Source organism: Vigna unguiculata, chromosome 5 (assembly GCF_004118075.2).
Source record: "Vigna unguiculata cultivar IT97K-499-35 chromosome 5, ASM411807v1, whole genome shotgun sequence".
Lineage (NCBI taxonomy): Eukaryota > Viridiplantae > Streptophyta > Magnoliopsida > Fabales > Fabaceae > Vigna > Vigna unguiculata.
In genome coordinates, this window is record NC_040283.1 from 11,935,945 (window position 1) to 12,008,033 (window position 72,089).

Genomic DNA, 72,089 nt, shown 5'->3' on the forward strand with positions numbered 1-72,089 from the left:
TGTATCATAATATCTATACCGCGGGTATCTGTTACACATGAAAAATTGAAATTAATATTTAATTTATATTTTATTAAGTTAAATTTAATTAAAATTTAATATTTATTTTATTAGATTAAATTTAATTAAACTAAAACTTAATTTATATATTATTTTATATATTTTTAAATTATATTTATATTTTATTTTAAAAATTTATAAAATATCTTTTTTTAAATATTTATGGGTATCTATGGGTACATGTGGATTTAAAAAATTCGTGGGTATTTTTTAAACGGGTACTTAGCAGGTAATAGGTGAATTTTTCTATTGCAATTCAGGTTGTGGATAAGAACTATTTGTACCCGACCCGACCCATTGTCATCCCCACCCCTCAATAACATCATCCATCATCCTAAAAAAAATTCATTTGTCTTGCATATGTTAGAAGTGTCAATAGACTTCCAAAAGATAGTCCCCTTTGGACTATTAACTAGAAAATTAAGTATAGTCCGGATCCTCCTATCAATCCATCCATCTATCTATTATTATGCAGTCATTTTTCTTCCAAAATAGTTTATATTCTTCCAACATTAGATTGGTCTTTTCAACATGTTGCTTTAAATATTTCATCCTAATCTCATGGTATGGTGTTGGTTTAAATCCAACACCATGTTTTGCAACAAACTTAAGCATCCTTGTGAACTCTTCATTCTTTGCTACATTAATAACGTTGTTGTAAATACGGGATGACTTCTCACTCTCTTCTTGACTTGATATTTTTCTAGCATTTTTTTGAATCATGCACAGTATTATCCCGCTCAAATTCTCTAGATATTGATTTTTTAATCAAATTTTATTGCAACATAGAAACCACATCCAACATTGATTTGTTAACCTATTCAAGAACGGTTATACATGCTGCAACATCCTTTGAAGTTCCTACTAGATGATGCTTCAATCGATAAATTCCAACCATTAATACTTTTTCATAATATTTACATTTCACATTTCTTGTTTTCCTATCAATAGAAACACAATGACTCCATGTAGGATCAATCCTTACTCCAATTCCACTTCCTTTTCCACTTGACGTCATTATTTTTCTTAAAATTGTAAATAGAGAGAGGCGACAGGAGGAGAGAAAAAGAAGTAGAACAAACACACTGAGAAAATGAGTAGAAGAACAAAGTTACAAGGAAGGGTGGCGATGAGGGTGATAAAGGCGGCGACAACAACGACTAGGACAATTAGAGTTGACAATAATGAGGGTACTGATTGCAAGGATTTGTGAAGTTTTGTGTGTATTGTAAGTCTTCTTTGCTTGTGAGATGTGAAAGCTAGCCCTAACAAAAAGAGTGGGAAAAGTGTTAAGCTTTTAGGTTGGGTCGAGTTACTTTCTTAGTAAAACATGGGTTAGATCAATTTTTTATAAAACATCGGAACCGTCAAACCCTAAACCCATCACAAAACCAATTAAACCGTAACATCACAACATCAGGGAAGATCGAGGCGTCTAATGACGAGCAAACTTGAAAAAAAAATGCTCTGATTTGGCCAACTTCCAATTCAGCCTCCATATCAACTTGATTTGAGGGTGAAAACTTGTAAGATTGTGTGAGTTTGCAATCTTCCTTGCAATTTTAAATGTATAAATGTAGTTGCTAATTTAAATAATTCATATTAATATATATATATATATATATATATATATAAATGTATGAATTTATTGTTTTGTTTTTTAGAATTTAATTCTTTTAAAGTAAAGTAAGTGTGTAGTTGTTCAAGTGTAACGATTGAATAATAAGTTGTTAAATTCAATAATAACTTTTAGATAATTGATGTGCTTTGCAATAATCTATTATTCATGAATATTGTGTTCTTAGAAATTAATCAAACTCTACGAATATAACTTAACTTGACTCTCTTATCTTGTCATTTGAAATAATCTCTCCTCAATAATATTTGCTTCACTGAAAATTAAACTTACCTCCTTAATTTTCATACAAATTATTAAATTGAGTGCTTATTAGTCAACAAAAATTTATCATGGCTATTTGCATTTTAATCAATAAATCTAAAAGTTATAATTTCAAGCCTTATTTATTACGTAGCAACATATTCCCTACAAAATCTTCCACGTAATGTCAACTATTTGACCCTTCTAAACCATTTCACTCTATCTTGCAGCTTTCATCCTTTTCAAACCCTATATTTCTTGTTATTATATGTGAACATTCTTCTTTTACCTTAACTTCTTTAAAGTTTTCACCTTTTTTCAATCACAACTCCTTCTACTTCCACTAGGCATACCAAACAAATAACTTGAAACAAGAGCATCTCCTTCTCTTTACAACCTCGTTATCCTTCCCCACTATTCAAGACAAATGTTCTATACTTTAATGACACAAACTTTACTTCATTTAAAACTAAGAAGAAAACAAAAGTAGATATAACGTGTATTGATTCTTCACTCCTTTAACAATGAATACACTTTTGTTTGCCATAAAGTTTACTGTCCTTTGTATTCTTTCAAAAGAGTCTTTTACTAAAGAAAGGAATCAAACCATTACAGGAAAGCAAATACTAACATCTCCAGCAACCAAATCTAACATTAACTCCATTTTTTTATTAAGAAAAAGGTTTACCATCGTGGACGTTCGATCATGGCTATATATATTTTTGTTAATATAGGCACCCACATTTATTGTCCATGTCTTAAGAAGATTCCCTTTATATTATATATATATATATATATATATATATATATATATATATATATATATATATATATATATATATATATATATATCATACCTCGGCAAATTATGACATTTTATGGTTGTCTTCATATCATACCTCGGCAAAATTTGGTAACAAAGGGAACCGTGTACATACATAAATTTTTAATTATTCTATTGAAATAAATATGCCATTAGTCCGTACAAAATTCCATTATTTATTTCACTTTTATATATAAAATGAGAGAGTATTTTTTTCGTTCTTAGAAGTTAGGAGAAATAGTCATTACTAAAAAATATATATTTTGTTAATTTTTTTAATTTTTTTTATAAAATACTTACAAATTTTGTTATGAATAATTGCTTGCAAAATTTGTTACCAATATTTTCGTAAATTATTTTGCACAAAACATTTATTGCAGAAAATTTGTAGAAAATACATACGTATTTTATAATTTTGCAAGTAATAGTTACCTATAAAGAAATTAAATGTCAATTAAAATTTGTAGGAAAAGTAGTAAAAAAAATATTTTCTTGCAAAATTTTATAATAAATTTGTAAAAAAAATTCCATGAAATATGAAAAAATCTAATAGTGAGTCAAGAAAAAATCGAGAGACTAATATATTAATGAAAAAACTAAAAGGAAAAAGTTATTGTAAATCATTTTCATGAGTGACATAATATATATAACTTTTATATATATTTTCAGCTTAGTCAATGATGTCCACATCATTTCCCCTTCTTCAAAAGGTTTAATTCTCAAATCCGATAAATCATCACCAATACAAAAGAAAAGAAAGATCAATCACACTAAAAGTATTACTTGTAATTAGGGATGACAAATAAACTCATTATGTGGATATTATTCGAATTCGTCCATGTTTTGACGGAGAATCCCCACATTAACTAAGTATGAATATGGAAAATTTCTGACTTTTTCAATTGGATATGGGGATGTACATATTTGTCTCGTCCTCGTCCCCATTCCCATACCCACTATAATTTCCGTCCTCGCCATATCTCTATTCCCGTTTAAATTATTAAAATATTCATAGTTAATTAATTAATCTTATATATATATATATATATATATATATATATATATATATATATATATTACTACACACTTTTTTTTATTTCTTCTAATTGTTTGGTTTGTCATAAAATTCATTTGCATACTCAATATATATATATATATATATATATATATATATATATATATATATATATATATATATATATATATATATATATATATATATATTCATCTTATCATAACCTCTATTTAATTATGTTCAAATGATGTATGTCAATTAAATATTTTTTATGTCTCACATTTGAATAATTCTCATATTTTTAATATTTTTACTTATTGTATATTTGCCTTTTACATGAAAATGTTTAACACTCTCAACTGAAGCGTTCAATAGAATAAACTTTTCATTTACTAGGTAATATAAAAATTTATATTCTTTACTCTATTATTATTATTTTTTATTTGAATAACTCTTTTATTTCGCTAAAATAATTTTCGTTATTTCTCAACCATTGACTATGTTTATATTTGAAAAGTTTTCTTAGATCTTTAAGTTATTTTTCATCTTATCATATTCTTAATTATACATTTGTTTTCCTTTGAGCGATTTTATTCAATAGTCTCTTAAATTGTTTCTAAGACACACATTTGATACATTTTTAATATTTGTATTTATTGTTTATTTTTATCATGTAAAATAATATTTTGATATATTTTATCTAATTATTTTTTTTATTTTCTAACTCATTATTATTCTGTAATTTTGTCACTATAATTATACAAATAAATTTTATTTATTGTAATAAAAAAATTTAATGTACTTGCCATGAATTTCCTTTTTATCACCATCAAACATCTATCGAAGTTCAAAAGATACAAGATTTTTGTTAAAATTTTATTATTATTAGTTTAATCTCTGTTCTTTGCATGATTTTGTTCAAGTGATGTATTATAGCTTTTATTTGTGTATAAAAAATAGAGTCATTAGAATTTTAAAAATTAAAGTAAATAAACAATTTTAAAATATATTTTAATTTGAATATTTATTTTCCTTTCATATTTTTATAAAATATTTTTAAATTTTATCAACTAGGTTTCATTAGTGTTTGCAAATTTAATAAATATTTTGGTTTTCATGAAATTTCATTTGGTATTCTAATTTGAAATGTATACGATTATAATTTCTTTCTAAATATTTAATATCAAAAGAAACAACTTTCCTCTTAATATTGAATATTTGATAATAGGTATAAATACACATTTGGTACCCAAACTTTTTTGGAAAGTTCAATGTGATACCCAAACTTTAGGAATGTTCAATTTGGTACCCCAATTTTCTAAAGAAGTTCAATTTGGTCCTCTCCGTTAAGTTGGAGTTAACACCGTGTCCGTACAGGACACGTGTCAAGCCATAAAATTTTTATTTTTTTTTAATTTTTTTTCAAAAAATTAATTTTTTTTTTCAAAAAATTTAAAAAACTGCCACGTGTCAATTTATCATCGTGCCACGTGGCAGCTTACAAGCATGACACATGGCAGTGTAATAGTTGTTTTCAATTTAGTACCCCAATTTAAATTTTTGGTTCAATTTAGTACCCCAATTTTTTAAAATCATTCAATTTCGTCATCTTCCATTTGAGACCAAATTAGTAAATAAGCTTAATTACAACCTATATATACATGTTACAATAACTTTTTATAATATATATACATCAAATCATTTCACCTAAATACTTAAATTATTTTTTTTTCCATTTTAACCTTTGTAATTTTTTATACATGAAATTTTTTACACTTGTAAAAAATAAAATAATTTGAATATTTAGGTGTAGTGATTTGATGTATAAATTCAAAACAATTATTTTAACATGTTTATATAAATTATAATTAAGCTTATTTACTAATTTGGTCTCAAATAGAAAAGGACGAAATTGGATCATTTTAAAAAATTTGGGTACTAAATTGAACCAAAAATTTAAATTGGGGTACTAAATTGAAAACAACTATTACACTGCCACGTGTCATGCTTGTAAGCTGCCACGTGGCACGATGATAAACTGACACGTGGCAGTTTTTAAAATTTTTTGAAAAAAAATAATAATTTTTTGAAAAAAAAATTAAAAATAAAAATAAAAATTTCATGGCTTGACACGTGTCCTGTACGGACACGGTGTTAACTCCAACTTAACGGAGAGGACCAAATTGAACCTCTTTAGAAAATTGGGGTACCAAATTGAACATTCCTAAAGTTCGGGTACCACATTGAACTTTCCGAAAAAGTTTGGGTACCAAATGTGTATTTATACCTTGATAATATTATCTTTTATTTATCGTAATTTTTTATTATTTTATAAACATTAATTAATTAATATTGAAATAGTAAGAAAGCGGGTATATGTATGGGTACGAGTATATACCCGTTACCCGGTGGGGATGGGGATGAGACAAAAGTTTGATACTCGTTAAGTTTAGGTATGAGGATGTGGATGAATTTTTTTTATGGGGATAGGTATGGGATAACGAAATTCGTCCTCGTCCCGCTCGATTGTCATCCCTGCTTACACCACACTCACCCGACAAATCTAGTTTGTATACATTAATTATCAATTATCAATTATCTTATACAATACTTGAAAAGGTCCATCCCTTCCTAGCATAAGCTTAGACTTTCTTTGTGATCATGGCTACCGCTCTTTTTTTAAATGCACTTGTACCTAGTCATTTGATTCAAATATGACATTTTTTTTCCACTTTGTTGGCATATATTTTGCACACCCTCCCATTTTCTTCTCAATTTGGCATTACCTTTCTCATCTAACTTCTTGACATGTTCTACTTTATCCTGCCTAGATTGATACTTGTATTAAGAAATGGTAGGTAATGGTAACAAATATAAAGGAGTCAAAGGATTAAAACTATAAATAATTTGAAAAAATGACAATTGAGTAGTACTATGTACAACCCTGTTGCAAGCAAATTCAACATGTGATAAACACTCTTCTTAAATTCTATGATTTTTCTTGGTTGTGTAGATCTAAAGAGAATAGAAGGAATCTATTCACCACCTTAGTTTCCATCTAGGGGTGACAATTGTTAGAAAAGAACAATTTAGTTATAATATTATCCTATAAAGTCCTACAGAAAGTGACTAAAAAATTTGGAATCTTGGTCACTTACAATAATTTTGGGCAAGCCATGCAATCTTACCACTTCTTTATAAAATAAGCTAACAACATGACATACATCATCTACTTTGTTGCAAGGTATAAAATGATCCATCTTGAAAACCTAACAACTACCACAAAAGTTGAATCTTTTCCTCCCTTGGACTAAGGCAAACCTAAAACAAATTTCATAGAAATATTAATCCAATGATGTTTTAGAACAGATAATGGAGTATAAAACCATGTAGCATGACTTTATATTTAGATTTATTGCAAACAATACACTTATCACAAAATGTATGCACATCATGTTTCATATGAGGCCAATAAAATTGCTCATGCAAGATGTTTATGTCTTTGGCACCCCAAAAAAATCCATTAATTCCCCATCATGTGCCTCTTTAACAAAAATTCTCCTAATTGAACCCTTAGGAATGCAAAGTCTTTTATCCTTAATCAAATACCCATCATGTTTAAAATATACCTCAGATGTAGTATGAGAACATGTATGATAGATGTGAGAGAAATCAACATCATGTTCATACAATTCCTTAATACATATAGCCAAGAAATTTAGTTTCAAGAGTAGATAGTAAAACATACTTGTACAATAAAGCATCAACAACCACATTAGACTTACCTCTCTTATGCTTGATGACATAGGAGCAGGTTGTAGCCTAACTAAACAAAGATCGGAAGATTGACATTCGTATTAAAGGACAATAAATGGTTAAAAGAGGAGTTCAAAAAGCTCCCACAATTCACAAACAAGTTGTTTATTTCGTATATACAGTAAAGCATGTGACGATAAAAAAAAAATTCTATTTATTTATTTATTACAGTATACTTATAAGAATTTAGAGGCAATAATTTATACACTAATATATCATTATATTTAAAATATTCACATTTATATATATATATATTTACAATGCTATATACTTCCTATATCCACATTGTTTAGTACATTTTATATTTCCTACACTAGAAGAGGAAGAAGGATTATTTATTTACAGTTTCTCCCTCATATACGGTTTATCAAACAGGTGGAGGGAAAAGGTTATGGATAGGATTCACTTGGACTGTTGGGGGTAAATAAAAGGTAACTCCGATTTGTCCTTCGATGACAATCGGTGCATTCGGAGCAGAGAGAAAAGTAATGGTAGAGTTTCCCGTTCCCTGAAATGTTACAGAATTATTCACTACATTGGTTTGCCATGCATTTCCCGGAAAAACAGCTACAATGTCGGCGAAGAAGGGATCAGGCGTGTTCGGAGCAGCCATCTATGATAATGTTATAAAATTTTGTTTTTCGCACACAATCAAAAGAAATAGGGAAGTGAGACAAATATCACAAAAAAAAAATAACATATCATAATAAAATAAAATGAAATGAAAATTCTTCCAATTCCATAAAACGGGATCTTTATTATACTTTTATAAAGATATTGATTAATTTTGTAGTGACTAGTCAGGATAAATGAGTTCATGGCCAACAAAGTAACTCAAGAACATCTCATCTTGAGTGATACTAACTCGTTTAAATCCACAAGGTCATACCTCCAACTACAATAATCAAATCTTTATTTATCATAATTTTTATTTCAATATTAAACCATATAATTATATAAATAAATAAATAGATAGGATCAATGAATAATTAAAATAGATATAAATGAATAAAAATGGTTAATACGTAACTAGAGATAAATATAAATAAGTAAATGAGAATAAATATAAATTAAATAAATAGGACTAGTGCATAACTGGAAATAAATAAATAAGATTGGGAACTAAATATAATTTAGAATGAGGTTAGGGACACCTCACTTAGGGTTGATATCGAGATAAAAATTACTAATAGATAAAAACAAATAATCGAAGTAAAAAGATAAAGTGATGGATGTCTCCTTCCCTTACCTTAATTACTATGGAAAACACACCAAGGTTGTACGGAGACTGTGATAAAAATTCTTTCTTCGTTGTAGTAACCTCTCTCTCTTTCACACAAAACTTTTCTCTGATTTCTTTTGTCCAGCTTCTCTTTTGCTTTCTATTTCTCTTACCCCACCCCTATTTATACTATGTTAAGTAATCATTACTTCTAGTTTGATTTTAATTACTTGGTTCCTATACTATTCTAGTTCCATTAGTTCTTAACATTCCATCCGAGATATTTTTTTTTTTCACAATGAACGGATAAAGGATAGAAACATATCTGTTAACATTAAATGCTTCTGATTACTTATATATATACTCTTTTCTTTTAATATGATATTAACGTTCTCATCCATTTGTTTATTCAGTATACTGTCACTTTGCTTTCCAAGGTTTCATATATATACTCTTTTCTTTTAATCTTTTATTAAATATGATATTAATGTTCTCATTCATTTGTTATTCAGTATACTGCCACTTTGCTTTCCACTTATTCAAACTTTTGCATATAATTCATATATATATATATATATATATATATATATATATATATATATATATATATATACACACACGTATATTCATAATTTATTTTATTATTAGTTTCAATAATATGTATATATATATATACATAATTTATAGAATATTGGACTATTGTATAATTTGTTGGTAATAAATTATTACCCATCAGTACAATTTATTTTGTAAATTTACAGCTAGCATATATTATAAGTACTATCGACATTTTTTTTTATATATATATCATATGTTCAAAATTTATTATACTAGTCACAATACCTAAAAAAATAATGTATCATAAAATTTTAGGTATTGATATACTGAAAACACCGGGGTACAAATTTTGAGATGTTACAAAGCAGACCATAAATTATAAGGTAGCTAGAGACGAATACTACCAAATTTAGTAAAAAGGGCAAAACTTAGCTAAAGATGATGTGAGAAAATTTAAAGGCCTAACCCGATACTGGAAGATGGTGGATGGTTTATTACAACCTTTCATACCAGCAAGTTGAGGACTCAAGGTTGGAGGGTTGTGTACCATCCAAGAAATGATTGACTTCAACATGATCATTTTGATTCTGACCTGATAAAGATTTGTCATAAAACGACGAGTTTCGTTAAAGATTTGTCATGGGTTGAGGTGACTTGCTAGGATTTAGGTCGAGCAAGGAATCGAGGCAACATTTGGGCCGAGTTGAAAGGGAGGGGTCAACCTCAACATAGTTACTTTGAAGTGTGACTCTATGAAGACTTATCATAAAGTAGCAAGGTTAATTAAAGATCTAACATGGGTCGAGGAGTCCTTCTAGGACTTGGGCCGAGCTATTGCAAAAAGTTGATGGACTAGAAAGCTAGATGAATTTCATAAGTAGATCATCTATGGGTTGAGCAATATTGTCAATCTGACGTCGAAAGTTCCCCCCACCAACTGTCTTGGCAAATGATCATGGGTTGTTAGTACTATCCAAGTGGGTTGGATCCGCAAGTTGTGCTTTGATCGTTTCCTGGTCACTCGTGAACACTAGTTAACAAGGTCCCTATCAGGAGTAGTGGGTCGAGTAACCAGAGGATGATCCTTAGTCAGGCCATGGGAGGAGCTCTGAATTAACTGCAAGGCACTTCCACAACCGAGCTACGGAGAGGTCGCGGACCGAACTATGAGAATGACTTAAGTGGCGTTGAAAGACGATATGGATACACTAGTGCAGAAAGGATATTTGGCAACGATTATTTTTGCTATTCTGCCTCGGTTCTAACCGTATGTCCTGTTAACTTTTTAAATAAAATTTTTGTTTTTGGTTATTCCCACAATTTTTAACCTGCATATTTTTTTCAGAAAACCAGACTAGATCAGAACAGAAACAAAACTATATATTTTATGAAACATAACATCATCCACAATCCAAATACATTTAAAAGTGTCTTGTGACAACAATTCAATATCCTAATCAATACTATTGTACAACTGAATTATAAATTTCGCACATATTATCCTGCCAAACTTTATGGACTTTGCGAGAATTGGTGCAGTACTCTTGAATGTTTGCAAAATAAGACACTAACTTAAGCAAATAATTAATCACATATACATACAATAAAACTAATACATAATAGACTACAAATTCATAGACTCATATTACAAAAATAAGAACCTAAGAGCGTGAAAAGCAAAGCGAATGGCAATGGGAGGATGCAACAGTACTCACGTTCCTGAAAGCTACACAGTCTCACCATAATGCAACAATACTTGATAAAGAACACAACCATAAAAACACAAGGAACAATCAAAAATAGGAGAAAAAAATAGAAACCAAGAAAATCCCAACAAAATGCAAAATAACAACCCAAATTGCAAAAATAATTATATAAAACCCGAAATAAAAAAGGGAATCACGTAATTTTTCGAATTTCAACTAACCACCACACGCAGGCAAAATGTGGCAGAGTGGGACAGTGGCTTGCCGAAACAGGAGCAACGGTGGAGCGAGAGACTAATAGACAATGGAGAAGCTTTGTTTGGGGAAAACAAAGCGTTGTTGAGGCGTAGAATGGTGGTGCAACGGAGGCTGGTGCGGTGGCTGCGTGGGACGAACCAACAACTGTTGTGGAACCCAAATGACCACAACAGCGTGGAAAGAGGCTCGACGATGGCTGATGTCACGAATGGAGGCTGAACGATGATGGTTGGGGACAAAGGAGGCACGATAGAAGAGAGAAAAGGCAAATGTTGCATTGTGGAAGACGAAGAATAGTGCATTCGCGTTTTGAATCACTAATTTGGTATACGGCCTCAGTTCAATTTTAACTGAGGCCAAATGTCCCTCTCCCAATTAATTTTTTGCTTCAAGTCAGGGAAATTGAAGCCTAAAAGGCTTTATGGTAGTGGGTCTGCTACAACCGAGGCAGAAAAGTATATTCTGCTTCGGGTATTGAGGGAACCGAGGCAGAAAAGCTGACAGAAATTACAAAAATGTCATCACACCATTATATGTTTCGGTTTCCTGATAATCAAGGCCTATAACGTGAGTTAAATAGTCAAAACTGTATTAGTGATAAGGTGTGAGGTGGGCCTGGCCCCACAACTGACCTTTAGAGGTAGGCTTGGCAAGGGAGGAAAGCTGAAACAAGATATGGGTCAAGTTTATCGACAGAAGGTCAAGTTAAGGTTATTGGATCTTTCGTAACGAGAGGATTCTCATTTCTTTTTTTGGGAGGGCGAGTGAGTGAAAATTTTGTATGACATTTATTTTTTTCTATAAATAAAACACTCACCCTTCTGATTAAGGAATGAAACTATTTTGTGTAATGTTATTTTTTCACTTTAGGTCAAAAAAAATTCTTTATATTTGTTTTCGGTAAGAAACACTCAGTTTTTTTTTCGAAACAACTTCTTTTTCTTTTTTTTTTAAGATAAAGTTTTTGTAAAGACACACATAACATTGGCACTGTTTTTGTAAAGACACACATAACATTGGCACTCCAGAGTGAAAACGCCTTGCAAATTAAACATATTGTATGAAAAATAAAAATTGGTTAACTAATTTAGTGAAAAAAAAGTGTAAGATGATGTTATTTTAGTTATCGTTCCAAAACTAGTTTAAATAATTTCTTTTTTAAAGTGGAATCAGCTTCTCATCTTATTCTTAAATATGAGTAGTTTCACTTTACTCTTGATATTAATATATTTTAGAATTAAAATTAGTGATTATTATTATACTTAAACATGATAGACATTTTCTTAGAAACTATGGCAACCATATTTTGTATGTATTTTACATTCTTACAAGCTAAAATGTTATTTTTTTCAACGTGAGTGCAGTTTTTCGACGAGTATAGTTGATACGAATGATATTGAGTTCTAGATATTAATAATACAACTATCAACAAAATAGTTAAAATAAATACCCAATCAAATTTTCTCATATATTGAAATGAGAACGAACACTCACAGACAACACACTAATCATGAGACAAACATGCATATCTATGAACAGCAACAGGAAAAATAAAAATTAAAGGGTTGGATATTTTAAGATTCATCTGTTTGATGAAATGAGCAACGAACAGTCAGAAACTTTGTGTGCATCGAGAACTTGGTGAGCTAATTCCGTGACATTGGTCTTCATCCTCTCTGACATGTCTGTTTCTCTCACCACACCTTTTCCTTCCAACATCTTAAGCACTTCACTTCACTCCAATGATACCACCAAACAGGGCCTTAGGTTGTCACTGACTACCTCCAGTATCTGCAAACCATAAGAACAACCACTCTGCCAAATCTTCAGTGGAGATTATAAAATCTTTCCATTTCGTTTTGTTCTTTTCTTTATTCTGTATTGGCCTCAGGAAAGTCCTTACCTTTTCCTTTCATCATAGAAAATGAGATTTGTACTCATTTGGGTATGTTGTTGCAATCCAAACAGTTGTAATGAAAATATCATACCTTTGACTGGCAACCATTTCCACTAATAATTTTGTGTTCCCTGTTTCAATCACATGTTACCATAAACCTTAGCTGGCCTATTTTTATCACTAACATTTTGAACTGGAAGAATTTTATCTTTGTAACATAACATGTTCATACGCACCAAATAATTGCAGTTCCGATTACTTTTCAGTTGTATTGCGTTGGGGGCTAATGTGGGCCAACATGTGGTCCTCAATCATACACTATATCACGTGATGCGGTTTGCGCTTTAAAACTCCAACACTCAGCATTGAAGTAACCCCATTTTTGGAATGCTTCAAGTGTATATATATATTTATATCTATATGTATATATATATATATAAGTTCTGATGAACTGATACTAGCTAACACACAGCTGGAAATTTCGATGAACTTTTAGTTAAACTAAGTATCGTTTGTTGTGCTGGAACTGCATCAATGATTGCTATAGTTCTCTCTTCATTAAAGATTATATCAAAGAAATGTTGACGGTAAAATTCCTGAAAAGGACTGGTCCCGAATTGCATATCATTCGTATTAAGATCTTCTGAAGAAGGTTCGAATGAAAAAGTGATTTGTGGACACCAAGCTAGTGTGCCACCATCTTCAAATCATGGCTACAACGAAAAAGAATGGTTCAACTACGACCCTAGCACACCTAGTCGTAGAAGCTTAGCTGGTTTTCTAGCGTTACATTACAATATATTATACCAGTGCTAGTAAAATAATAGAAATTTGGGATGACTCAACATGGAAAAATTATGCCAGAAGATAGGGAAAAGCGAAAATATGTTCAACTGGTCGCCAAAAAGATTGGCAGCAAGTAATTTACACAGTTTTATAATGACCAGTACCATCAAATATTCCAGATGCTGATTAAAAAGCAAGGAGAAAAACTGTATTACATTTTGAGTAAGATACCATGCCAAACAAGTAATGAATCCCACGGAAAAGCTCCGAAACCGCAGATTTATATAGTAATGGGAAGAAATCGCAGTGAATCAAAGCTGATATGGTAATAAATTCAAAATTCTGGAGCATAAACGAAATAGCAAAGATTCCTAGACCGTCCCTGTTTAACCCTGTTACATTATTATTATGGACAAATGCGAAAAAGAATACAGTATTGGCGATGAGATTAGTCCTAGAAAAACCCATCAACTTTACACAGAACTCACATGGGCAACAATTACAACACAGTCACCCCATCACCACCTTCCTCTTAAAAAAACCATTTTTTTTACAAGACTCGGATCTTACAAGTAAAAAAAAAAGGAACAACTCGTTCAAAATCAAGAAAACCATTAAACTAGTATCACTAATAGTTATGATGTATGATCAACAAATAACCTTGTTTTTTAAGTTCATAATCAGATAGAAGTTTGATCTTCGTCGAAAAATATCTGTTGACAGATGTTGTCAATATAACTTCGATAAATTAACACGGCAAAATGTACAATGGTCACCCAAATAACATTTGCGGGAAGATATCAATATCCGAAGAAATTTCAAGAAAACCAATAACTTTCTGGAATGACCCTGAAAAAAAGAAAAACTATACTTTCCAATAGGTGTTTTTGTCATACTTCTTTTTCTTTCTTTTTTTCTGTACCGGAAAATAAATAAAGCGCCGAAACGGAAAGATTTTCGACTCGTTGCGGACTCAGCGGATGGCGGCGAGTCGGGATCGGAGCAAGAAAACGCTGAGTTCCTGGCCGGGGCACTCGTCGGGGTTGATGAGGTGGAAGGACTCGGAGTCAGCGTTGCCGACGACGTGTTCGAAGTTGGCGCGCATGTACATGAGTTCCTCGGAGGTGTCGGAGGAGAAGCCGGAGGGAATGACGCCGGCGCCGACGGAGACGCACTGCATGGTGCGGAGGATAGAGCGGACGCGGTCTCCGGCGCGTCGGCGCGCGGCGAAGCCTGTCTTCTTGCCGTTGCAGAAGGCTGTCCAGAGGGGGACGGAGCGGAGGGGACACGTGGCGGCGTCGGAGCACTCCAGCGCGATGCGCACGAGGCCGTTGCGCATTTCGCGTACGAGGTGGTCAGTGGAGAGTGGCAGCTCGAGGAGGAGCGAGGGCTTGGCGGAAAGCCGGTCGTGCTGCACGCAGAACCACACGTGCCCGCGGCGGTTCCCGAAGATGGTGCCGATCACCATCGACTTTGAGGGACGGGGCGGGGCAGCCGAGGTGGCGGTAGAGGAGGACGTTGACGACGCCGGGGAGGAGGGGCGGTTCTTGGTCTGCATATGGTGGTCGGCGAAAGGGACGGTGGGTTGCTGCTTGGAAGAGAAGAAACACGGAAGAAAGAATCGACGGAGGGTATCGATAGCCATGGTGGTGGGCGGTGGTGAGAAGGAAGTGATAGTAAAGTGTGTGTTTCTTGAAGAACGGGTGTTGGGGTTGTGGAAGGTCGAACTGAAGGGTAGGATCATGTGAGTGCATGCTTGTACGGTCCGTGCATGTCTCCATTTATATTATGATAATAACTCTCACTATTATTCTTCTTCTCTAATTGCTGTCAGTTTAACCCTTCCTCTAATGTAAGGTCGCTTTACATGTTTAAATTACTTTTTTCTTTCTGTCCTTTAGTTTATTTATTAGTCTTATACTTCTCCATACTTAGAGGCCTTAGGGATGAATCAATACATCATGCGTTATGTTACGAACAGGTATATTATGGAAAAAACGGTGATACTCAGCTCCTACATCGATGTTTAATATGTTGAGAGTAAAAATAAATTTCTACAAACTTGTGAACAAAGTTAGCGATCTTTTCTAACTGATATAAACTGTAACCAATTGATACGAGTGTAGCATTATCAATTGTTAGCTGGCTTGAAGGGATAGGAAGAAGATGCATGAGACCAGTTGAACAACGCCCAATGAAAATGTGGAGGCAGATTGCTGAACAAATAGTGGAGGATCTCCATGAGCTTAGTTGAATACTGAGTTACAAGAAGACTAAAAATGTTCTTTTATAGGAAGGTATGCAAAAGCAAAATTAAATCATAAAATACAAACATCTCTCAGTATTGATGGGGTTTTTGAAATGAGACTGAGTTATACATAATTGAAGTTCAATCCATACATCTCCTTACATTTATCCGGAGGTAATTGCCAATTTGACAATTTCACAACAAGCTTTTAAGTTTTTTTGTCTTGATAATGTCTTAATCATCATATCAGCACTCTTGTCAACAACACTACGAACTTTATCCAATTTCAGCAATTTAGCATTCAAAGCATCGTTAGCAAAATTAGTTTGTGAAAGTCTAAATTGTTCTCAAACACTGCATTTAGAGCACTTCATTGTGCAGGTAACGACAAGAAAAGAACTAAACGTACAAGTTCAACCCTCCAAGAACAACAATAGTGTAATAATAATACTCAAGCTTATTCTTATTCAAGTCACTACTATGCAACCAAGGTGTTCTAAGAAGTTCGTCCCAACAGGAAAATGGTTAGAGAGAAGGCAAAGCACAAAGTGTGAATGATAAAACCAAGGAACCAACTAACATTAGTCTCAATGTACAGAGGCAATAATAGCAACCAAAAGGTCTACTGTGAACCTATACATAGCAAAGATATTGCCACAACTAGAGATGTTAATTTGACCCATGACTAAGGGGTCAATCCAAACCCATCCTTGAATAACCTTTTTAGAGGTTGTTATGGTAAAGGTTAAGATAGGCTTGGACGCACGATAAGACTTTAATTAACTTTTGAAAACATTACTTTCAGCCAGAGTTAAAGTTCGAATCGAGTTGTTACAGGTCGAAGGTCGAGAAGGAGTGACTTAGGTCAAGGTCAAGACAAACTGTCTCGAGTCAAAATTTGAGATGGATCGTTCCATACCAAAGGTTGAGAAGGATCTTCAGAAAGAAGGTTGAGACGGGTCGAGCCAAGCCAAAGGTTAAGACGTGTCAACTCAAGTCGAAATCAGATCGGACTGACTAGGGTTGTAGTCGTGACGGGTAGGCCTAGGCTGAAGGTTAAGACGGATGGGCTCGGTCCGAAAGTGGAGATGGGTTGGTCCTAGCCAAAATTCGATATAGCCTGCCCTGAGCCAAAGGTCGAGATAGCCTTCCTTGGGCTTGGTCCAAAAGTGGAGATGGACTGTTCATGGCCAAAAGTCAATATGGCCTGCCTTGGACCAAAGGTCAAGATGGCCTTCCTTGGGCCCGAAGGTTTAGACAAGTCAACTCCAGGTCAAAGGTTGAGATGGCTTGCCTTGTGTCGAAGTTTGAAATGGCATGTCTCGGACTGAAGCTCGAAATATGTCGCCTAGGGTTGAAAGTTGAGACATATTCGTGCAAGTTGAAGATCAAAATTTACTGGTCCAAGCTGAAGGTCGAGACAGACTAGGTCGAGTTGAATGTCGACATTGGTTGGTCTGACCCTAAAGTCATAACAAGTCGATCTGAGTTGAAGATCGAGACATGTCCCGAGAAAAAGGTGGAGGCGCTAATAAGATATTTTAAAAAGTTAATATTTTGTCATGTTTAAAAAAAATGCCCATGAGGTGACCCTGTGTCACGGGGCTTTTGTGGACATTTTAGTCTTGTGGACTTTTTTAGTTCCAACCCATGTAGGTTAGAGTCATGTCCTGTGAGATTGACCAAATTGACTGGTCTAGGCACGACATGGGTACAAAGACCTCAACACATATATGTAGTATTTCAAAAAACAAATCTATATATTAAATCATTATGAATTGTTTAATATAACATCAATATTTATATAGTCAAAATCGTCTATAAACAAAGTTAGTCAAATATAATAATCTAAATGTATTGTCACTTAATACAAAATTGAATCCAATTCATCTATCTAATATAAAAAAGTGAAAAGCAATGATAGCATAATATTTATTTCTTGTTCTATAATCATAATAGAAACTCATTTAATTACTTTATAAGTTTGTCTTTTTAGAAAATCATTTTGTTTATCCTTATTAAAGTTGTATTTGAGTTATGTAAAAATTATGTCAAAAGAAAAATCCAGACACTTCATGGTTGCATGTCCTACAATTGTCATACGCGTCTTTTGGTGTTTTGTACATGTCGAATACCCCGGAACACATCATTTGTGAGGCATGAACAAGCTTTATAAAAGAGCTACGTGAACAAAAGGTACCACCAATTGCAGAAGCTCTCTAACGGAGCTTTCCCTTCCTCAGTTTTGGTATGAAATTGATGAGCTCCAAAGGCAATGTTGCAGTGTCTTGGACCTCGAGAGCCTACTGCAGTCAATCCAAGACCCAAATAGAGAATAGCAAGGTGTGTGCTTGTGGGTTGTATACAATCAGAACGACTAGAAACATGAATATTATGCCCTGTCATGTTATCATTGATTAGAAGTTATATTGTAGTACAGCACATAACAGAAATTAAAACTGCTTCTATATATGCAAATAAATATCCTGATTCATGAGCTATGCTCTATTTATGTACATACTTTGGCTTAAATTTCAAAGCACGATAACAATAACAATAGCTTCAAGTAATTAAGATCATGGAGTCTGGTTTTTTGGTAAGAACTCACCGGTGTGTAACAAGAAGTAACAACAGAATATAAAAGTAAAATGCATTTTCTTAAACCAGATCCTGCAACGTAGCCAGATCGATTTTTTTACTTGCCATCATCTGTGTGATTTATAAGGGAGAAAACACTACAAAAAAACTAATATCACCTTTACCAATTTGAACTGAACCAGTTTCTTTTTCTAAATTAACACGTTCCCTTTTAGCATAGAAACAAATGACCTGCCATTAACAAAAGATTGGATTCCAATCGCAAACAAATCAATTTTCATCAATCTGATAACAGCTAATTTTCATTTATCTGATAAGACTAATTAAATAAAATACACATAATAATTGTTTAAAAAAAATGAAACTAACAAGTTTGATATAAACCAAAATAAGTAAAACGGAAGCTAAGCTGTTAGAACATGTTATATATTGACCATGGTGTTTTTACGTTTCCAGATTTTGTCATAGCCTGTTAGAAGAATTTCTAAGAGCTTCTCCAATGGAAAATGATCTATTTTCAATAGAGAAACAAATGACTATCCCATAAAATATGCAGATCTTGACCAGGGAGAAGTGCTATCAACACACTTTTTCTAACACGCACTCTACCATTTGTTGCCGAAATAATGTAAGAGAATACAGAAGTAACAAATGGCATGCCTCTAAATTATTGCCTAGTAACATTTATCCCAGAGAGAAAATCTTTCTATCAAACCATGCAACCTTAACCAAGTAGCACAAATCTGCTAATTCCACACATCATATACTGATGGCTAGAAAATCACATCTACATGACTAGAATACAGATCAGGAAAAAGGAGTTATTGCACTCCACTCCATCTAGCCCAATCAACAAATTGCATGCCACCATACACATTGTTGGCAAAACGCACGCCAACAGTGAAAGCCAGAGCAACTGGGGGAACCTGCTTTGCCATTGGTGACGCTTCAACCAACCGTTCTAGTCCATTGACAATCTGGTATCGCGTGTTGGAAGAAACAGCAAGAAACACACCTACAATGGAGGTTCAGGGAGCAAGGAAATGTGTTACAACGAGGAACAAATTACAATAAGCTGAGTTAAGATGAAGTAATGACCAAATGTCAGGAAATGTGTTACAACCAGGAACAAAATACAATAAGCTGAGTTAAGATGAAGTAATGACCAAATGTCAAAATAACAGTAAATCAGAAAACATCAAATGAAGCTTGAGAAATGTTGAGAATCCACATCATACATTTGAACCAATATCAAATGGTACAAAGGTTTCTACACCCTTTTTAGCTACAAACTGATAGCATGCAACATTTGCATATTTGACATGCCACGTTTTGGGTTCAATGGTGTAACAATCATATACAAATATTGTGATGGGTCCTTTTACCTTTTTCTTTAATGATAGGAGGGGCTACAGGAATGGGGAGAGAAGTTACATTGAGGTTGAAAGAAAACAATACAAGTTTTCTTTTGGACAGAACCACAAATCATAAATTAGTTTCCAGTACTTTTCTCACTTGTTCCCAATAACTGACTAAAAAATAACAAATGTTGAAGGCAAAGAGATAATCTCTCTAGGCCTATTTGAGAAACTTGTCCATTAGCACTCTAGGAAATGAACATAAGAAAGTAAAATGGAATGAGCCCTTTTCTTTAAGTTAAAAGCAACTTATAATACTTATATGAGAATTTATATAAAAATTCAGAAGTTAATTTTAGCTTATGAAAGAAATTCAATGTATTTTATCTTCATATTTTCTTTTCTTAGAAGTGTTTAGGAAAAATCTTATCCAAACAGGACCTTCATCCTTTAATGATATAAATAAAGGGCATAATATTTGACCTCGTAACTATATTCATAAATTAATAAGTAATAATTAAAATTTTGAGAAGACTTTCCTAATAATTAAATGAAGACAAAGATTGTTGTCTTCCAGTTGTACGGAAGAGATGAACTACAGATTTTAAACAAAGAACATCTTACCCCAAAGAGCAGCACTCTTTATAAGTGGTGGCACAGGTATATCCTCTTCTGATTTCTTTATGCTCCTGGTATGCAGCAAGAACAAGTGAGAAATTAATTGCTCAGAATAATAAAGATTCATTCATACAGTTTAATGTAAACTATCATCCGGTATGAACACTGGTTCTTAATTAGATATAACTTTGGTACATTATCAACAGAAACGGTTCTATATCAGTAAACCATGTAGTGCCACCTCTTTAAAAGTGTGCACATAAAACATTTTATGTTATACTAAGTGAGAGACCTAGGTTTTACAATGTTGTACCTTGCACACTGTTGTGAATTAACAGAACAAACTCAAACCTTTGAGAAGACAAAGTAAGCACTATGCGGAAGCAAAATAATAAGAGTACGCTCATTTATAACCCGAAAAATCTCAGTGCTTTAGTTAATATCCAGTCATAATTTTATCTATTAACAGAATCGTCATTGTATTAGATGATCCACAAGGCCAATTACAAATATATGATTATAAGAGCCAACAAATTTTCTCTTAACTTGTTTGCTATGAGTGAAGGGATCAGGGTGTTGGAACAAGACATGTTACATTGTGCATACAAAAAAGCAAATCATGTAAAACAAACTCTAGGGTAGAAACTCGTACCTCTTTGCAGTCATGATCATATTTGCAATGCCTTGGCCTATAATACCACATCCAAATCCAACAGCTCCATACATTATACCCTAGAATTCAAAATGAAAGTTAAAAAATAACTGCACAACAGAAACTTCCCACATTGGTTGAAAAATGAAATGATTTCAGTCATTACCTTGTAGAAGTATGTTCCAAGTCTCTGCTGCACAGAAAACCTACATCCTGGCCTTTCTGCTTCAAATACACTGCATACAGTGAGAAAAATAGAAACTTAGGCGAAAGCTTCTTCATACTCCACAGACACAAAGCAAGTAAGACCTAAGTATTGTTAATTGTATATTGTTATTTATGGATAAACCTTACTTCCATGCCTTTTTTAGATGAACAACTATTACTTATATATACACATAAGATATAAAAACATTGACATAAGAAAACAATGCCATGTTAATGGTATGATGACAAACCTGCTAGGCAAGGCTGCATAAGCCTTCTGCATTCTACCAAGGAATCCACTAGATATTGATGGTTTCCCTATTCGAGCGTAGGGCGCCAACATACCTACCAAAGCAACATTAACAACTAAACCAACGAGAAGATCTGCAAGATACAACTCAAATTCGGCCCAAAAGTCTTTGCCTCTCTTTTGAACTTCAGCAAAAGTAGCACAACATGTATCAATGACAATCTGCATACCATGTAAGATAAAAAGTTACATAAATATAAATACATTGAAAACTTCCAACTATGTCAGCATTACATGAATATGAATTGTTTTCACTTATAGCTTATACCATATAAGGGCTGCAGTCATCAGCACAATTTTTTTAAAATATATAGATACCTTGTTACATAGGAAACTATTTTAGTACCATAGTTGCCAATGGTGAATACTTACTGTCATATGTTACATAGAGCACTCAGATGGTTGGATAAGTCAACACACTGCAGTTCTGCCATTAAATAATACGAAAAGTAAACATTAGGATTACTACAAAACAAGACCAACCAACCTCTGTGCCAATTTTGAAAAGAAACGCTGGATCAGCTAACATTCGATTTCGAAGCATAGAGCATGATTTCATGAAAAATCCTAAAGGCCAAAAGGACCCCTGCAATTAAAACAGTAAACATAACAGTATTAAAGTCTAAGGTAATGCTAATCTTGTTTTACACGAGTTTGCGCTCATAAACCATTACAGAATCACAACTTAGAAAGAATAGGGGAAAATGTATAGACATTTAGAAACTGTACCTGCAGGTCCAAATATCTAAGTAGAAGCACCTTACGAATTCCCACACTCTTAGCAGCCTCTATCATGTCTGAAGGAAGGGTGGCTCCACGAGCCTGTGCCTCTCTCATTACTTCATCATATCTCAGTATTGGCCCAAATTCCTCCTCTTCATTGTCATGACTGTCATCATCACCACCATCGCCACCTCCACCACTCCCATCCCCCTCTCCACCACTTCCAAAGCTTCCATTCCCACCACTGCTATCTACTACAACTCCATTATCATCATTTCTATCAATTTTTGAGTCTGACTCATTTTCTCGAGTCACATGCTCCTTACTCAGGAGACCATCACCTCCCCCTTCGGAAAATCCTATCGAAGTCACAGTAGATTGCGATTCAGCTGAGGGCTGCGACATACTCATTACAAGAAACGGCTTTTTCTTTTGCGTAGCCACACATGGTCTACCACACTTGTTCCCACATAGAACTTGAAATGCAGCCTTATTCAACACACCCTTGAAACTCAACCTAATCAAATTTGACTCCTGATTTCCCAAATTCCCGAAAAGGGCTTGTTGCCTCACATTGGCAACACCGGCCACGGAAAAATTTGAAAAAGAACCCGCCATTATCCTAAAAAACTGAACTTTCACTCACCACGATAATACCCAGAAAAGTCGACTGATTTTTTTTTTTCTTCCTGCTGATTAAACAATCAGAAGGAAACCAAACAGGCCATTCCCCAAATCTGCAGGACAAACAGAACCCAACAAACCAGTCACCAAGCCAAACTCAAGCATGCATGCATCAGGGAATGTAGAGAAAAATGAAAATCAACAAGGGCAGCACTCAAGCAATGAAATTTTTGAAAAGAAAATAGGAAAGTTCACTCAAAATGACTAAGAAAATAAAGAAAAAGTACAAGATTAAAAGAAAACATAACAGAATGGTAAGAAATCTACCTTGTTGAGAAGAAGATGAATGGTAGGAAGTTAGGGAAAAACTGGAAGTGAATAGATGCGGCGAAGTGAGGGTAACTGTGTAAGTACTTTTGGCTTCAGTGTTTTTCCCTACTTTGTTTTGTTGAAGTTGGAGTTATATACACATGCATATACAAGGATTGGTCTTATAGCTGCAATAATTCACGGCACAAATGCAAGTGGGGTACCACCTATTGTAAGCGTGGGTCGAACGAGATATTTATTTAGTAGTGTTTGACTGCAAAATTCTTATTAGTCATATTCATGTTCGATATGTCTTCTGCACGGACATTAAAACATCAAATAGTTTTTGTTTGGTCGAATTAATGAAAAAGATCATTAGCCTAATAAAATAGGGTAATGCAGTCAGTTAGAAAGTTCATAATTGGATTGGATTTACTTACTACAAGTAAGTGAGTTAGTTGGTCCAATTTACTAAATTTTAAAAACATAAAAAACAATATAAATGCTAAACAATTTTAAATTAAATAGAAAAACTTTCAATGCTTAATAATTAATGCAAATTCACTTTAAATATTATATGCATATCAGATTGAAATTTTAAAATAAATTAAATATCCAAACCTTTCAAAAGATTTAGAACAATGATACTGTATAATTTGTATTACTTTTTTATATTTTATAAATTGGGAAATTATCATCGACCTCGTTTAAATCCATTTAACTTTTACGAGTTAAATTTATTTTGGTTCACATGAAGATTTCAGTTTTGTTTACCCAATTAACCTGAGGTCTGTTATAAGTTTAACTTGAGCCTATAAGATGGGAAATTTCTTTTTCTTTTTTACTTTATAAGTACGAAAATTCGATTTTTATTTTTAAAAGATATTATTAAATTTTGTAATCTGAAAGGCTTTTTACTTTTAAATTACATAATTCAAAAATATTTTGTTTATGAAATTTAATTTTTTTGATGCAATTTATTTTTTTTTACTTTTAAATTATATAATTTTGTTTACAAAAATAAATTCGGAATTATAAGATTTGAGATCCTGAAAATTATAATAATTGAAAAGTAAATAAATGAGGTTAAATAGATATTTTAAGTAAAAGATAAAATAGTTTGCTAATTATATAATTTAAAAGTTTTGGTTAATAATTATTTAATTAAAAAAATATTAAATATTATTAGGTATTATTAATATTATGAAATATTCTTAGATACTGTTAAATATTAATAACTGATAATGAAATATTTAAAAGATTATGATAGGAGATAGATATAATGATTTGTTAATTTAAAATATTTATGTTATTTTCTAAGTATGATAAAAGATTTAATGAATAATTATTAAGAAGATATTAAATTAATTTCCTAATAAATAAAACAGTTATAAAAGGGAGTCTAAATTAGATTTTATGAATATAATAATATATATGAACCATTTCTCTAATTAATATTCTTTTAGGAGATAATTGAATTTTTGGGTTGAGGGTTTTATTATAAATAGTTGAGTTGAGAAAGTGGTAAGAACTCAAATTTATAATTTTTCAATGATTTAGAGTATGAAACTTAAGGAGAACTATGAATATTTTTTAAGCATTTTTTGAGAGGAACTTGTATAAAGAGGATTAGAATTCAAAGTAAAGATTAAAAGGTTTTAGTTTCAAATGTTGGATAGTCGAGTGAGGAAAGCTAACTAGTCATTTATGTGATTGGTGTTGAAAATGTGATTTTGAGCTATTTTTTATTATTAAAATATAGTTCCTTTTGAGTCAATGAAGGTGTGACTGGTAAAGTACAGTTATGTGAACATGTATTTTAGTTTTAATTTATGATTAAGTAGTGTTGATTTTGTTGTTCATGATGTTTAAAAGAGTTTTATGTGAACTACATGGAGATTTTAAAGTTTTAATGATTAATTTGGCGTATTGGACTTTAGCAATGTATTACTTGGAAATTGAGAAAGATAATGCTTTTAACAAAGGAGTGGGTTTTGTTGGGTGGTTTCAACTTGTTGTTTATTAATTTGTGATTATAAAAGAAAACTATTGATATTTTATGAGTTGCATGAGTGCTTAGGTGCATAGTTTAAAAGGGGGATTTTGTGAAAACACATCTATTTTGTTTGTTTCTACAAATATGTGATTGTGATATTTTGTTTCACCATAATAGAGGAAGTTATAAGACTCTTGCATGAGTTTGAGTTGTTTCATCATAATTGGGGGAGTTGTAAGACTCTGGTGTGAGTTTGAGTTGTTTCATTTGGCAGGGAGGTTTTAGGACTTCGTGTGAGTTTGAGTTTGTTTCATTTTGATCGGGAAGACTATAATTCAGCGAAAGCGAGTTTTTTAGTGAAATATTTGGTTTATTTAGTTGTTTTTGTTTCTATCATCCATAATTTTGGGATTTTTGTTAAAAATTATTAGTTGGAAACTCGTTTCATTTTCTAAGTTAGAAATAAGATGTGTGAAAGTGATCAGGGAAAAACTCTAACCAGGAAAGACAAGGTTTTTAAACTTGTCCATTGTGATTCATCTCTCTTTCCCATAAGTCTATTTGGTAAACTTTCACGTGGTTTACTTTTAATGAGGAAAATGATTCTTGGAAAGTTATATTTTCAAATATTTTGAGATTTTAAATACTTTGTGACATTACTTACGTTTATGTTTGTGGTTATGATTTCCACTTTCAATGATTGTATTTTTATATGCAAGCAATGATCGTATAAGTGTTGAAGAAGATGCACAACAATAAAAGACTAGAGTTGGGGCAAGTAATATGATTGTCACTTAGTATGGATGACAATCCTAAATAGTTATGGAGAGAGATAATAATGAGTAATATTATTTTTAGTCTTAGCTCGAGGGAAAAGGATAACACAATAGACACAAAAAATAAAAAATAATTGTTAATAAGAGTATTTTTTTAAATAAACTTATTTTTTGCTTTCAATTTTAGTTATTTTTATAGAAAATAAAGTGTTTATGATAATGTAAAATATAAGTTTAAATGTAATAACTCTTACTTTTTCAAATTTATATATACATTATTTTTATAAATAAAAAGTTATTCCAAATACAGCATATTACAATTTTTACAGCTGCTTCTCATTTAAGATTTCAAATATTTTAGGGTTAATTATGTTTTTTGTCCCTCAAGTATGGATAATTTTTGGTTTTAGTCCCCCACGTAACGTTTGCTCATATTCAGTCCTCCACGTTTTAAATGTAATGGAATTGGTCCTCAATTTTAAACTCCGTTAATTTTAATTGACATGTGTCTAACGGATGGCCACGTAAGGATCTCGTTTTCAGCTGAGAGGAATTTTTTTGCATGTTTTAGTTACTCATTAATAAGGCACATGTCATTAATGTGATTAAAACAACTTAGCTGAGGTTTTTGTTAGCATTAAAATGTCATTAACTTCACTAAAACAACTTAGCTGCTGAGTGGGGGTTATGTTAGAAAGTGATTAAGCTGTTATCATTTGTAAAAAATCTCAACTGAGGAGATTTGGAAGAACCCTAGGCACGACGAAGAAGACAGTCCGTAATCAAAGCATTTTCAATTTCTTTGGAAGAAGCAAGCTTTGAACGACGAAGAAGGTGGTGGTAACTGCTCGCATTTGGTGGACGAAGAAGTGAGGTTAGTCGTTTATGCATTTTGAATTTCTTTGGTTGAATGTTCACTTTTCTCTTCACCGTTTATGTGGTTGAATGTTGGATTGGGTTGGTTTGTGATGCGATTTCAAATATAGGGCTGGAAATGGGGTTCGCGGTTGTTGTAACATCCCTGGCTACCCCTCCTCGGGCCCCAGAGGCTGTCAGGTTACTACAGCCCAATGCACCCCAACCCCTCACCCTTCTCCGTCCATTCATACTGGGTGGGTTGTTGCCAGTGGGAATCGAACCCCCAACCTGACCTTTAACACCTCTGGCTCACCAGCAGATGCTACCTTATCCGTCCATTAATGCTGGTTCATTTGTGACTAATGAAGAAGTTGGACAACATGACATGAGTGATGAATATGATACTGATGAGTTGGATTCAGATGTTGATAGTGAGGATGGTGTTCGTCGTGATGGGCCAAAATTTTCCAGATATAAGGCTGAAGATATGACAAAGGACTTCAAGTTCAAATTAGGAATGAAATTTTCGTCTTTGAAAGATTTCAAGCAAGCATTAATGGAGCATAGTGTTTTAAATGGTAAAGAAGTTCAATTTGTAAAAAATGATCAGAAGAGAGTCAGGGCTGTATGTAAAAAAAAATGTGGTTTCTTAATGATGGCTAGCAAGGTTGGTGGTAGGGAAACTTTTCAGATAAAGACATTGGTTGGGCGTCATAGATGTGGCAGGGTATTTGGGAACAAAAATGCTAATTGTGATTGGATAGCACAAGTGTTAATAGACAAGTTTATGAATGTGGGTGTAATGACAGTGAGTCAAATTATTGAGGAGATCAAGAAGACATATAGTGTCGGTATAACCCCTTGGAGGGCTGTAAAAGCTAAGCAAATAGCAATGGACTGTTTGGTTGGGGATGGACAAAAACAGTACAGTCGCTTACATGATTATGTAGCTGAATTGGTTAGAGTAAAGGCTGGAACATTCAAAATTAAGATCAATCAGCCTCAACCAAGTATGCCACCAAGGTTTGGTTGTTTCTACATGTGCTTAGACGGCTGTAAGACTGGGTTTTTGGCTGGGTGCAGGCCCTTTATAGGGGTTGATGGATGCCACTTGAAAACAACTTATGGTGGTCAACTTTTGGTTGCAGTGGGCAGGGACCCTAATGATCAATACTTTCCACTTGCATTTGCTGTTGTAGAAAACGAATGTAAGGAGACATGGAGGTGGTTTCTTTCACTACTGCTAGAAGATATTGGGGACATTGAAAACCATCGTTGGGTTTTCATCTCAGATCAACAAAAGGTAAACAACTTACTTGCATTCAATTTATATAGTATTCATTCAGACTATATTCTAACACACAACAATTAACTTTTGCAGGGACTTATGGCAATATTTGATGAAATTTTGAATGGGGTGGAGCACTGTTTCTGCTTGAGGCATCTTTATAGTAATTTCAAGAAGAAATTTGGTGGTGGGATAGTTATCAGAGATCTTATGATGGGGGCAGCAAAGTCAACATTCTACGCAGGTTGGGAAAAAAAATGGGTGAGTTAAGAAACATTAACCCTGAAGCATATAACTGTTTAATTGGCAAACCTAGAAGTTCATGGTGTAAGCATGCATTCAACATATATCCTAGATGTGATGTTTTAATGAATAACTTGTTTGAGTCATTCAATAGTGCAATCTTATTGGCTAGGGATAAACCAATCATTAGTATGATGGAATAGATTAGGTCATACACAATGAGTAGATTTGCAACACTAAGAGAAAAATTAAATGCATATCCTGGTAATGTTATGCCTAAGCCACAGAAAAGGCTTGATAGGGAAGTGGAGAAAAATGGCAATTGGCTTCCAGTGTGGGCAGGGGGTGCAAAGTTTGAAGTAACACAAGGGTTCACCATGGAGAAGTTTGTGGTAGATCTGAGTAACCATAGTTGCACGTGTTATTTTTGGGATTTGATAGGCATACCTTGTAGACATGTTGTAGCAGCAATTAATTATAAGGTGGAAAACCCTGAAGCTTATGTGCATCCATATTACAAAAGAGCTGCATATGAGGCATGCTATAGCCCAGAAATAACCCCAATCAATGGACAACAATTGTGGCCTAAAAGCAATAAACCTGAACTACTCCCACCAATTTATAAAACACCACCTGGGAGACCCAAAAAACTGAGAAGAAGGGAAGCTGATGAACATGTCAGTCATTCCAAGCTGTCAAAGAAAAATCTTATCATGAAGTGCAGCAGGTGTAAGCAGATGGGACACAACATTAGGAGCTGTAGAAAGGGAATCAGGCACAGAAAGGTAAGAACACAAACTGGACCTCTGATTCAATTTTTTTTTTCATTCAAACAAACAAAATCTGGAGCTGTAATACATACCCAATTCGCAGGCACAATCACAAGGAACTCCAAGTGTTAGTGCACCTAGCAGCGCTGCAGGACCATCTACCCAAAGCTGCAGTAGTAGAAGATCCAGACTGAGGGTTGCTGCAAACATGAACCAGGGAGAAAGACCACCAACAACCCAAACCAGAAGCATGGCTGCACAAGTGATAGGGTCTCAAGCAAGTACTGCAACCTCTGAACCCACGTGAAATAAAAGGAGGAATCAAACTGTTTTTGTTGCTTTTAATGGTGGACCACTTTTTTGTAGCAGTGGGCATTGTCATAGTGGACAACTTTTTGGATTAAAGCAATAGTTTAACTTATTGTATTCAGATGTATGGACCACATGTCTAGTGTCCAATACTTTATTCAATGTAGTAAAACTTATTGTATTCAGATTTATGGACCACATGTCTGGTGTCCATTAAAACTTGTGTATGGATTACTTGTGTTTTGTGATAATGCAGTAAAACTTTGTGTATGGATTACTTGTGTTTTGTGATAATGCAGTAAAACTTCGTGTATGGATTACTTTGATGAAATCAATTAAATGTATATCCTGTTTACATCAAAGGAAACCTTACAGGATAAAAGTCACAGCAAATAACCACTGTTATTTAACAATGAATTAAATTACAACAGACTTGTTAAGTAAAAATTATCTCATAATTTACAGCACAGTTGTTAAGTAAAAATTATCTCATAAATTACACCAGACTTGTTTCTACGCATGAACTTCTCAGTTTAAAACACCACCATGTAAAACACAATTGAACTTCTCATTTCATTCATTACTGCCATATTACAAATACAAAACACTTCCCCACCAGAAGTTACCTCAAACATACTTAACCATTAAAGTTCCATACATAACTAATCACTGCTAAATAGTAGTTACTAAAAAACTAGTTGCAATTGAACTTGAACAACAACATAAAAACAAAGACAATTGTTAATGTCCACGACAAAAGGAAAAAAACTTGCAGGAATCTCCCAAACTTTTTCTCTTCTTGCAATTTGGCCTTCAATTTCTCATTTTTCTTTATCAACTCCAATATAACTTTCTCCTTCTCCAAACACACTTCATCTTCTTCAGTTCGTGTTCTACCACTGTCTTGAAAGTCCGTTGCGTTCCCTTCATATTTAGAATCCTCTTCATTAAACCATTCAAAGAAATTGCAATGAGAATTGGACTGCATAAATAAAACAAAACCATTAAGACATCAAACGAAATCAAGTTCGCCCAATAAATAACAAATTTGTCACTTACAACCCAGTTTCTACATCTCCAAAATAATCTCCCCTTGTTCTTCATAGTCGTTGCCTTTAGGAGCAGTAATCTTTCCCCACACCCACACAGTTTGGATGTCATATCCTACAATGACGAACAGGTCTGCGAAATTTTCGAACCACTACTCCTCTGCGTACAATGAATCCCTCTGCTCCCACTTTTCATCACCCTACAACGATGTTCAAACTTCAATTTTGGCTGCCAATGAATTCAATACTATATCCCCCCAAACCAACACGAACTGCTCCAATTTTAGGGTTTCAGAAAGACCCCAAATTTCTCTTTTAAAACGGTCTTAAAATATCAAGACCACGTGTTGTTCATCAATTCCTCTCAGCTGAAAACGGGATCCTTACGTGGTCATCCGTTAGACATGTGTCAATTAAAATTAATGGAGTTTAAAATTGAGGACCAATCCCACTAGATTTAAAACGTGGAGGACTGAATATGAGCAAACGTTACGTGAGGGACTAAAACAAAAAATTACCCATACTTGAGGGACGAAAAACATAATTAACCAAATATTTTATTCTAATATTAATAAAATAACACATGTACTATCGAACCCAGGCTCAAACAAGTGTTTAATATTTTCATTTTATGATGAAAGTGATAAATAAGAAACAAGTTAAATTTTATCATACAAATAATCTTGTCTGGGTGGTGTAGTTGGTTATCACGCTAGTCTCACACACTAGAGGTCCCCGGTTCGAACCCGGGCTCAGACAAATTTTTTTATTTTTATTTTATGATAAAATAGCTTAATAACAAAGAACTTAGAAAATGCGTTACGTGAGCTGTGTTGTCTGAGTGGTGTTTATGTTAGTCTCTTTCTCTAGAGGTCTCTTGCTCGAGCCCGTTCGCAGACAATTACTTTTATATAATATTTTCATTTTGTGACCAAATCCAAGAAGGAAGACAAGTCAGAAATAAAATCGCAAGCTTCATTTCCCCTTTCTTTACTCCTTTGCACTTTCCTTCCCCTTCCTTTCGTCCTCCATTCAATTCCTTGCTCACTTCCTTTTTCAACAAACTTTTCTTCGTCGATCAGAGAAAGTGTGTGAGAGAGAATAATGGATTGGGGAAACGTCACCGCTGAGGATCTCATCGACGCTCTCCGCGAGGTCGATTGGTCGGCGCCGCCGCGCCCGCTGTCGGAATTCTTCTCGCGATTTACCGTTCCCAGATCTTCCTCCAAATGGAACAGCCGCCTGAAATGCAATCTCTACTAGTACCGTCTCCTCTTCCCTAACCCTCTCAATTTCATCGTTACCTCCCAATAATTCATGCAATTTTCATAATTTTCATTTTCCTATTTTTTTTTTTCTTTTCGATTAATTGGATGCTCAGGCCAACGAATTTCCTTTTCCTTTATGTTTTATTTTTCTGTTGCATGTTTTCTTTTTTTACGATCTTTCCTTGTTTTGGCCTTGTTTAATGGTTTTACGGAATTATTATATTCTGTTCTTAAGGTTCCGTGATGAATTTCGAGTTACTAGGATGTGATGATTAATCATAGGATAGTGTTTTGTAAATTTGGAGATGACTTGTTATTGACGTATTGTGGTTTGGATTATTAGAGTAGAGGTATTATGGGGCTGGGAAATGATAATGATGGTTGTGTTTTTGTTTGCTGCAGCTACCGGACCAACTACTTCCTTTTGATTGTGTCTGTTCTCAGTAAGTGGGCTTCATGGATACTGTTTATTGAAATTATGATATTTGGAGATGGATTCTCATTATTAGCATTTTGAATTGTAGTTTTGGGTTTTCTTCGGAGGCCGCTTGCCATTGTAGCGGCACTTCTTACTGCACTCAGCATTGCTTTTCTGAATGACAGGTAAGCAGTGTAAATGGCTATCTTTATCTATTGTTGTAGATGATTGGTTTTGTAGTTTATTTGATTTTTCAAACATTTTGGTAAGGGTGGTGCTATTTAGGGGGCAGGTTTTATATGACTTTAGAGCTTAATGCATTTGATGCCATTCAAAAAACAAATTAATCTGAAGACTTTCAATTTATATTTTTCCCTTTTGGCACACTGTTAATGAGAGCCTCCAATAGCACGCTAACAGTTTACTACTATATTGAATCATCCCATTTAGTTCTAGGCTGATATGATACAGATGCCATATTTTGTGGGTGGTTGTTGTGTTAAGGAAATTCTGAGCTGCCTTTGGTAGAATATTGAATTATATTCTTTGCAGTGTTCATAGTGTTTCTTTATGCAGCATCATACTTATTAGAAGCATGGTGTAAACCGGTAAAGTTTACATATGGGTTTATTTCTAGATGATATAGCTTGACTTTTATTGCACTCCCAGTATCCATAAGAAATCCTGTCACAAAGCTAAGGCGACATGAATTGCGTGATAGTTGTACTTCTAGCTTTCGTTAAGGTTCTTTCATCCCATGATTGTAATAGCGGGTTAGTGACTTTCTTTGGGAGGCACATTGGATTTTCTTTCCCTTTTTGTGACATGAGCAGACAAATGAATAGGTCTTATTCTGCAGGATGGGAAAGGTAGGTAGGTATGGTAGGAAAGCAAGAGCTTTTGATCAAATTTCAATTTTAGTGTATGTTCTGGGTCTACTCGAGACAATCGTGTTAGTATCTTTGTTCTCAACTTGGATATAAAGAAAAAGTTATGTTCTCTAACACTGCACTAATCTTGTATTTAGAGAGGGAGAATAGCAATGCAAAATTATTTTTGAGGCTGTGATATTTTCATGGTTACCAAAAAGAGAAGGAAAAAAGCTCCAAGGGGTTATAACTTATAACACAGCTGTTGAGTACAAGGAGCTACCTAATAGTTGAGTTTGATTTTAGATATTTTATTATACTCAGATGATGGGATATTAGCCAACTATTTAATATTTACCTTTGGATAATTTGTAAAATATTTTAAAAATTTTCAGCACCAGTATTATGTTATGGAAGTGCTTCCCATCAATGTAATCGGTGTTTTTTTGCAGCTTTGCAGGTACCTTTAGTGAGAAGGTAACAAGAACAGTAAGGCAATTTTCACCACATTTAGCTGCCAAAATGAGACCTCCTCTCACGTAAGCATATTTGGTTGTTGTCTCTTTTTATTTTATAAGTTTATGCATGTTTATCAATTATTTGAATTCCAGGCCTGTTATCCGTGGACGTCCTTCAGCCAAGAGAGCAATTTATATATGTGGTCGACCACGTTGGGTGTTTGTCTTGATATTTTCTTCTGGTAAATGAAGTCTTTGAAATGAGGATTCTTTCAATCATTAGTAATGTAGGATGTGCTATCTATTCTTACTATCAGTATGATATTTTTGACTCTAATGATTCTTACCCAATTTTTGTGCAGCGAGTTTCCTCCTTTGGTTTATTTCTGCTGGTCTCCTGACTGTTTTATGGGCTCTTGCTATTGGTCTTCTTGGTACATTTCATACTGAGAATTTTCAATCCTTTTTGCGATTGTGAAATTTGCTTGAGTTTATTTCTTTTGCTATTTTCAGCTACCATTCTACATGCAAGCTTTAGAACACCGAACTTGAAAGCTCGACTAAACACATTCCGCGAAGAATTCCGCGCAGTATGGCGCAATTACAGTGAACTGTAGCTTACATAAAATTTGTTGGTCTTTGATGTAAGTGCTTTCTGCCTTAGCATTTGTCCATATTAATATGTTTAATGATTTTATGTTTATGTAAAATACAACTGTACATTGAAGTGATTGAGAAATAGATCTGTATATTATAGGTGTTAGGTTGAAAGTGTAGCTTCTTAAGCCGCATATTTTTTATTATCACATGATCTAAGACATTATGAGTAATCTTCATTCTCAATGAATGTGTATGTACTATCAAAAGATAGGTCTAAAAAACACGATACATATGGGAAGTTAAAGGTTGGTCTTGTGATAGACCTGTAAGTAATGCTTATAGTAATGCGATCCAGAGGAATAATTAGGGGAATAATTCCCACAAGACATTATGCAAATGGTTATGCAACCAGGCATGCCCAGGGATGGCAACGGGTCGAGTCGGGCACGGATAGTATGATACCCGTATCCGACCCGCTAAAAAAAAATCCGCCCGTTTACCCGCCGGGTATCCGCTTAAAAAATATCCGTGGATATTTTTAAAATCCGTGGGTACTCGTGGATACCCGATACCCGCAAATATTTAAAAATATATGTATTTTATAAATTTTTTAATATAAAATTATAAAAATAAAATATAAATTAAATTATAATTATAATTATAATTATAATTAAATTTGACATAATAAAATATACTGTTACTTCTAATTTTAATTAAATTTAACTTAATAAAATATAAATTAAATTTTAATTTTAATTTTTTGCGGGTAACGGGTACCCGCAGGTACGGATAGTATGATACCCGTAGCCGACCCGTTTATAACCGGGTATTAAAATACCCGTTACCTGCTACTCGCGGATAATAAATACCCGTGGGTAGTAACTATCCGTCGCGGATTTTATCTGCGGATATCTATGGGCATGGGTATTTTTGCCGTCCCTAGGCATGCCGTTGAGTTAGTAGGGGGATGAGTTGCATGAGAGAGATGAGAAAATAACAGAGCGACTGGCGAGGTGGTATGGGGAAGGCTTTGGAGATCATAAGCTAGGAAAGATTTAAGATAGTGAGAGGACTGAGCCTATTGTAGAGCCGGAGAGGTTCTAGGGTGTGCATTACAGAGTCTCCTTTCTTTTTCTTTGCATTCTTAGTATTTTTGAGATGCAGTTGAGCTCCCAGTTATTTCTTATTAAGATTGTTGAATATATAGGGATGTTCTTAACCATTAATGTAATGGTTTTACTTCTGTATCTTTAATTTTACATATTATTATTTATTTTGTACATCTTCAAAGGCTTGTAAAACAAGCTTTCTTTACTTCATAAAATTAAGAACAGTGTCTGAACTGGACATGAACTCCTTTTGTTGGCACATATGACGATTCAATTTGCTGTCCCTATATATGTAGAGATGTTTACTTTTAGTGCGTCAGTGAAATGATCTCCTTTTAGCTTCTATTGATGAAAATGTGTCAGATGTGGTCTTTGTCTTCCACAGAAAATTCTTTCTTTTTGGCTCCTTGATATGAAAATAGTAACCACACGTGACATGTTTACATAAATGAGAGACCGAAAGGTTTATTTTCAGGACTGAAGAAAACGAACATTGTTATATTTGAAGGGACTAACAACGTATTTGATCTTTAAATATCTTCTCTCTCTGTCTGATGCTACTATCACTTTTCTTCCACTAATGCCTAGGTCTATTTAGACGAACTTCTCTTTAAGCTCTCTTCTAGAAAGGAAAAATAAGAAAAAAAAAATTGAATTAGCTTCTCCATTAGCTAAAACTAGTTTATACATAAGCTAATTTTTGGAAGTTCTCTCAGTTTCTTTTTTTGATCATTTATTTTAAGTTTGTGCTAATCTACGGAGAAGTCAAATTCATATTTTTCTTATTTCCCCCGTAGAAGGTTTTGTGGAGAACCTGGCCTAAAGAGATCCTTGGTATATTAGAGGCATTGAAATTAAACAAGTAATAAACTACTTATGATCCCCAGAGATATGTACACTCAAGTTGTACTCAATGATCTGATTGGCTAATCTTTGGTATTTCATTTCAATTCTTCTATTGTCTTTATCTTATGTCCAGTCGCTAAGAAGTTTTTTCCCCCTTATTGGTGACTGAAACAGGGGTCAGATGTCATGAATATGATATGACACTTGGCTTACTATTCTGATAATGTGTAACCTTGGGGAATTTTATATTTCTTTTGGCTATTAAGATTTCTTCGGCTTAAGGCTTAAGAAATTTATCCATTTACTGATTTAGAACCATGTTCCTCTTTCCTTCAAATGCCTTGCCCCTTTCGCAGTGTCTGTTTTTGTAGTTAGTATAATTGTGATGTCTTCTATTGTGATGCTTATTTTTTGAAATAGCAACATATTTGCATGTTATATAGTGTTTTGTAACGTTGACACTGATTGGCGAACTGATGTGACATAAATGCTGTAGGTGTTGCTGCTTTATGAAGTATTTTCCTTTAATTGAAATGGCACATTCTATAGGAAGTTGCGAACCATTGGAACTACCAGCAGATTGTAAATTTTCAGGAATCTTGTTTTTGTAAAGTACACTGTTTACGTTGTTTATTATGTCTAGAGGAAGCATTGGATTATTGATACATGCTGTAACCTAGAGAATATCATCATTCTAGTTGTCAAAATTCTTAATTGCTCTAGACATTGGTGACATAAGATACGTCAAGTTCTTTTATGTTTCTTTTATTTTGATATTGCTGTGATTCTGATTAAGGTAGCAAAAATGGTTGCTTGCATTTACGATGCTTGCTTCTGAAGCACGTTATTTTAGTGCGTAGTGGATGAGTAGAACTTCAGTTCTTGCATCACATATATTGACTTTGTTTTGCCTAATTTAGTTTTGCATGCTGTTACCTTATTTTCTTAGTTGCATACACAAGCTCACCTAGGGTCAGGTGTTTCTAACCTCCCTTCAAATGAAAAAAAATAAAAAAACAAGTTATTAAAATTACTTTTATTCTTGGGACTTGAGTAATAGTACAAAGATAAGATGTTCTGATACTAAAATATATATATAAAGAAAAGGAATAAATTCAGGAATTTAAACAAAATTCTATAACTTTTTAGGAACTTATTTTAGTTTTTATAGCCTTAGAGATTAATATAATAAGGTGTAATTTAGAGTATTGATCATTTTACTTGCTCTTTTGTAAATCAGAAGGAAACATATGGGTGACACTTCCACTTTTCTATCACTCAATTTGGAACTTCATAAATTATTTTATTATATTATCCAATTTATATTTATTGTTATTATGTAAATAAATTATTAAAGGCCATTGTCAAGTAAAGATATCATCACTAAAATTTTTGTGGTTAAGGTTTCTGTTTCGAGAGTTAATATAGCCACCACACGATTCTTGCATATTCTTTGGAATTATTCCTATAGCTAAACTACCAGTCGTGGAAAACGTGGATAAAGGTTTGGTCTAACCTAGATGAGACACTAATTATAGTTCTAGGAACCACGTTTGACCTTTATTTACGAGTCACGATCTCCACGAATTATGTGAAAATGTGGCTGCTGATTTTATTTTATCCGTGCTAACGTTTCTAATCACAGCTGAATTCTATTAGAATTTGGACTTTTTGCATTACTTTTGTTAGCTTATATATTCTTTGTTTAACTCTACAAAGACTACATCTACTGCAATTAACCCCTCACGATGTTCACATGGTTAGTAATCATTTAAGTACCCAAGTATTCATAATAAACATAATGAATCATTAAAAATAAAAAAAAAATTAATGAAAATAATCTTTGTTATAGTTAGAAATATTTAAATAATTTCACATGTTGAATAATGATATTTATTTCTAATATTCATTCTTTTCATTTAATGAATGAAGTAGAAAATTAATTCATTTACGTTCTTGTGAAGAAAATCAATCTCAAGATTGACTTATGTCAAATTAATTTATCCGAAGTCTATGGATATGAATAAGTTTGTCATTAAGTCCATGAATATGAATAATTGTCATAACTGATGTAGATATGAATGAGATAATTGTTGGGAAGACCACAGAAAAGAAAACAAATGGAGGAAATACTTAAATCAATTGTCTTCGATATGAATAATACGAGTTTGAAAAGATATCAAACAATAAACAACAATAATAAGTAAAATAACGGAATGCAACAAACAAAAAAGGGAAAATAACTTACAAGCTTTTAACTTAGAAAATTGAGTAAAAGACTTCCACTAATAAAAATTAATAGATAATCCTCGAAGAGTCTTCAAAGGTTATAGTTTTTTTTCCTTTTTTTTTTTCTCTACCTGCTTTTTTCTTTAATATTTATGGAAGAAATTAGACCATCGATAAAAAAAAAATATCTTTTTTTTTTTAAGGAATTACTCTTAAACATTACAACTTATCACAATCAAGGTGATTATTATTTTTTAGATATAAGTAAAAGAGAGATACTTTTACCAAAATAACTAATTAAAAAAATTCTTTAAACAGACTCACACAGAATTTACTTTTTCAAACTAGAAGTGTTTATGTAAGTTTAGAATTCAACTTTCGAAGAGTCGAATTCTTAACTGTAAATAATGATTTTCAGCACACAAAAAAGCTAAAATTTGGTTTCCTGATGCTAAAATCTGATTTTTATTTTCTATTTTTCTTTTAAAAATTTCTTCGACAAAAGAGAAAAAAAAATAAATAAAAAGTTATACAATAAAGTAAAGTAATTAATTAAAATATTGAGATTAATTTTAATTTGACTAGGGAGAAATAACATGGCAAAAAATCATTTCAGTCTTGATAAATTAATAAAAATTTGAGTATGTTTGAGAATAATTTATTATTATATTGTTATAATTTGTACAAAAAAATGATGAAAAATATAATAAAAATATAAAATTTTATATCACTATGATAAAAGTATCAAAATATTATGATCATGAATTAAATTATTTAACAATTTTATTATAATGAATTTAAAATTTATAAATTAAAAAAATGGTGTAAAGTCAATTAATGCACTGATAGTTAAACTTAAGGATTAATTTTAAAATTGAAAGTTAATTTTAATTTAATTTGGTTTGAATAAAATATTTGAATGTTTTTAACCTTAAACTATCATTTTTCAATGAACTTTTTAAAATTAAAATATTGGAATGAAAACTTAATCTTCATAATCAATTAGTTAATATTTTACTACAGGACAATTTTACTCTAATGACAAACTCTTAGCTCATATATTATTATTAAAGGTAAATAATAAGTTTAACATAATAAATATTAATATATTTTATTTTTAATACAATAAAAAAAGTTAATAGTCATATTATAAAATTTAATTTTTAGTAATGGCAACATACATATATTAAAAAAAATTAACATTAACACACAAATTAAACTAGAAAGAATCGCTAATTATTTTAAATTTATAAAGCAAAAATTAAAAGATGAAAGACTTTTTTTCAAGAATAATGAATATTGTAACGATAATTTATATTTTAATAAAATGATTACTAAAAGTTAAACATATATTTCATTATGTTAATCATTAAGACAATTAAAACAAGAATTAAGAAAATTAAATTTTTGTTTTAAGACTATAATTTTATTTTTTAATTATTTTAAACACGAAATATGTCAATGTTTTATTTATTTTTTAATTTTTGAAAAAAAAACAAATTGATTATCACAAATAATTGTACAAATTATTAAATTAATAACACTTCATATGTTACATTCATTTATACAACCCAAAAACTATTTATTTTGTAAGAAATACTATATTTTTTAATTTCAACAAATTTAAAATTAAAACTATATTTTCTATTATACATTTTTTTTTACTTTTTAAGTATTTTTTTTTAATTTAAAAAAATTCAATCTTCAAGAATCAAATTCATATATATATATATATATATATATATATATATATATATATATATATATATATATATATATATATATATATATATATATATATATATATATATATATATATATATATATATATATATATATATATATATATATATATATATATATATATATATATATATCGTCACACTTGCAATACAAAACCAATCTTGTTATATTTTTCAACTCCCAATTTTATAGTAGAGTAAATTCAAAATTTAAACAAGTTAAATTTCAAACCGTATTATAATGGTCCTAGAAAAACTTTCCTAGATGACTACCGATTAAATGTCACGTGTCCTGAGCTAGAAGTGTCAAAATGGATTGTGACTTGCGGGCCAACAGCCAAAACCGCACGACCCGAGTTGCAATTTTTAACCTGTCAGTCCGTTTTGGTCTGACTCACCTAATCTGTCAAATTGGCAACCGTCCTTAACCCATTAGCCCGTTTTACTTTTTTTTTAAATTTGAAATTTAAATAAAAATAATTAAAAAGATTAAATTTTCTATGTTGGCAAAAGCAATACAAGTCTAAATGCTGAAGCAAGATTTTGATGATGATAAAAGAAGCCATGAAAGCCATTTGGAAGCCAATATGAAGACCATGTGTTGTAGTGTTTAAAGCTATCTTGTAAAATATAATTAGATTGGTTATAATCAGTATTGTACAAGAAAATTCTAGTGTTTCTCGAAAAATCAAAGTGATAATCGATTATCACTTAGAATAATCGATTATCCTGAGCTGAACCAACTTTTTCAAAGAAAGCACTGGAATAATCGATTATCACCTCTGATAATCGATTATCTGCTCAAAATTTTGTTTTTCATAAACCACACTGGAATAATCGATTATCCTAGTCAGTTGGGCGCGACTGTTCAACTTTTTGACCTAATTTCTGGAACCCCTATTTAAGAGACCTCAGAGTTACTTCTCACTTACCTTTTTGAGAAGCTAGAGTACTAGTGTTGTGACTGCAAGAGAGTTCTCTGAGTGTTCTCAATAAAAGCTTTGAAAAACCTAGTGTGGGTAGAGCGATAACTTTTCCTGAGAGGTGTTCTAGGAGATTGAGTGCTGCTGTGTTGCTAGGAAAGCTAAGGTAAAGGTTCTCTGTGTGATTCAGAGAAAGGTGTTCATCTCTTGTGTGATTCAAGAGAGGTGTTTTCTTTCCTTACACTCTTAATATCTAATTGTATATCTGTTACTTGTTAGTGATTTGGTTAATCTCGTTTTTGAGAGATTAACAACTGGACGTAGGGTCTTTTGATCCGAACCAGTATAAATACTTGTGTTCAATGTTCTTCTCTATCTCTTTATTTCATCTATTGTTGTGTTTAAAGAAATTAATTATTGATTTAATTGATAAATTTTGCAAAAAATTTTAAAGTATTAATTTTATCACTTAAAACCAATTCACCCCCCTCTTGGTTTTTGTCAACACGCTCAAACATTCCGCTGCGCGATACCAACAATTGGTATCAGAGCTTGCTTTGATAGTTATTCAAAATTTTCGAAAATGGGTGGACAAAATCAAACCTTTGCTGAGGGTGCATCTATCAACATACCTCCTCTATTTACTGGTGAAAATTATCCCTTTTGGAAAGTTAGGATGCAAATTTTTCTGGAATCTGTTGATAGAGGTATTTGGGATGCTGTGGTAAATGGTCCATTTGTTCCTGTTAATGTTGTAAATGATGTGCAGGAACCAAAGCCATTCTTGAAATGGACAACAGACGAAAATAGACGAGCTCAGTATGATGTAAAAGCTATAAATATAATTTCATCTGCTTTAACCCTAGATGAGTTTTACAGGATCTCAGTCTGCTCCAGTGCAAAAGATATGTGGGAAATATTGCGTGTGACCCATGAAGGAATAGAAGATGTGAAAAGGGCACGCAAGAACTCCTTGATCCAAGAATACGAAATGTTTCGGATGCAACAAGGAGAAACTATCTACGATGTGAAGAAGATCTTGGAAGAAAGAAGAACATAGCCTTTAAAACCGAAGTGGTTAAAGGCAAAAAGCAAAAGGAAGAAGAAGATTCGGATGACGATGAAAATGTTAGTCTTATGATTAAGAAATTTACAAAATTCATGAAGGCCAAAGGTAAAAATCAATTCAAGAGCAACAAGAAGGATAATCAAGGATCATCCTCAAATTTCAAATGCTACGGATGTGGAGAATCTGGACACGTCAAAGCTGATTGCCCAAATTTAAAGAAAAGTGAAGAAAAGAAGGGCAGAAAATTCTTTAAAAAGAAGGCATACATAGCTTGGGAAGACAATGCCTCAAGCTCATCAAATTCTAGCGATTCTGAAAATGAAGAAGCAAATCTATGTTTGATGGCTAATCATGATGATTTTGACAGTGAGGTAAATTCTACTTGCCACGAAAATGACTATGATGATTTGTATGATGCCTTTCAACAATTGCTTATTAAATCTAGTAAATTGGATACTGCTCATAAAAAGTTAAAATCTGATTTTAAATATTTGCAAAGTAAATTTGAAAAATCTCTTGAAGAAGAAGAATTTTTGAAAAGTAAAATTTCAATTTTAGAAAATAAAGAAAAAGAAACTGTTGAATGTGCTATATGTTTGATATATGTATTTTGAAAAAACATCTTGAAAATGCCTTAGAAAATAAAAATTGTGAAAAGTTAAATATCAAGAAAAACCCAAATAAGACCAAGCATGCTTATAATCATAGTTTTAAAAATAAAGCTAAAAGAACTCATAGAGTTTTGGTAGAAAAAGGAACATATAATTCTATGAATACATATACATGTACTACTACATGTTTTTATTGCATGAAAAAGGGTCATACTTCAAACAAATGCAATATCAAACATTTTGGTGTTCCTGATAAGAAGTATCATTGGGTTCCTGTTCATAAGTAGATATTTTTATTCTAACCCCAAGGACCCAAACAAGTTGTTGGGGACCTAAATGAATTGTTTCCTTATTTTGCAGATAACTTATAAATCCAGAAGATCAATGTGGTATCTTGACAGTGGTTGTTCAAGACACATGACTGGAGATAAAAAGAAGTTTAAGAACTTTAAAAAGAAGGAACAAGGATTTGTCACTTATGGGGATAACAACAAAGGAAAAATACTTGGAACAGGTGATGTAGGTGGAGGAAATACTTTGGAGATCAAGGATGTACTGTATGTGGAAGGACTAAAACACAATCTTCTCAGTATAAGCCAATTATGTGATAAAGGACTCAAAGTAATATTTGAGAGTGATTACTGCACTATTCATCAAAAGGACTCCAAAGAAATAGCCTTAAAAGGTATGAGACACAATAACATTTACTTAATTGATCTTGATACTGCATCATCTAGTGATATAACTTGTTTGGTTGTTAAAGAAGAAAATCCTTGGTTATGGCATAAACGAGCTGCTCATATTAACATGCAACAATTAAACAAACTGATTTCTAAAGAATTAGTAATTGGATTGCCAAAAATAAAGTTTGAAAAAGATAAACTATGTGATGCATGTCAAAAAGGAAAACAAGTAAAATCTTCATTTCATTAAAAAAATGTGATTTCTACATCAAAACCTTTAGAACTTTTGCATATGGATTTATTTGGTCCTTCAAGGACAAAAAGCTTTGGAGGAAATTATTATGCTCTTGTTATTGTTGATGATTACTCACGATATACATGGACTTTCTTTCTTACACTAAAAAGTGAGGCATTTAAAGCTTTTAAAAAGTTTGCAAAAGCAGTTTAAAATGAAAAAGATTTGAAAATTAAAGTTTTAAGAAGTGATCATGGTGGAGAATTTCAAAATGAATTATTTGAATACTTTTGTGAAGAAAACGGAATTATGCATAATTTTTCTGCACCTAGAACTCCTCAACAAAATGGAGTTGTAGAAAGGAAAAATAGATCTTTAGAAGAATTAGCTCGCACAATGTTGAACGAATATAATGTGCCTAAATATTTTTGGGCTGATGCTGTAAGCACAACTTGTTATGTATTAAATAGAATGCTCATTAAACCAATTTTAAAAATTACCCCCTATGAATTGTTTAAAGGAAGAAAGCCTAATGTAGCATATTTAAAAATATTTGGATGCAAATGCTTTGTTCTAAATAACGGAAAAGAAAATTTGGGTAAATTTGATTCTAAAGCTGATGAAGCTATTTTCTTAGGATATTCATTAACTAGTAAAGCCTATAGAATTTTTAATAGAAGAACCTTGAATATGGAAGAATCTGTACATGTTGTTTTTGATGAAATTGTGGACCTTGAGGAAAACCCTCTTGAGTCAAGTAAAACAAATGCATGTGATGAAGAATATTTTAAAGAAGCTCTTGATGAGATGTACCTAAATGAGAACCCATTGACTGAATCTGAAGATCTTTCCAAAAGCTGGAAATCACCTAGAGGATTGTCTCTGAAAAATGTCATTGGAGGTATATCAAAGGGAGTAGTTACTAGAAATATGTCAAATTTTTGTATGACTGTTGCCTTTGTTTCACAGATAGAACCCAAAAATGTAGAAGAAGCTCTTCAAGATGATCAATGGTGTATAGCAATGCAAGAAAAGCTTAATCAATTTGAAAGAAATGAAGTTTGGGAACTCATTCCTAAGGAAGATTCACACCAAGTCATAGGAACAAAATGGGTGTTCAGAAACAAGCTGGATGAAGATGGAAACATCACTAAAAACAAAGCCAGACTTGTAGCAAAGGGGTACAGACAAGAAGAAGGTATAGACTATGATGAGACTTATGCTCCAGTTGCCAAGTTAGAAGCTATACGTATACTTCTTGCCTATGCTTCTCTCATGAAATTTAAACTATATCAGATGGATGTCAAAAGTGCTTTCCTAAATGGATTTATAAAAGAAAATGTGTATGTTGAACAACCACCTGGATTTGAAGACTATAAGTTTCCTAATCACATTTATAAATTAAAGAAAGCATTGTATGGATTAAAACAAGCACCTAGATCTTGGTATGAACGATTAAGTACATTTTTGTTAGAAAATGATTTTGAAAGAGGTAAAATTGATTTAACCTTGTTTATTAAAAGAGTAAATGAGCACATTTTACTAGTTCAGATTTATGTAGATGACATAATATTTGGGTCTACTGATAGTTCACTATGTAAAGGCTTTGCAAGCATAATGCAGGGAGAATTTGAAATGTCAATGATTGGAGAGTTGACATTCTTTTTGGGTCTTCAAATTAAGCAAATGAAAAATGGAACCTTCATTTCTCAATCTAAGTACTGTAAAGAAGTACTTAAGAAATTTGGAATGGATACTGCTAAGGTAGCAAGTACTCCTATGGGAACCTCCTGCTATTTAGACAAAGATGAATCAGGAATAGAGGTAAATCAAACTATGTTTAGAGGCATGATAAGTTATTTGTTGTATCTTACTGCTAGTAGGCCTGACATTATGCAATATGTATGTGTGTGTGCTCGTTTTCAAGCCAATCCAAAAGAATCACATCTTACTGCAGTAAAAAGATTTTTAAAATACTTAAAAGGAACTGTATGTTTTGGACTTTGGTATCCTTCAGGAGCATCTCCTAATTTGATAGGTTATTCAGATGCTGATTATGGTGGTTGTAAAATAGATAGAAAAAGTACCAGTGGTACTTGTCACCTCTTAGGTAGTTCATTAGTCTCTTGGCACTCTAAGAAACAAGCTTATGTGGCTTTGTCAACTACAGAGGCTGAATACATAGCAGTTGGAAACTGTTGTGCTCAAATTCTTGGATGAAACAACAACTAGAAGACTATAATATCTTTCTAAATCACATACCTCTGAAATGTGATAATACCAGTGCTATTAATTTAACCAAAAATCCCATAATGCACTCTAGGACAAAGCACATTGAAATAAGGCATCATTTCCTAAGAGATCACATTAATAAAGGAAATTTTGAGATAAAATACGTAGATACAAAGCACCAATTAGCTAATATCTTTAGCAAACCTTTAGCTAAAGATAGATTTTATGAACTAAGAAGAGACTTAGGCATATTAGAGATCTCTTAAATTGCCAAAAACTCAAATTCCTTAAAAATCCGAAAAATAGCGTCAATAATCGATTATAAGTGTCAATAATCGATTATCAGACACTCTTCAAAAATCCCAAAACATACTGGAATAATCGATTATTTTGGGTAATAATCGATTATCCTTAAATTCTCAACCTTAAAATTCAAAAACATTTTGTAATAATCGATTATTTAGGGCCATAATTGATTATCCTTAATTCTGAGCCAAAAATCAAAAACTCACTGGAATAATCGATTATCACTTAGGATAATCGATTATCAGCTCGTCAGACTTCATATTTTGCCCAGTTCATGAACAAATAATCGATTATCACCTTAGGATAATCGATTATTACACGTCGTTGGACCAACAAATTTCAAAAACTAGCCGTTGCAACGGCTAGATTTGCATCAAATCGCGTGTATATGGCCGTTGGAGTCTTCTCTCTATAAATATTAGCCATTTTTGTCACCAGAACACTCTTTTCTCTCCATCAACACTCAAGACCCTCTCATTTTCTCACAAACTCTCAAAGGCTTCCCTCTCTTTTACCTCAACCATGGCTGAATTCTCTCGTAGAAAGATTCCTACACGTAGAAGGACTGCATCTCGTGCCTCTCAACCCTCAACTGCACCTAGAACAGCCTCCATTGAAGGATGGATTTCGGATGAAGAAAGAAGATCTGAATTCATCACATTGTGGAAAGACAAACCCCTCATCACTCCAAAATTCATCCAGTCTCAATGGTTTGTAAATCGCCATTTCACAATTCAAAATTTTCTGGCTGAACAAGGTGTGAAATTCTTCACAGAGATGCAAGGCACCTACTACCCAGATTTGGTACGAGCCTTCTACTTCAATTACAAATTCAAAGATGGAGTTGGGTTCACAAAAGTGAAAGGTGTCGACATCATTTTAGATGATGATATTTGGGAAAATGTTGCACAATTTCCCATTCATGATGGCACATCTCCAATCTTCACGGCTGACATTGAAGGGTTCAACAGAATTTTTGCATATAGATCCTTTATGAGACGCCCAGATCAAGAAATCGGTCGCCAATTGCTAGCCGGACCTCTCAAAATCGATGAGCGTCTACTTCACTATCTCATTGTTTGGATTTTATGTCCACGTGGTACAAACCACGCACAGTGCAGTGAAGCAGATCTTATGATCATATATGCCATGCTCAACCACATCCCCATCTATTGGCCAAGCATCATTCTTGACACCATGCTCAAAGCCAAGAGATTGCCTCAATATCCTCTCTCGTATTACCTGCTCATCTCTCGTATTTGTGAGTATAAAGGGGTAAATGTCTCTAATGAACAGTCTCATAAGACAACTACAACAAACAAAATTGCGGAAAACTCCTTGAAGCAGATGAAATTTATTCCTTTTGGGAATACCTACATTCACAAGGATGATATGCCTCCCTCCGACAATGAAGAAGAAGAAAATCCTCCCACTGCTCCTATTCCTCCTGTTGACACAAATATTGGATCATCCAGTGGAGTTGGTGGCTCATCCTCTTCTTTAAAGGATCACATTTTAAATCTCAACCAGAGATTTGAAGAATTCTTTCTTCTCTCCACTCACAGACATGAGGAAGTCATTGGCTTAATTAGAGGATTAGATTCTCGGATCTCTAACATAGAACATAAATTTGATAAATATGAGGAAGATGATGACATGAGTCAAGACTTTTAAAAGTCTCCATCATAGTCTATTTTTTAAATTGTAATCTGTTTTCCAGTTTTATTATTTTTTTCAATAAAAGTATATTTGTCTTGTTATTCTTTACCATTGCCTAATTGAGGGGGAGCTTCTTTATTAAAACCTTTTTCATATGATCAAAACAGGGGGAGAAAAAGTTTAAACGTTTAAATCCAACAGTGCTACTAACAAATCTACTTGTAAGATATTTTGATTGCAGATACTTTAAACATATTGTTTTGATCATCATAAAAAAGGGGGAGATTGTTGGCAAAAGCAATACAAGTCTAAATGCTGAAGCAAGATTTTGATGATGATAAAAGAAGCCATGAAAGCCATCTGGAAGCCAATATGAAGACCATGTGTTGTAGTGTTTAAAGCTATCTTGTAAAATATAATTAGATTACTTAGAATCAGTATTGTACAAGAAAATTATGGTGTTTCTCGAAAAATCAAAGTGATAATCGATTATCCTGAGCTGAACCAACTTTTTCAAAGAAAGCACTGGAATAATCGATTATCACCTCTGATAATCGATTATCTGCTCAAAATTTTGTTTTTCATAAACCACACTGGAATAATCGATTATCACTAGTGATAATCGATTATCCTAGTCAGTTGGGCGCGACTGTTCAACTTTTTGACCTAATTTCTGGAACCCCTATTTAAGAGACCTCAGAGTTACTTCTCACTTACCTTTTTGAGAAGCTAGAGTACTAGTGCTGTGACTGCAAGAGAGTTCTCTGAGTGTTCTCAATAAAAGCTTTGAAAAACCTAGTGTGGGTAGAGCGATAACTTTTCCTGAGAGGTGTTCTAGGAGATTGAGTGCTGCTGCTGTTGCTAGGAAAGCTAAGGTCAAGGTTCTCTGTGTAATTCAGAGAAAGGTGTTCATCTCTTGTGTGATTCAAGAGAGGTGTTTTCTTTCCTTACACTCTTAATATCTGATTGTATATCTGTTACTTGTTAGTGATTTGGTTAATCTCGTTTTTGAGATATTAACAACTGGACGTAGGGTCTTTTGATCCGAACCAGTATAAATACTTGTGTTCAATCTTCTTCTCTATCTCTTTATTTCATCTATTATTGTGTTTAAAGAAATTAATTATTGATTTAATTGATAAATTTTGGAAAAAATTTAAAGTATTAATTTTATCACTTAAAACCAATTCACTCCCCTCTTGATTTTTGTCAACACGCTCAACATTCCGCTGCGCGATACCAACATTCTACTTTATATTTTTGAAAGATATAAATATGCAATACTATTATAATTTAAATAATTAACACTTACATATTAAGTTCCATTATAATAGAGTAATTTAACATGTAAATATAATAATTATTTTAATTTATCTAATTAGAAATATTAATTAAGCAACTCAAAGCTTAGAAAATATTTATGATTAAATTCTTTAAATATTTATTTATAAGTATATATACAAACAAATTTTAAAAATAAAAATTTTAAAAAAAAGTGATGGGATAGCCTGTCAACCTACCCTGTGACGAGGTGGGTTGCAATTTTTGGTCTATTTTTTGTAATGGGTTAGCTCAATCCATTTTTGAGAGGCCAAGGACGCATTGAGTCAATATGGGTCAAGTTGACTCGTTTTGCCACCCTTATCTTGAGTAGTTAAGATTTGATCTATATGTCTTTGTAGTGATTGCTATTTTGTTCATCTTTTTTATTTGCTTTGAGCCTTTATTTCCATTCTACTTTCTCGATCGACGTTTGTTATAGTAGTTCTTTTCCATTTTTTCAATCCTCAAGTCGGAGGTAAATAGTTGACTTCTATCTATTTCGATAATCTAACAAGGTGTAAATAGTAATAGTTAACTACTAACGAATTACATGCTTTTTATCACATCCTTCACTGCTGACATTATCCTGTAAAATATGATGCACTTTGACTTTTTCAATCTTACCATTTTTATAAGACTTGAAACACTTTTCTATTGACACTTAACTTCATAATAACTTTCCGTATTTTGAACAATGTCTTTTCACTTCTGGATATCTTCAATAAGGTGAAAATTTAATGTCTTTCCACTTCTCGATACTTTTAACAAAGTGGAAAATTTTGAATAATGTCTTCCCATTTTTCAATACCCTCAACAAGATGGAAAATAGAGTGTGTGAAAATTTATTCAAGAAATTTAATTTTTTCTACTTAATTTATTTGGTAAAAGAATAGTAAAAGAAAACCTAAAACAGTGGGAAGAATTTTTCGTTCATATAAAAACCATTAAGTAAGCATTACTTTTTTTGGAAGAAAGCAGTGTGATTGAATAAAGTCGAATCGCAACTTTTTGTGACCATTACGCGTAATTGAAGAGAGTAAGAAAGGTATATATGGTTAAGAAAAGTTTATTGCTAGATATACAGTGTTCACAAATCTTCACGTAAGTTTAGTACAAACTTTGTCATCAAAAGATTCCCTATACTAACGGGTTGTGTGTGAAAAGAGAATTTTATACTACTTTTTAAATTAAAATATTATCATTGTAAAGTGATTTTTAAGTGAAAATATAGTTATATATAGTTTATCAAGTGAATATTACTTTACAACTAGAGAAAGATACTTTTTTAATAAAAAAAAATGTACACTAAGGAATTGGAGGAAAAAAGTATATCATAGAAGTTTTTCCAAATAAAAATATTATTTGTTTTAAATGTTAATACATTAATGTCAGATTTCTAACCCATTATAATTATATAATAATAATAATGTAAAACTATGAATTAATTAATGTAAATCATATATATATATATATATATATATATATATATATATATATATAATTTGCATATAAAACTAAACAAATGATTTAATAACAATTAATATAATATAATAATGAGTGACACGATTAAAAGTTAAGATATAGACTTGACATAATCAAATGCAATATTAAAAAAAGTAGATTTTGAATTTAACTCCATCCTACGTAACTAATTCATAATTTATAAAATTAATTTATAATCTACCAAGTAAATTTTTATAATCATATATTATAAGTATGTCTTATATGAGATCTCCATAATAAATTACAATTTTTAATAAAGAAACGAAAAAAAAAAAAGACCTTGTGGCTTAAGATAGGTGAGAGGTGGGTCCTATAACCTTCACAGGTTGGCCCATGTTATTTCAGACTCTTTCAAAACTCACTATGTGCGACATCATGTCTCACTCAAACTTCATAATATCATCATCTTCTTCTTCATGAGAAATTCATAGCACTACTCTCTTCCCCCAAAGGGTATAGCTACCACATACTCTATCGCAATCTGATGCATCAAAGTAGTAAGGATCTGTGTAAGGAAAAAGTTGGATGGAGAATTTCTTGAGCTGGGCACAGGCTTTGGGTTGTGCATGGGGATTTATGTTGGTGGTGGCTCTCATGTGTTGCTGCCTCGGCACCAAACCAAGACAAGATACTGATCTTCTCTCTGGAAATGGTGGTTGCACTTGTGACGGTGGTGGCCAAGCTTGTGTTTGATTCTTTTCCTCTTCAATCAATTATCTCTCTCTTTTATCTTTTTCTCAGGTGTTGTGGTTCCTTTGGTTAGTACTTCATGTATATAACTGATTAATTTAGTTTTAGTTTTGTTTCAGCTTTTTGCTTTCTTCACATTGTGTTAGAGGTGATGATTATTCAAACCATCTTGTAATTTAGTAACATTCAGCTTATTGAAGAAGGATATGAGAAGGGTAGCAGATGCATATGTACTGTTCTAAATCCCACATCGTAGATTTTCAAAGAATCTGTCTTGCTTTTCACAAGCCTTTTGCCTTTAACATTGTTAAGTAGAAAATAAATAAATACATTACCTTTTCCCGCAAAAAGAATGTTGGGTATTAAAGGATAAAAAAAATATTTTTTAACAACTAAATTTGGACAACTTTTTTTCACAATTTGAAGTAAAATTTTTAGGTTAAATTATTTTTTTTGTCCCTCTATTTGTCAAGAAATTTCAGTTTGATCCTCAAGTCTTTCGTTATCTCAATTTGGTCTTCATTTTCTTAAAAATGATTCAATTTGGTTCTTGCCGTTAATTTTGACTAGATGGTGTTAAAGTCAACACCACGTGTCAATTTATGGTTTTTTTATTTTTTTTTTCAATTTTTAAATTTTTTTTACACGTTTCACTTTACAGTTGTGTCACGTGTCAAAATGACTCAATTTGATCCCTATATTTGTTTTTAATTTGATTTTAATCACAATTTTTATAAAAATGAAGCAATATTGTCCCTCCTTAGATTGACACTCAATTTAATCTTTGTATACAAATTATGATGATATTCTTAATAAAATTGACGTTTTTATTAAATATTTGTAGAAATATTTTTAAACAAGTTTTTTTTTTAGTTTTATTATTAAACAAAATTAAACTCCAAACTTAATTTCAAAAATTAACCAAAGTCTAATGTTTTATATAGAATTTAAAGTTAATTTAAAAGATTTATAGATTATAACCAATTTATGAAATTTCGGTCGGTAATTCTGTCACAAATGATATTAGCAACCAATTTACCTAGTGATTGAAAATTATGATTGCAAATATGCATTTGTTGTTGTGTAATAAGTTAAACCACAAATACAAATCAATTCAAAATATCTTTTAATCTAATTATCAAATCAAGATTAAAGCGACTTTTAATTTGATTTATAAAATAAAAAATGAAAATAATAATCACACATTGCAAATTCAAAATTGGAGAGAAAAATAATTGGAGTCTTAAATAATTGATGCAAAACTCAATTTGGGAATTAATTCTCGAAATTTAATTCTTCATTATACTAATCATTAAATAATAATCATATTTAGAAAAAAAAATTATTAATCATTATATTGAATAAATTAAACACTATTTTATAAAATATTTTTTTTTAATATTTAAAATAGTTTTTATTATTAATAAAAAATTATAATTAATTTGTAAATTAGAGTGTAAATTAATCTCTAACATTAAGTACATAAATTTTAGCTACTTACTGTTATTGATATAAATTAGTCTTTAATTTAAAAGTAGAATCCAATTTAAATTTAAATTTACAAATTAATTATAATTTTTTATTAATAATATAAACTGTTTTAAATTCCGTTAATAAAATGATTTTGTAAAGAAAGTTAGAGACGTGTTTTAAGGGAAATAGATATGTTTTATAATTAAATTTATATTCTATTCATTACCCTACATTTTGGTAGCCACTAGAGATGGCAAATAAACCCGTCCCCATGGGTATTGTCCGTATCCGTTCCCGTTTTGACGGGGAATCCCGCATTGACTGGGTATGGGGAATCCCCGATTTTTTCAATTGGGTATGGGGATGGGGATGAGGATGAATATATCCCCGCCATAATACCCGTCCCCGCCATATCTCCATCCTCATTTAAATTATTAAAATATTCACAATTAATTAAGTAACCGGGTATATATTTATATATATATATATATATATATATATATATATATATATTTATTTTCTTCTAAATATTTTGTTTGTCATGAAACTCATTCGCATTTCCAATAGGGATGGCAACGGGGCGGGGCGGGTACGGGTATCATGATCCCATCCCCATCCCCATAATAAAAATTCATCCCCATCCCCATCCCCAAACCCAACGGGTATACAACTTTTGACCCATCCCCATCCCCACCGGGTAACGGGTATTTTCTTATACCCATACCCATACCCATTTTTTTATTGTTCCATATATCAATTAAATATTTTTTATAAAAAAAATTTAAAAATCACACCAACGGAATCATGATACTATCAAAATATTCAATATTAAAATAACATACTCTTTTTTATTTTCATGATGTCAAATATTAAGAAAAATATTATAATAGTATAAATCTCAAATTAAAGTATCAAATAACAACTAAATAAAATTCAAATAATTATATAAAAGCTAAAAAATTACACATTACTAAAATTTTATAATAACCAAAATATTTATTAATTTTACAAATGATCAGTGGTTTCATTTGCATTCGATCCACCTACACATAGAAAAAAGATGAAAAATTAGATATGATATAATAATTGAAATTGAAAATTTTAATTACTAGAATATAATGTACCTTCTTCATCAGATTCATTTTCACTCATGAGAACATCTTTTCCTTTTAATTTTTTAACACCTACAAACACCAAATGTAGAATATTAGATGAGAATTCACAAAAAATACTAACAAAAAATATTAATAAATTTGAGTAACTTACCTAGATGGTTTGAGTTCCATATCCAACTTCTTGTACACATCAAAGCCTCTATAGTAAATAATTAAACATTATCATGAAACAAAAAATAAATAATAAATAAAATTATCATAAAGGAGTAAAGATAATTAAATGTGTGACCCAAATTTGAGAATATCCATTTGAACATAACATAACGGAAAAAAAAATGTATAATTAAGATTATGATAAAAGGAAAAGTACCTTGAAGATCTGCTTAAACCTTAAAGAACAAGCCAAACAATTAAAAGAGAGTAAAAAAGTGTATAACCAAAGTAACAAAAAGAAGAGCTACAAAATAAGAGTCAAACATTTTCATGAAAATAAATAAATAAATAAAGATAATCAAATGTGTAACCTAAAAATTATTTCATAGAATGAAATTGAGGAACACCTATTTGAACATAACCATGTACAGAGAGTAAAAATTATGTAATAAGAAGAAGAAAAATTACCTTCAAAATTAAATCTTGAAAAACAAACCAGACAATTGAGAGAGTAAACAAAGTGTATAACAAAAAACAAAGAGAATGAGAAATATGTTATATATATATATATATATATATATATTATATTATATTATATTATATTATATATTATATTACTATGTATATATATATTATATGTGTGGATATCTTATGTTTATATATATATATATATATATAATTATTTATATATATTATATTATATTATATATTATATTATTATTACTATGTATATATATTATATGTGTGGATATCTTATGTTTATATATATATATATATATATATATATATATATATATATATATATATATATATATATTTATAGATATATATTTATTTTAAGTATATATTATATTATATAATAATATAAATATAATAATATATATTATATTATTATGTATATATATTATATGTATATGCGTAGATATTTTATGTATATATATATATATATATATATATATATATATATATATATATTTCTTTTAAATTTTTATAAATTTGTCATGTTATAAATTTGTTTATAAAAGATCTCACTAGTTAAATGATTAATTTGTTTTATACGTATATATTATATATATTATATTATATTATTATGTATATATATTATATGTATATTATATTATATTATATTATATTATATTACATGTATATGTGTAAATATATATATATATATATATATATATAAAAGTATATTTTATTTATATGTATATATACTATATTATATTATATTATATTATATTATATTATATTATATTTTATGTGTAAATATATTATTTATTTATATATATTTTTTAGATTATTTAATAAATTATAAATAGTTTAGTAATTTAAGCGGGGACGGGTATTTGGGCGGGTATATATATATTCCCATCCCCATCCCCATCCCCAGTTGAAAATTTCAGGTATTACCCATACCCATACCCATACCCAGTCAAAACGGGGACGGGTTCGGGTGATACCCACGGGCACGGGTTTATTTGCCATCTCTAATTTCCAATATATTTGTTTATCTTATTATAACCTTTATGTAATTATGTTAAATTGATGTATGTCAATTAAAAAAAATTATGTCTAACATTTGAATATTTCTATTATTTTTTAATATTTTTATTTATTGTATATTTTCCTTTCACCTGAGAATGATTAATACTCTCAATTTAAGTATTTAATAACATTTCATTTACTAGGTAATATAAAAAAAACTCTTTACTTATTATTATTAATTTTTGTTTCATTTGAAGAACTCTTTTATTTCGCTACAAAAATTTTGTTATTTCTCAACCATTGAGTATATATGTTGATATTTGAAAAGTTTTCTTAGATCTCTAAAATATTTTTCGTTTTATCATACCCTTAATTATACATTTGTTTTTCTTTGTGCAATTCCTTCCAATAGTCTCCAAATTGTTTATAAAACACATATTTGTTAATTTTTTAATATTTTTATTTTTGTTTATTTTCATCATATAGAATACTATTTCGATAAATTTTATCTAATTATTTTTTATTTTCTAACTCATTACAATCATATTTTAATATTTTCAATATAATTGTATAAATAATTTTTATTTACTACAATATAAAAATTTAATGTAATTGCCATGAATATTTTTTTATCACCATCCAACATATATTGGAGTTTAAAAGATACAAGATCTATGATAAAATTTTATTATGTTTACTATTTGTTCTTTGCGTCATTTTTTTATCAACCATTTAGTATATATGTTGATATTTGAAAAGTTTTCTTAGATCTCTAAGATATTTTTCATCTTATCATACTTTTAATTATATATATATTTTTTTCCTTTGTGTGATTCCTTCCAATAGTCTCCAAATTGTTTATAAGACACACATTTGTTAATTTGTTAATATTTTTATTTTTTGTTTATTTTCATCATGTAAAATATTATTTTGATAAATTTTATCTAATTATTTTTTATTTTCTAACTCATTACAATCATACTTTAATTTTTTCACTATAATTGTATAAATAATTTTTATTTACTACAATATAAAAATTTAATGTAATTGCCATGAATATTTTTTTACCACCATCCAACATATATTGTGGTTCAAAAGATACAAGATCTATATTAAAATTTTATTATTATATTTATTATTTGTTATTTGCGTCATTTTAATCAAGTGATATATTATAACTTTTATTAGTGTATAAAAAATAGATTCATTATAATTTAAAAAAATTGAAGTAAACAAACATTTAAAATATATTTTAATTTAAATATTTTTTTCTTTTATATTTTTTTAAAAATATTTTTTCCTTTTATATTTTTTTAAAAATATTTTTAAAATTTATCAACTAGGTTTCATTAATGTTTGCAAATTTAATAAATGTTTTGGTTCTCATTAAATTTTATTTGGTATTCTAATCTAAAATGTAAACAATTATAATTTATTTTAAAGTATTTGATATCGAAGAAACAACCATACTCCTAATATTGAATATTTGATAATATTATGTTTCCTTTACCGTAATTTTTTATTATTTTATAAAAATTAATTAAAATTAATATTAAAGTAGTAAGAAAACGGGTACGGGTATGGGTACGAGATTATACCCGTTACTCGGTGAGGATGGGGATGAGATAAAAGTTTAATACCCGTTGGGTTTGAGTATGGGGATGGGGATGAATTTTTTTTACGGGGATAGGTATGAAATAGTGAAACCCGTCCCCGCCCCGCCCCATTGCCATCCCTAATAGCCACGGCATATATGGTCTTTCACTTTTTATGAAACTCCGATGTATAATCCAAAAATAAATGAAATAAATAAATGGATGATTTAACTAGTCGGGTGATGGTAAATTTCAACCCTATTCGTTAATGTGCAAGTGCAAGGAAAATATTATATCATTGCGTAGCATAGAAGGTATATAATAAATGCATGAAATTTTGAATATTTCGTGTAAAGTTTGCGCTTGACTTTAACCTTATATTAATTGCATACGAATTTGAGAGTGAAGGCCGGTGTCATCGAAAAGAAAAGATGGGGTGTTCTTGCTTCGGAAGAAGAAACAAAAGGGATGATAAAGAATACAAGAGCAGTGAAGGATTGAAAGGTTCGAATAAATTTTTTACAAATATGGTTATTTTGACAGCCACTGCTTCTGTTGGAACTCATGGTTCTTCTGGTCATCATGGAACTGGTGGAGAAGGAGGTGGCTGTGGTGGTGGATGTGGCGGTGGCGGTGGTGGATGTGGTGGTGGAGGGTGCTGAGGTGGAGGCTGGTGGTGACTATAGCCACTGGTTTCATGGTGAGATAATGCGTTTGTTTATTTTGTATATTTTCTGTTTGGATAGTTTGGTTTGTATTTTGTAATTTTTTTAGAATGGTGGGTCAGAATTTGTGAGTCACTTCGATCTATTACGGGTTTGGGTTGTGTTGAAATTTTTTTATAAATTTGAGTATGAGTTAATTTTTTATTCAGTCCATCAAGAATTCGACTCACTTGGGTTGAATCTGTGGTGAGTAGGATCAATCCACTCGTAAATAAATGATCATACAATTTTATTATATTTGAGTTGGGTTGAAGTGTTTTTTTAGCCAACATATTAGATTGTCAAATGCAAACCTAATATTGGTGTGATTTTGGTTTGTATTTGAGAATGAACATTATTTTGGATTTTATTTTGATTGTATCGAAGTTTATTTATATTTTAATCATAATTATAATTTTTTTGGGACTGAAGAAAAAAAATGTATTTTTTTTAATTAAGTGAGCTAGTGAGTAAACCCGTTTAATCCATCAAACTTGATTAAATTTATTTAATGTCTCACACGCGTTTCTCAACTAACATTGAAGTAGAAAGGTATCAAACAATGTAAACCATCTGAATGCTATTATGAAATGTGTTTAAACATTAAAAATTTAGCTAAAAATACTAAATTTATGCATTTCTATAATTGATGATTATATTGGACCAAAGTTTTGAAACCAAAGTTTTGCTAATACCGTTTAAATCATTAACGGTAATGAATAGTGAACGACCACATATCACTTAGTGTTTTTTTTTTTATATATATCATTTTTTTTAATTTTTTTAAATATCCACATGTCAAAATCAATGATTTATATTTCATACAGTTTTTATATTTGTTATTTTTGCTCAATTTAGTCCTAATTTTATTTAAAATTAAGCAATTTTATCATTCTCAAAGTTAAGACTAAATTTAATTTTTGGATATAATAACAAAATTATGACTGATTTAAAAAAGTCGACTAAAATTAGAATGAAAAAGATATTTTAACCAATAAAACTATAATACGAAAGCTAAAACAATTCAAAATATTTTAACTTATATATATATATATATATATATATATATATATATATATATATATTATAATCAATATTAAGAAAACAAAACGCCGCACAAAAAACATATACAAAAGAAACAGTGCTACCGCACCCTCTATATTAGTTACATTGTCAATACATAATACTAAGCATTAAATCCTGAAATTTTCCTTTCGATGTCTCTAAAAGTATTACTACTCTAACCTTAACAATGCTGGCACTGCCCACTGATTATACTTTATAATACTTTGAATATGTAAACAGACTGCACCTTTCTAATATCAATAAAAGCGCACCGCTTTGTTCCAATAAAACATTTATCATCCAACCTAAAAGCTTGTCTATCAGGTATCATTGGACTCCTTAACTTTTAGTTCACATAATGTATCTATAAAAAAAATTATACTTTAATACTTATATTTTATTTTACTCCAAATCTGTACCATGAAATTAATTAGAATTTGGCTTCAAACTCTAACTCATTAACCACATAATCTCATGAACCCAAAATTGGACCCTCTCAATTCTTCCCCAACACCATTTTTACAAATTGATTAAACGGGAATACAATTGTGTAAGAAACATATCCATAGCTCCAATACACTTCCGTACACATATAAAAAATTACTGTAACATCATCAAACTTCCATCTCATGTTCATAGAAAAGTTTTCATCATCACTTAATACAAACAAAATTCTAACAAGACAAGGTGGCTTCCTCACACCAAAAATTTAACTCAAACGTGCATTTCACAATTTCATCATTAATTCATCCATAAAAACATAAATATCATATTATTGTCATCAATAAAACACACTTCACCATTTTATAATTCAAATTACAAACATTGTTATACACATAAAATAATAATAATAATAATAATAAGAGAAAATGTTAGTTCTTGGATTGTACAAATTAATTCAAACACGTAGTACTCAGATGTTCTTCTATAACGTTGTTCTTCTATCCCCACTCTCACTCCCACTTCCTTCCTTTTTTTTTTCTTCTTTCACAATCACTTATGCGCCCTTTAAAAGAAAACCCCCTCCAAATAACAGTCTACCTTAATTCTATACATAATTAAATTTATTAAATTCCCATAATTCCATTCAAAACGGTCTTAATTCAGCCATATTATAAGTCCAAATTCATTTCGTTTTAATAAAGTCCTACATTATATCCCCAATAACATTTAACCACAATATTAAAAATCATCCAAAAATAATGTCCAGGTAGAAGTTAAACTCAACTCCTCTTAATCATATCATTAATTTCCAACAAACTATGCCACACTAGCATTTGGTATTCATTCACATTTAATAATTTAAATATTATTTGAAATAAATAAATACTTTTCTTAAAATAGCTATTTTTTCTGGGCCTTACACATTGATTCTTCAAGCTTTGTTCCATCCAAATTTTGGGTGAAGACTATGTCACTACAAAAATTCTAAATTTTAATTGGGGTTTATTAAGAGGGGTTAAAATAACCTCAAATAAGTTACACTCGTAATAGGGTTTTCCAAACCCTTGAAAAGTAACAGAGGTTTTTTTAAATAAACCCTCGAAAAATTATATTTTTCTCTCACGTTTTCACAGTACCACCTTTTTCAACTTTTCAAATAGCTTTTCGTTTTGCTTGTGTGACCTATTCATTCTCTTCTCTTGCCCTCATGAGCTAACAAAGTCCCCATTACTTCATCTCTCAATCTCAGTTAACAACCTTGTGTTTGCTTCTCTAAATCTCAATAAAAGTTCTTTCGTTTTGCCCTCTCCCAATCCTAGCTTGCTTCCAATCCCTTTGGATTTCTCTTTACAAATCCTCATCGGTGAATCGCAACTTCAAATCGGTAATGGCTTTCAATTTTTTTTTCTCATTTTTCCTCTTTCATCCAAATTTGTCCTGCTTTGTGTGATTGCATGTTCAATGGCTCTGGTTTGTGCGTCGCAGGTATGGTAGTTTGTGTTGCTTTTCCGCTGCTTCATGCGTTCACAATTGCTTCACAGGTTTGCTACTTGACCTAACCTAAAGTTATTACCAAAATTGAATAATAGTTGTGTGCGTAGATGGTATGTTTGTGATTTCCTTAGGTGCGTCATTGTCATGGAGTGTTATGGTCTATTTAGATTTTGGATATAATTAGAGCGTGTGAAATGGGAAAAGGAGGAGTGAGAAAGTGACCAACTAAACAGACACAAAAACAAAAGCAGAAGAAGTTGGGGGAAGCAAAGTATTGTTGCACTTTTCAAATAATCTTTTTTTTAAATTAAGTCTTGGAATTAAAATAATATTCCTCTAAGTTGGATTTGGATGCACCTCCAACCCGTGTACTCCTTAACACACATAAACCTAGCTCCACTCGCTAATTCTTCTATTGCTTCATCAATAGTCACCTACACCTCATTCACATCAAATTAAATTTGATTGAAAGGTATCGAGTTTGTGAATTAGCTGTTAGTGACTGGTTGGTCTCTACTTTCTCTTCTTTTTTTCTAGCTTAAAATTCCATCTCTTTGTTTAGCTGAATAAAAACACATATTGTATTCTATTTAAAGCTTGAAACTGGAATTTCAAGTTCACTAAATCAAGGAAAAAACTAGATGTTAGCATTTATATTTCATAAATGATGGTATTTTAATGGCTTCAGGTCATGAATGTTCACTGTAGCAAGATAAATTGGTTTTAAATTTGATTAATAATGAACCTGCCCTTGGAAACACTATCAACAAAGTTTTTGAAGCAATAAATCTTTACTCCTTAGTATTTTCACTCTATTTTAGGTTCACACTTTTATGAGTAGAATATCCTTAAGGAAATCATTCCTTCTTTATTATGTAATTTTTATGACTTTTGGGTGAGAAATAACTTGTCAATAATCACTTGTCTTTTGCAGTAATGTTTCTAATAATCCTTAAGGAAATCATTCCTCCTCAACTTTCTTTTGTAGTAATGTTTCTAATAATCACTTGTCAAACCCATCATGGCATCACTCAATCGTTCTTGATTGGAAGGTATGTTAACTTTTGCAATTTTTGACAAAAACTAGATAACCATATTTGATATGCATTGATAAGAGAAGAATCAATTCAAAAAAAGAAGTTCTTAAAGATAAAACTCGTTAATATATTCCAGGCCATGGTGTCATCCACTTTATTGCAACTCTTGGTATATCTTGCCCATAAGTATTAAAAAGGATCACATTTTCTTCAGCAACAAGGTAAATCAACAAAGTACAAATTCCATGTAGGGATTTTTTTTTTCAAGTCTCCTTTTCTCTTTGTTATTGTGAATTATAGTTACATGTTTGATTATTACTAATGTATTGCATGCAGGCATACCTTCCAAGTGAAACGCCAGAGCCACTTCTTAAGTATAGAGAATAAGAACTAGAGAGTTTAAGAGAGGATGGAAGAGTTGTAAGAATGGGACATGGTGTATGATTGTGCATACTACAATGATTTGAGTGATCTAGATAAGGGTGAATAATATGCTAGTCCAGTTCTTGGAGGGTCCATTGAATATCCATACTCTCGAAGGGGAAGAACTGGTAGTTAACATTGAATTGTGCTTCTTCTAGTTAGTTAACATTGGAGGTTGATGTATCCATGCACACACTTGAATTTTACTTTAGCGTCATTTATTATTTGGTTAAGACATAATTGTATTCAATCGTAATTATGAATAGAATGTGTACCTTTAATGCTTACATACTTAAGACTTATCTTAGCTCGTATTGGTTTGTTGATGCAAAACTGGTTTAATAAAATATTATTATGAAATGTTTAGATAATTTAATAGAATACAATATTGATCACGTGAAGGAAATAGCGGAGGTTTTAAAAACCCCAGACAATGACAGGGGTTTTAAAAACTCCAGGCAATAGCAGGGGTTTCAAAAATCCAAAGTAGTAACGGGGGTTTCAAAAACCTCATGCAGTAGCGGGGGTTTCAAAAATCCCAAGCAGTAGCGGGGGTTCAAAACTCCAAGTAAGTTGCACTTTCCTAGGGGTTCCTAAAAACCCTGGTAATCTATTAGCTACGCTTACTCTTATAGGGGATTTGCAAACCCCTGATAAAGCATTAGTGGGGGTTAAAACCCCTAGAAACACCAAATATAACCCCACTAAAAAGAATTATTTTTGTAGTGTATCCACCGTTGTGTTTTTAATCAATCGTCCTCCGTTTACATTTATTGATTTTGACTATTATTTTTTTGTCTTTTTAAAACTCACATTGATTATAGTATTTTACATACTTTTGGGTGTGTATATTTTGTTCATTCTTCGCTTGAAAGGCATAAGCTTAGGGTTTAATCGGTCTTGTGTGTGTGTTTTTTTTTTTGGTATAGTCCCTTTCATAAGAGTTTTGTGTGTTATGATACTTTTAATCAACGTTTTCACATTTCAGAAATGTGACATTTTTTGATAGTTAATTTATGTTTCCTTGTCTTTCTCCTACTTCACATGATGTTACTACTCTTCCCACTTTTTTTTCTACATTATCCATATCTATAGAATGTTTCAAACCTGACATCACACATATAGGACAACGTTGTCAACAAGTTGTCCTTCTTCTTCATGAAAGGTTATGTTTTTGTAAATTGTTTTCTGTTAAATATGTTGTAACAGTGGGTTAGTATTTATTGAAAGCCATGTTCAGATTTATCTGTTATTTTTTATGGTGTTATTTATTTTTCTTTTAATATTGATATATTATATTTTGATATAATATACATGTGTCTATGTGTTTCTATTTAAAAATTTTAATAAATTTCATCCTATATATATTTTGTTTGGGACCATATAACACAATATGCCTACATTTTACTTTAATAACGACCTCTGCATATGCATATTTCATTTTAATATAACATTAAAGTGTTTATATGGACATGTGTTTCTGTTTAAAAATTTTAACATCAATTTCATGTTGTATTTAATTTATACGAGACAATATTACACAATATGCCTACATTTTACTTTAACAACGATATGTGGATACATTTATATCTACATGTATTTTTATTTAAAAATTTTAACATCAATTTCATGTTGTATATATTTTGTACAAGATCATATAACACCATATGACTATATTTTACCTTAATAACAACCTGTGCATACACATTTCATTCTAATATATCATATAAAGTACGCACCTTATTTTAATATAACATACAATATTTCTTTTTAAAAAAATTAATATCAATTTTACATTGTATTTAATTTATACAAAATCATATTATATAATATGCCTATATTTTACTTTAGTAACGATTTATTATTATTACAAATTGTAATAGTTAAATAATAAAATTAATCATTATATAATTAAACCAATAATAATAATTATTCAAATCATTAATTTATTTATACTAACAATAAAATTTATTTTAAAAATTAAAAAATATACAACGAAAAAAACATGACCCGTGCATATGCATAGGTCTCATGCTAGTTTTAGATACAAAATAAATACAATTTCTTACGAGTTTCCAAACCTCTGTACCTATGATGCACGAATATGATACGTGTATCGGATACGACACGTATTCGATATGTGAATACGTTTATTTTAAAAATAATAAGATACGATACATGATATATATGCGATATATGAATATTGAAAAGTGTGTACAATAGCTCTTAAAAAAATAATAAATATATGATTGTTATTGTGTTAAACCAAATTAAAATTATATGTACTAAAGTTATCAACATAAAAAATATAAATTATTGTCATCATAAAAGTATCGCTATGAGAAAACTCTTAAATAATGACCAATTTTAGTAACCAAAAATATATTAGAGACCAATTTTCTAATTAAAGACCAATTCATAGACTAATTATTTTGGTAGCCAAAATGTTGGTAGCTAATGTTAGTGACTAATTTAGAAACCAATTACTTTGGTAATCAAAATTTTGGTAGGTAATGTTAGTGACAAATTTAGAAATCAATTCATAATAAAAATTATTTTAATTAACAATTTAGAGACTAATTATAATTTTTTGAAACTATTTTAGTTACCAATAATTTTTAGTTTTTAAATTGATACTTAAATTGGTAACTATATAATGACTAATTATGTTTTTACTAAAATTGATCAATAATACAAAGATTTTATTATATTGTAGTCTAGCTCTACACTATAATTGCAGCCTTGCTACCTACATGCCATAAGCATAATAAGAAATAAAATTGAAGCACAAGTATAAAGTTATAACACATAATGTATACTTTAAAATAATACATTTATCATTTTATATATATATATATATAATATTAATAAAAAATATATTATTAATATATTGCGAATGAAATTATTCCATATTAGGATTAAATTTACCCATAAAAAATATTTTTTTAAATTACATATGTAATTTTATTATATTATAATTAAAAATTCTAACCACATAAGCATATTTTATAATTTTAATTTTTAGTTATAATGCATCAGAAAATAAATGATTTTGCAATGTAAAATTATAATATTAAAATTGACACATATAAAGAAAATTATAACGTCTAAGTAAATCAAAGGTGTTATTAATAAATATGAAATTTAAAAGAAACAATTGAATACAAAAAAATCATATAAAGCACGTCATTAAACTTATAATACAACATAAATATCTTAAAAAACAAAGCCAAAATTTAAATAATTATTATATAACTAGCAATATCACTATCTTATTAAGACTAGTGATATCACTATTTTAACTATATCCTCGAAGATTCACATTTGCAACAACTTTTAAACAACTTGTATTACAATTACAAATATAGTTTCCTCACACTTCAACTTGTAGTACAATTACAAATATAGATTCTAATCAAATCCCAACTTGTATTACAACTACAACTATTCACTCAAAGTTCTTAATAAATTCATATGAGAAACAAAACTATCTTTTAACATCAAGATCAGCTAGCAAGTGGCTGACTGAGACCATTTGTGAACGGATCTTGAGGTTAAACAAATGATCAACTCTCCCCGACCCATCGAATAATATGTTTTCAACCATCCATTACTCTTCCCAAAGTAAAAGAAAAATACAATTTAAATATTTTTGTGCAAGTTATGCAATCAAGATCTTCATACTTCAATTTGAGAGGACATTGAGATACTATTATTATGGTTATTTATTTTATTATGAGATATATTTTTAACCTATTTATGAATATAATTACGAATATTATTTTATTATTAATTAAAAAATATATTTTTAATTTATTTATGGACATTACATGAACATTATTTTATGAACATAGTATGGATAATATTTGATTAATATAATTGTGAACATTATTTGATGGACATTCTTTAAGATATATTTTAACTTTATTTAGTTATATATATATATATATATATATATATATATATATATATATATATATATATTAATTAGTGGTATATAAATAAAGGAAGTATGAGTTTTCTTGCTCTAAAATTTGTCAATGAGAAATCATAACTATGAGAATAAACAAGAGACAGGTTATTTGTTTTTTCTGTTTTGCATTATTTGCTATAATATCATTTGTTTATGCAAAATTTTCTTTTTAACTCATTTACTAATCATTTTCTCTTATGTCATGTTATTGATTATTCTTTCTACACAGAAGGTGCTGTTGGATCTCCTTAAGGTTATGTTCACTTCAGGGAGATGATTTGGAAGAGAATAACTCGATGGATTTGAAGAGATAAAGAGGTGATTATAGTGTTATTTGTTTTGAAGGATAGATAGATAGATAAAAGGAGTTGAAGAGAAAATTTATGAAATTTTGTGAATAATTTGATAGATGTGACAAATAAAAAATATATTTTAATAAATTAAATTATAAAATTACTCTTTTGTCCCTATAATTAAAATGAAGAGAAAATAAATTTTATTTAGGTAAAATTAATTTAGAATTAGTGGAAAATATAAGCTATTTAGTTAGAATAAAAATTTAACAGATATAATAAATTTAAAATAAAATTTGATTGGCTGAAATTTTGTTTTAATTTTTTTTGAATTAAAAAACTAATAATATTATTAGTTACTATAAAAAAGGCAAATCTACTGCAGCACTACACCACAAACCAACCATCACTACCACACACGTTAATTTGAAAAAAAAAGAAAAGAAGTGAAGGACAGTTTTAATTATTTGCATTGAATAAATAGTAAATCTTTGCACATCCCTTCAATTATGTGAAGATGGAAATATTTGACTCTCCGAACACAGGATAAGTGCTGTTTATAGTCCAAGCAAGTTACTTAAGTGTCCAATTTATTTATTTAATAAATTATAATTTTATTTAAAAAATATAAAGATAAGTTATTAACATTTTGGGTTCTATTTTTTATTATTTTATTAGTATGTAATTTTTTTTATGTTAAAATTATTTTTCTAATTTGTTTTAATTATTTTTTTTGAAATTTTATTAATTTAAATTTGTTAGTAAATAATTAATTAGTTTTTTTATTTTTTTAAGGTAAATAAAAAAAAAAAGAAATTTGATGTGCTACAGGAAGCAATTCCCCTCGAGTTGTTCTTTATAAAATGGGACATTAGACGTGGTGACACAGGCTTGTTCACTTCATCATTTACGAAAGACGTCAAATACAAATAAAACAAAAATTGTTTTTGTTAATAGGATGGCTTGAATTTTAACTAATTTTGAGTTACCAATGACGCTGTAAGCTTTTAAGCTTAGGCTGCATTCCAATTTTGGATGGGTATAATAAGTGTGTCTGTGTCTAAGTGAAAATACTATATGTGATGTTAAAGAAAGTTAAAAAATGTTAAGTGAAAATACTATATGTGATGTTAAAGAAAATTAAAGTTTTTAAAATCAATTCGATCTTTGAATTCATAAAAGAAAAAAAAAAATAGTTGTTTAATGCGTAATGGAATCAATATCAATATCAATAATAATAATAATAATAATAATAATAATAATAATAATAATAATAACATTATTATTAAATGAAAAAATCTTAAATAATTATTCTGTTATAATTTTATAATAGTAAAAATTAAATTCAAATATTACTATAGAATTTTTTACTTTTGCATAAAAAATGAGATCAATATATGAAAACACTTGGGTTTACTTCTAAACAAAATATAATAATATCCGCTAGTAAAAGGTTTATATCTAGAACAAAAGAAAAGACAAATTATACACGATATCAAATTATAAGTAAAAATAATAAATAAATAAATTAAATATTTTATGAGATAAAAGTTAACAAAAGTTGGTAAAATGAGTTATTTTAATTTTTTCTCATCTTTATTAGAATATCACTTGAAACAAATAGGAATTTATAGAAATTTAATGAGTTTAAGTCTTATATCAAGTTTTAAAAAAAATTATTAACCTAAAATTTTGATTTCAACCATTTATATAAATTTGATTTATATTTCATTCTTGCTTTGCCATTACTACTTAATCTTCCCGTTACTTCTCTCTAAAGCATTCCATTGGTTTGACAATTTGTATTTTGTCATAAATTTTTAGAAGAGTCAACTTCTTCAGTAATGAATCTCGTAATTAATTATATAATAATTTTCCAGTTCTAAATAAATTTGTCTGATCCAAAAGTATGTTTTATTCAGAAAATTTTCTATGTATTAGATTGTCTGAAGTGGTGTGACTTCATGGAATAGAAAGAAAGAGAGAATGCAAAATAAAAATTTTCGTTTATATATATCTCATTCTGAGATATATTTGATCAGAAAATAGATATCCATTTGATCATTCGAACAAATTATAAATCATGCAAAAGCATCATAAAAATAAAAGAATATTATAATGCAAACAGAACTACATTAATTTTTTTAGTCTATAGTTTAAATAAGCTTAGATTGATTCAGTTCATAAGCTTATATAAACTATACATTTTGGAAGTAATAATTATATTAAAAAAGTTTACAACAAAAATGGTCCAAAGAAAGACCGAGTCTTGGTCAATGTTGATCACCATATTCGTCAAAGCCAAAACCGCGCGTAACAAGTTACGTATCTTGCAGAATAAACCAACGTAGCATACGAAGCAGCTTCTCGTAAAGACAAGTAAACATAACCAAGTCACCTATAAGTATATATATAAAGGCAACAAAGGTTGAGGATTTAATTTCATAAGCACTTTGTCAATTTATTTGTGATGGAACCATTCGTAATATTTATCATTGTTGTTGTCTGCGTATTCACCTTACTTGTAATACTCACGACAATGTGTCGACTGGCTACCGGAAGACCAGGATATGGAAGTGGTGGTGGTGGTGGTTTCGACCACCACAACAATCATCGCCTTCACAACGAAATGATGATGGGTGGGATTATTGGTGGCACTGCTGGTGGAATGGCGGGTGGGATTATTGGTGACACCACTGTTAGCGGCGGAGGCGGTGGAGGTGGTGGTGGTGGGGGAGGATGCGGAGGAGGGGGAGGAAGTGCATGTTAGAGCAATACGATATTCCAACTTTTGTGTATAACAAATTTATTAATTCGATTATTTTTATTAGGTTAAGCTATGGAATTTTATTATCAACAGACAAATCAAGTTCATTCTATCTTAATTGTAGCGACTGTATTCAATATATTCCACCTTTTAGTTTGAATTTAGTTTCATGAATTATGATACTTTATAGGCATCTTTCTTTTATCATATCTTAAAATAAAAAATAACAATTCGAATATTGAAATTAAATTGTGATACAATCTATGTTTCTATTCTAATTTGTGTCTTCCCTTTTATGAAGGTAAATCAAAGAATAAAGGTGGTTTAATTGTAAAATTTAAAATAAAAACATAAAAAATATTTTTCAATGGGGGATGAGAACAAGATTTGCATATCTCCCCCATATCTATTGTAATATTCGTTTCTGTCATATCTCGATCTCCATTTAAATTATTAAAATATTCATAGATAATTAAGAAAATTATATATATATATATATATTACGTACTTTATATTTTTTATTTTTTTTAATTATTTGGTTTGTCATGAAATTCATTAGTATCTCAAAAATATTTTTCATCTTATCATAACCTTTATACAATATGTTCAAATGATATATGTCAATTAAATATTGTTTATGTCTCACATTTGAATATTTTTACTCTTTTTTAAAAAATTTAATTATTGTATATTTTCCTTTAACATGAGGATGTTGAACACTCTCAATTTAAGTGTTCAATAGCATAAACATTACCTTTCATTTACTAAGTAATATAAAAAAAGTTATCTTTTTTACTCTTTCATTATTAATTTTGTTTCCTTTAAAGAACTCTTTTGTTTCGTTAAAATAATTTTCATTATCTTTCAATCATTGACTATGTTGATATTTGAAATTTTTTTTTAGATTTCTAAAGTATTTTTCATTTATCATATCCTTAATTATACATTTATTTTTCTTTGTGCAATTTCATTCAATTGTCACTCAAATTGTTTCTAAGACACATATTTGATAATTTTTTAATACTTTTATTTGTTGTTTATTTTTATTGTATAAAATACTATTTTTATATATTTTATATAATTATTTTTTAGGTTTAGTTATGCCTTTGGTCCCCATTTTTCCTCTATTTTTTCTTATCTCAATTTGGTTCATGTTTTGGAAAATTTGATGCAATCAAGTCCTTTCCGTTAGTGATATAGTAACAACGTTAAAGGAGTGTCACATGTCAGTTCCATAATTTTTTGATTTTTCTTTTTACTTTTTTGAATTTAAAAAAAATAAAAAAATTGCCACATGTCAAGCTATCATCGTGGCACATGGCCGTGACAGAGTGATGTGGTTGTGACAATGCCACATGTCAGTATTATGTCAAGTATCAATTCGGTCCTGTATTATAATTTTTGTCTCAATTTAGTCTTAATTTTTGTAAAAATTGGACAATTTTGTCCTTCTCTAAATTGAAACAAAAATTAATTTTTATATAAATGTTATACAAATATTTTTATTAAACTTGATATTTTTATTCAAATTGATATTTTTATTATATATTTTTGACATAACTAAGTTTATTTAAAATTGTGTTTCACATTCAACTTTACTTAAAATTGTTTTAAATTATAAATTTGTTTGTTTTCAATTGTTACGTGAACTAGCTAAAATTATTTTTAAAATTTTTATAATTATTATTTTTACGCCAACCGAAACATTTGTATAGTAATTATTGAACTTTACACATTTAAAAAATATACAATTATTTGAAATATAAATTCAAATAAAAAACAATATTAAAGTATGATGTATAAAATATCAATATAATTTATTAATTTTTTTCTATTAGCATTATTTTCTATTAATAACTTTAAAACAATTTTAAATAAAGTTCAATGTAAAATATAAATTTAAATAAACTTAATTTTGTTAAAAATATTTACTTGAAATATCAATTTTGATAAAAATATTTGTGTACATTTATATAGAAATTAAATTTGGTTTCAATTTGAAGAGGGATAAAATTGCTCCATTTATACAAAAATTGAGACTAAATTGAGACAAAAATTAAAATACAGGACCAAATTGAGAATGTGAAAATGACACCTAGCATAATAGTGACATGTGACATTGTCACTGTCACATCACACTATCATTGCCACGTGGCACGACGTTAGCATGACACGTGGCAAATTTTTTCTTTTTAAAATAAATAAATAAAAAAATTCAAGAACTGACACATGACCCCCCTTTCTTGCGGTTACTACACCACTAACGGAAAGACTTGATTGCATCAAATTTCTCAAAATAAGGACCAAATTGAAATAAAAACAAATGAAGGGACCAGATCGAT

At 30.6% G+C, this 72,089-nt stretch overlaps 4 protein-coding genes and 1 non-coding gene across 5 annotated transcripts; 3 read left to right on the forward strand and 2 right to left on the reverse strand.

Moving 5' to 3' along the window:
- Positions 1 to 14,630: 14,630 nt before the first annotated feature.
- LOC114186057 (protein MIZU-KUSSEI 1) lies at positions 14,631 to 15,919 on the reverse strand. The gene has a single exon (XM_028074058.1). It carries the CDS (start codon positions 15,762 to 15,764, stop codon positions 14,994 to 14,996), a length of 771 nt encoding a protein of 256 aa, XP_027929859.1. The 5' UTR covers positions 15,765 to 15,919; the 3' UTR covers positions 14,631 to 14,993.
- Positions 15,920 to 19,358: 3,439 nt separating this feature from the next.
- On the reverse strand, positions 19,359 to 23,880 carry LOC114186297 (protein RETICULATA, chloroplastic). Its single transcript, XM_028074353.1, has 8 exons — positions 23,686 to 23,880; positions 22,741 to 23,471; positions 22,499 to 22,597; positions 21,953 to 22,173; positions 21,661 to 21,730; positions 21,495 to 21,574; positions 20,849 to 20,913; positions 19,359 to 19,881 (listed from the first exon to the last, which is right to left on the reverse strand). The coding sequence occupies exons 2-8, from the start codon at positions 23,350 to 23,352 to the stop codon at positions 19,688 to 19,690; spliced, it is 1,341 nt and encodes a 446-aa protein (XP_027930154.1). The 5' UTR covers positions 23,353 to 23,471; positions 23,686 to 23,880; the 3' UTR covers positions 19,359 to 19,687.
- Positions 23,881 to 27,616: 3,736 nt separating this feature from the next.
- Positions 27,617 to 29,905, forward strand: LOC114184361. Its single transcript, XM_028071673.1, has 4 exons — positions 27,617 to 28,600; positions 28,679 to 28,846; positions 29,032 to 29,613; positions 29,702 to 29,905. Exons 1-4 carry the CDS (start codon positions 27,617 to 27,619, stop codon positions 29,903 to 29,905), a joined length of 1,938 nt encoding a protein of 645 aa, XP_027927474.1.
- Positions 29,906 to 31,641: 1,736 nt separating this feature from the next.
- On the forward strand, positions 31,642 to 31,715 carry TRNAV-CAC. Its single transcript has one exon. It is a non-coding gene; the product is annotated as a tRNA-Val (tRNA).
- A 156-nt stretch (positions 31,716 to 31,871) lies between these two features.
- Positions 31,872 to 37,416, forward strand: LOC114183225 (PRA1 family protein A1-like). Its single transcript, XM_028070159.1, has 8 exons — positions 31,872 to 32,218; positions 32,627 to 32,667; positions 32,749 to 32,827; positions 33,964 to 34,050; positions 34,123 to 34,211; positions 34,332 to 34,403; positions 34,483 to 34,613; positions 37,021 to 37,416. Exons 1-7 carry the CDS (start codon positions 32,061 to 32,063, stop codon positions 34,584 to 34,586), a joined length of 630 nt encoding a protein of 209 aa, XP_027925960.1. The 5' UTR covers positions 31,872 to 32,060; the 3' UTR covers positions 34,587 to 34,613; positions 37,021 to 37,416.
- The last annotated feature ends 34,673 nt before the right edge of the window (positions 37,417 to 72,089 follow it).

Excerpts from the sequence above, each read along its gene's own strand:
- LOC114186057 (XM_028074058.1), bottom strand. The coding sequence starts at position 15,764 with ATGATCCTACCCTTCAGTTCGACCTTCCACAACCCCAACACCCGTTCT.
- LOC114186297 (XM_028074353.1), bottom strand. The coding sequence starts at position 23,352 with ATGGCGGGTTCTTTTTCAAATTTTTCCGTGGCCGGTGTTGCCAATGTG. Across the intron at positions 22,174-22,498 it reads TTTTCAAAATTGGCACAGAG|ATTGTCATTGATACATGTTG; the intron begins GTTGGTTGGTCT and ends CATGGTATGCAG. Across the intron at positions 19,882-20,848 it reads AAAGAGTGCTGCTCTTTGGG|GTGTGTTTCTTGCTGTTTCT; the intron begins GTAAGATGTTCT and ends CCTCCATTGTAG.
- LOC114184361 (XM_028071673.1), top strand. The coding sequence starts at position 27,617 with ATGCTACCTTATCCGTCCATTAATGCTGGTTCATTTGTGACTAATGAA. Across the intron at positions 28,601-28,678 it reads TCATCTCAGATCAACAAAAG|GGACTTATGGCAATATTTGA; the intron begins GTAAACAACTTA and ends TAACTTTTGCAG. Across the intron at positions 28,847-29,031 it reads CAGGTTGGGAAAAAAAATGG|ATTAGGTCATACACAATGAG; the intron begins GTGAGTTAAGAA and ends ATGATGGAATAG.
- LOC114183225 (XM_028070159.1), top strand. The coding sequence starts at position 32,061 with ATGGATTGGGGAAACGTCACCGCTGAGGATCTCATCGACGCTCTCCGC. Across the intron at positions 32,219-32,626 it reads CTGAAATGCAATCTCTACTA|CTACCGGACCAACTACTTCC; the intron begins GTACCGTCTCCT and ends TGTTTGCTGCAG. Across the intron at positions 34,404-34,482 it reads TCTTGCTATTGGTCTTCTTG|CTACCATTCTACATGCAAGC; the intron begins GTACATTTCATA and ends TGCTATTTTCAG.